Genomic DNA, 72,089 nt, shown 5'->3' with positions numbered 1-72,089 from the left:
AGCAACACAAACTTTGCACAATTGCCCTTGTCCTCAATTACTCACTGCAATGCTATAAAACCATGCCTACAGTTTTATGTTACAAAGCAGAACACATTATGTGCTATTCTCCACCTTACTGTGCTCACCGTGACAGTTATAATAACCACTGTGCTGATCAGAGGCTGTGTTTTTTTCCATGTAAAATCCTGTTGCAATTAACAAGTATTTCACAGTCCATTTCCAGCACATAATTTCTTAGGCAAAATCGAATGCTTGCTTCAGTAAGATAAGCATTTTCTGCAAAGATGGAATAAAGATTAAAAATGAATTGTGTGCCGCAGACTGGAACTTTACATTACTTTACTTTCCCATTAGAGGTATTCAAACATTTGATTTAAACTTTATTGTAAATCCATACTTGTGAAATCCTTTTGAAGACAAGAAGAAGCCATTCCTTCATTCACGTGTCAGTTCATAGAAGTGATTGGGGGGGGGGGGGGGGGGGGGGGGGGTGCATTTAAAACTGTTTTTCACTGTTTACATGTAATTAATCCATAATTGTAAAAACATAATCATAGTATATACAATTAGATAGCTTTTTTTAGGGCGCACTGAAGGAGAAATATCCCACTCAAGTGTTCTGTGCTTGGAGTAAACTTGTTGGACAGTTAATTTGAAAAGGTTTTGCCTGTTTGTGATTATCTTACTGGGGTTACTGAGATATTTAGAGAACAGGAGCTTTAATTCTGGTTAAATAGACAGTATAAATTCCCCATACCCCAAGTATCCCTAATTCCTAGACAATAGATATATTTTGGGGTACCACTTGGTGTGCACTGACTCTGCAATGAATCTACAAAATTGAATCATTCATATTATTTTTGAAGATGTCATTGAGTAGATTAGCCAGCAGGGAGAGCACTAAGTCAAGACACACAACCCAAATGGATGAATACAGAAAAATGAACATTTTAGTTTGCCAAAGGAAAGGGGGAGCAGTAAATTTAATGAAGCATGAGGCTTTCCTTGTCTGAAGCCTGGGGATTTGTTGCAGTATACCTCATTAACCTGAACTCGAGAGCCTGGCTACTGTTTCTATTATAACAACCAGAGAGTCATATCCTTCTACTATAATAGGGAAAACCAGCTTGCACTTATGGTATTCTAAGAGTAAGTGATAGATGGGTAAAAAATTAAAGAACGCCAAAAATCAACATTCATTCTTCCAACTTTTTCTTCAAAAAGTTAGCAAAATGCTTTCCAGGTATTATTGGTTGCAATGTGATGTGCTTATGACCAATGGAGGAATGAAAGATCAAACTCTGATATATTTTTAATAACTGGATGATTGTAGATATTTATACAGAACAGATCTGCTGCGATTTAAAGTGGTTGTACCTAGAAAATAATTCCATAAATTCCTTTCTGAAAAAAACTGTGCAAGTCAAGTCATATATAGAAATGTACTGTAGATCCCCAATCGAGTCCTATATAGAAATGTACTCTAGATCCCCAATCGAGTCCTATATAGAAATGCACTGTAGATCCCCAATCGAGTCCTATATAGAAATGTACTGTAGATCCCCAATCGAGTCCTATATAGGAATGTACTGTAGATCCCTAATCGAGTCCTATATAGAAATGTACTGTAGATCCCCAATCGAGTCCTATATAGAAATATACTGTAGATCCCCAATCGAGATCGTATATAGAAATGTCCTGTATGTGCCCAATCGAGTCCTATATAGGAATGTAATGTATGTGCCAGTCAAGTCCTATATAGGAATGTACTGTATGTGCACAACAGGTAAAGGAACCATTTTAGCATTTAATTTCCAGGAATGAACTGACATACCGTAAAAGAAAGGCTCTATACCAATTGAATCCCAGTAACATTGGTACCATCGCCAATCTACCTACAGTACATAGACACTGAAGACAGTCGACTTCAGGGACGTTGTTGCACTGTTTCCAGGATGAACCGAAAGGATGGATTTTAAAAGGTGAAACAAACAAAACCTGCAAATAGGTTTCAACACGAGTGGCCTTCTCGGTTAAGCCCAGGAGGCTGAAATGAGGACTGACGTAAGAAAATGCGCTTCAAATCCTAATTACGGTAGTTGTTGATCTAGGCAGGGTCCAGCTTAGACTCTGACTGAGAATAGATTTCTCAGGGCTGGACCTGAGCTTCTGGAGTGGTAACCTCCACTGCTTAGGTTCAGTGGGTAAGGTAAATTGGTTTGACAGTAGGAACAGAGAAACCCTGTTGATCTTCACCTCCTGAATGGTATGTGAGACACTGCAACTGGGTATTTCAAATAGAGTAAAAACATGAACACTTGATAGATAAATAAATCAATGCAACACTCACAGCATATCTCACTTAAAAGAGCAGCTATTTATATTCACAATTTTTTTTTGTTTTTAGTGAACGTCTATTATAAGCGGCTCTCTGTGTCTCAAAAGATCTATATAGAAATATGAGACCATATCCCAAGAGGCAGTGAAGACAAATGAATCCAATATCGAGTGCTTGCATGTTTATTAAAAAAGAAATCCATGGCTAATTTATTTTTAATGCCACTGTAAAAGAATATTTCAGTTTCAGTTATTGCTCTGTTGAGGAGTTGAAGTACCATTAAAACTGCATAGGTGGCACTCTTGTGCTACCAAATATGCTTGACCAAGGACAGGTTTTCTACTATGAAATCGGTAACTCCCAACTCACAGAAGTATACATGTCTCAGGTCTAAGAAAAATAATCCCATTGTGAGGAACCTGTCACTCAACTTGGCTCATTCAGTTGGAAAGAGTTTTATTAATGCAAAGGTGATTCTGGTTTAAAAATTGAAAACAGCGAAATGCTAATTCAGCTGTTGACTCTCGAGGTTGTGAAAGGCACTCTGCTTTCACTTGAAAAAGAACACAGTGTGTTTGAAATAATGAAAACGTTCGAAAAATCTTTCCGTGGTTTTTAGTAGAGTTGGATTTAAGTTATTATTCTTTTTTTGTTCGTTATTTTTGGAATTCTAAATACATGTACTGTTGATTAGCTAGCTAGCTATCCACTGTAAGCACACAGGTGCCTTTCTAAACTGTGAAGTGTTCTGGTAACATCGTTTTGGAACATGGAAATGAATATCATACGAATATCAAACGAAAAGATACATAATGAGATCAACATGTTCCATAACAGTGTGGTAACCATAGAGTACTCTGCCTTGACTCTTATGTATAAGCCCTTGTGCAGCTGTCCCTGTTTGACTGTGGCAAGGTCTTGTATTTTTTCTGACATTAACCTTGCATGGTACTGTAAGCAATGGAAAGCCATTGCTCCAAAAGGTCATGGCAGTGACTTCGATAGTATTGAGGTGCTGAAACTCTTAACAGAATCACTGAACTGCTGTGTAAAGTGACTTTTCCCATTAAAATCAATGTGAACTTTGTACCTGTGAAGCTACAATACCTGGTTACATCATACCAGCCCAGAACCATGAACTCTGTGTCATCCTCTCCTCAATGCATGAAGCAACTGTCACAGTGAGAGAAGCTGACTCATAGGGCCACAGCACACACTTCAGGACCAGTTTTGGCAAGGAGTTTCATTATGTGTGTTTTTGTAGACAACGCTATTAAACCCTGCTGTTATGCTTGTCTTTAGTCATACCCTAGTGTCTTGTATCATGGTCCAACAGTTTCTTCTAAAAAAAATTAAATAAATAAAACTCTGAAGAAAGGTTACAGTGCACTATTCAATTAAAAAGCCACCTTTTGTCAAAGGGATATTGTCCAGAAATAGGTTTGACAGTCCTTAAAATCTAACATAATATTTCAATTATAATATAATTTATGAAAACATGTGGCCCAGAGCTTGGAGGGGCTACATGTTTCCAGCAATATACCATACACTGCATACTTCACTTTTCATTTTTTATAATGCAAGTACCAGTCTTGATTTGAGATTCAGACATCTGCACACAGGCACTAGTGGTGACTGAAATTATTCTATAGCTGTGTAACAATATTGATGATTGAACCTTTCTGGAAATTGAACACAAAGCTCTAATAACATAGTCTATTAAACATAGCCATAGCATTACATAGCTTTAAATCCTTGGTTGACTTGATCTAAAGAAAAAGAACGTCTTCTTGGAAAGTGAAGTCAGCTTGAGACTTTTGAAGTGTAAGCTCAGGCTAATTAGTTCTGTTAATTTTAACACTGAGGGTATGGATAAGGGTTAAGTTAATTGGATATGAGAAGTGAGAATTTTGTCCCTGTGCCATAGGATTATTAAATATTAATTGTTGAGATTAAAGAGTCAATTAGAATCACACTCTAAATTGAAAACACATGGAATCCCCAAGTATTTTTTAGAAAAAAAGAACATATTAGGCTCTCGATAAAATGAGTGTGCAACTTGTCACATGTTTTATAACAACCTCATAAATATGTTGAGGTAACACTGCAAATCCATTAGTTTCTGTTATGCCTACTGTATGATGAAACATTAAAACTCATTAGGAATTAGTTGCTGTTGTTTTAGGCTTGTACAATCTACAAGATATTCAGGTTGTGTGGATGTGTTGCATGTGCAGTTTGTGCACTATACAAGATTTCTTTTAAAAATACTGTGACCACTGATAATCTGAACTTTGATTTGTGTTATCTGAACACCTGCTGGCATTGTGTGTGCAACACAACTTATATTGTTATTTGTACAGTGCTAGACATGCAATAACTCATAGTGTAAAGTCTATTTATTTACATAAACTGTTTTCATTCGCTGCCAGGTCAGTATTGTTTCTGATGTTTCAAATACAGACACATCATCTTTCATCACTGGCTGAGTCTTTCAAGAATGATGAAACTGCAATTTAATAGTGTTCATTGATACTGTCATTAAAAAGTTTAAATGTACAATGTTATGTTGGCAATCATTTAACATTATAACATCAATATTTTAATATGTTTCAATTGATTATTTTTACATTGTTATAGTCACATAACAGCATTTTCTATGCTGTGCTTCAAGTGCTGTATTAAATTGACTTTGTATAGAGGAATACATTAAATTAATTGGTTAACCTTGGATGTGCCACTTTGAAGGACACTGGATTCAGGAATGATAAATACTGTGTGTGTGTGTGTGTGTGTGTGTGTGCGTGTGTGTGTGTGTGTGTGTGTGTGTGTGTGTGTGTGTGTGTGTGTGTGTGTGTGTGTAATATATATATATATATATATATATATATATATATATATATATATATATATATATATATATATATACAGTTGAAGAACAGTTGAAGAATGAAGACCCCTGCTGGTAGATACAAACACAGTAACCTTTTACAATAACCATGTACATGGAATTGATATTGCGGGGCAGATGTACTACGACGGGTCAGTCTCAGCGCAAACATACTGCAATTTGCATTTTCGTTGTGACACTTATCAAGAGTATACATTTTGTCTTATGTACTAAGAGAAAATATGTTAATGAAAAGAGTCACAATATACTAATTTAAATATTCTTAGTGAGATCTCTAACACTGAACAGAAAAGATTAGTTCAGAGATTGTAGAGCCTACCAAAGTTATGTACACTGTGTTGTACGTACTCGGTGCGCAATCGTCGTTGGTAGTGAGAGGTGAGCTGTTCAGTGTGTTGGTATGTAAATAAATCCTGTTCGCCTGTGCGGGGCGTTTCAACTTCAACCTCTGCCTCGATATCCTGTCTGTTACTCAGCAGCGAATGCACGCACCCACACGGTAGACGGCTACTCTGTCAAAAGCATTAATACCCCGTAACTTTCTAAACAAGGGATTTAGAGGAGCTCCCTAATAAAATCTGAATCTTAAAACAACAATTGTGTGAATATAGCAATTGTTACAGCTGTGTATAATCATTTTAAAATAGGATCCATTCATCTGCCTTTTTACATATCCACCCTCACTCTGGTCCCACCGCAGATGGACAGGCATCAGATTACTGTATTTCAGGAAATACACAAGTTGTGGTGCATACACACCGTTAGACTGATTGATGATTCTGCGTTGAACTCTACTGTCAGAAAAGAAATATTTGATTTCACGCTGCTATTCGACACCAGGAATTACAATTGGGCCTCAAACTATTTGCTGAAGCAACCATATATTGTCACGCTGGCTGGGAGCAGGAACATAACAAATGTAAATAAATTACAATTTTGAGATATGAGCATTTGAACTTTACATATCAGGAGTGTCTCAAAGGTCATGCTAGGTTGTACCCTAACCCTAACACCCCTCCCCAGGGTTCCAGGAGGTGTAATATACTTTCTGTTGTTTTAGAAAAGTTATTGAGAGATAAACAGCTCTGAAGGTTATTGGTTGTTTATGTCCTCTGCTTTGGCAGTAAGAGCTCAATTAAAATTAATCAGAGTGGCTCGATCAGAATCAAAGCTTCTGAGATAATTGTTCAGATCACTTCTGTGCTACTTTCCTTCAATAAGATGCAAAGCCAGTGAAATTATTGGTAATTGTAGCTTTCAATGATAAAAGATATCTTTGCATAAGTATACCCTGCACACAAAACATCTCAGATAATTGTGCTCCAAGAAATGAATGAAAGAGGAGTTTGATATGCATCGTTTTCTTGATATCGCCATTTAGAAAACAATAAAGGTTAATAATATACCTAAGAAGAAAGCTTGTCAGCGAAATTATTTAAATGACCACTTTCATCTTGAATAAAATAATTATTTCCTGATCTTTACATCGGCACTGTCTGCAAGCACTAAATGCAAGGGTACTCTCATTTGAAGACAGGGTTTGCTATTAACATCAATGAAGGTAATTATTTCCATTATGTCTGGGTGTTCCAAAGGAAACTTATTTTCCATAAATCGATGGCCAGCTAGTGAAAAGAGTAACACATCACAAACACTAGACAGCCAAGCAAACGCTTACCTGTTTCAGTAACTAATTGAAGAGTAACCATCTGGGGGCTTTGTGGTTATATTTTCAACCCCTTGGAACCATCACTTATCTTATAATAAAATGTTTATAGGTACAGTAAAAAATGTCATTATTTTCATAATGAAAATAGAAAATATTTTTTTAGAATAATGTACTGATATTCCAAATCAGTTTACATGTGTGGAATATTTTTTTTTTATAAACACATCGTATTCTATTCAGAATAATAATTAAATATTAACACATATAGAGGCTGTGAATGATTTGGCAATAATTCCTCCAGTATATGGAATTAACAAAGTATATGCTTAACAAAGTGTGTGATTCTTTAAAAAATAAGTTATTTCATACCTTTGTCCTTCCCGTGGTTCATTAGGATGTTATTTCCAGCTTCTGGTGATGAGGCCTCAGCTAATAAAGGATTCCTGGCCCATTTTTGGATTCCTGACCAGTGAAGGGTTGACATTCGATTCGGTATAGTCAAGGTGTTTGTTTTGCTCTATATGTTCAGCATCACCAAACAGAAACTTTATGAAGTGTCTTTATTAAACAAGACGAGCCAAAATCTTTGCCTAATTGCTTTTTATGTCACATTTAGAATACATTATATTTTTTTAACTTTTGGTCATAAATACTGTATGCCCTTGACATGCCTAGGAACGATACAACTCATTAAATGATAAACAGGAGCAACAAATGTGTTCCACACCATCTCCAGGAAAATGATTGTTACTATATATTCCGTTAACAACAGATTCTTTTGATGTTGACACCTGATCATTATTTGTAGGCTTTAAGCTCTATTGCACTCAATTGCTAAACCTCTTTCATCATGAAATAAGTGGATCTTTTTCGATATAAAGCCTGGAATACATAATACAGAAAAAAGTGACAGACTAAACTGTGCCTAAAGCAACGAGGAATACTGTTTTTGAAATTTAAATGGGGGGATTTTGCTTTCATTTCTAAAGTACTGTAGTTGAAAAAGAAAGCAGCGAAGAAGCACACTCTGGTAAACTGAGATAAGAAAGCACTAGAAGTAAAATATTTACCATCTTGTGCAGAATTGCAGAAAGGGGAATCAATCAATAAATCAATGTGTGCTCCGCCATGTAGCAAAACATTCAAAATACATTAAAACAAAGATTCTTATCAGATTTGATTAAATTAACTTCAATTGCATTCATTAATTGACAAAGTTACAAAGTCTATTGTGTCACCAAAGGGTATTCCTTAAGTTAACTGCCCAATCTTTAACATTAGTCTTCTATTTTATTAATGCATACATTCATTGCTAATTGTTGTAGTAGTTTAGTTTCTGATTGACATCTATACTGAAAGAGAGCTATGAATACTAAAATAAAACTAAGCATACATCTAAACATGCAAACATTCAATTTAGACCAGTGAGCTCAAAGACAGACACATGCAGGGCTGGTCTTTGTCCTTCAGAGGTTGGTAAGTCGCTAGCATCCATTCCTGAGTTCCTGGGTGTAAAAGAGGAAGCTGGCTCAGTCGTGGGATTGGAGGACGGCCACTGAACCTTCATTTCTCTTGAGCTGTGTGGGGAATTGCTGCGGTGAGGGTGGAAAAACATTCCAAATTGGGGAGAAAATCAGTGGTAAAATAACTCGGCACATTACATTTTTTTTAAAATACAAAAAACAGAATGAGAGGTACTATAGAAAACATAGCAACTGTATTTTAATTGTACAATCGTCATACAAAAACTGTAATTTTAAAATCACTGAACTTTCTGCCATTTCACACTTTCCTGTTGTGAAGAACAGTGTTGAATAAGATAATTCATGTCAATTAAACATGTAACCTGTTGCGTGTGGAAATGCTTTGATATCAATATAAGGGTTGTATGAAAGAAAACCCATGTGCCAAGAAGCTTTATCTCTCCTGGTTTTGCTACAGCAGTTACTCGTTTATATTCTTTATACTTTTTCTAACAAACATGGCTTTTGAGAAAAACTTCATGGATCCTGTTAATGGTGTTTCTATCTATTGGTGACATTTGTAGACAACTCTATTGCTTTAAATGATACAAACTTAATTATACATGCTATGTAGGCACCTGTGACCGAACCCCGATACAATTATTGGAATCATAAAGCTTTCCCAACAGAAAGACAGTTAAATTGGTTTGGTTTTAAAATGAATTTCTTGAGGTGTCACATCTTTATTAAATTCACTTTCCATTAACAGACAAGAGAGTGTAGTGTGGTATTACCTCTAGTCACTTGAAAAGCTTTTATTGATCAAGAAAGCCCCACGCTTTTGGTTGCTGAAGATCTGTAATGAACTGCCCATCCAGCCTCAAAGCAATTTCCAGGATTTTAAAAAAGTCTTTAAAAAGTTCTAATGGGATTCACTTTGACACAAATATCAGGATTAGTTGAGTTAAAGGTACTCAGCACAAGGCCCACGGGCCATTGGTGGCAAGACAAAGGGAACTATGAACAGTGTATATCAAAATATGATGACAGTCTAAGTGAGAGGAAATGATACAAGGTCTATTCCTTCTAAATCATAAAAATACACCTAACCGATAGGGACCCCTGGGGTCTACTTAGTAAAAGCACTGCTGTGCGAAATTCAGAGTGAGCCATCTTCCACGGGGACAATAGTCTTTCCGCTCTCAAGGATTGAGAACAATTCACCTCAGGCTTCAGTGATCCCTTCAGTTCAACCACCTGACTGGTCCAGATGGATATATCTCAGGTTGGGCCCTGTCTCCGGGACACCCATGGAATAGCTTATCAAATATGAGACACCATGCATGCGATTAGTATAATCTGACAGTGGGTAAGGTTTTATAGTACTACAATTTGTTATCACTATTAAAAGATACAATGCCATACAATTTGGTTCTGCCTAAAGAAGGGACACAATGCTCTACTCACTTGCACAGTTCAAAGGTGTTTCTCATTATAGCAGCTGACAGCTAAACACGAAGGTTAGTACGTTTTCTAGGTTTGTTTGATGTGAACACAGTGAGCACAGACGAAGGACTTATCCAAAGAAGATTTACGTCCTTCGTCGGTGCTCACAAAAAAACTGCAGAAAGTCAGTTGTCATATATTCGAAGCTAGATATATATATATAATATATATATAATATATATATATATATATATATATTATATAGATATATTATTCGAATAGCTATCGATTTCTAGACCTGGATTCTTACATAGTAAGTCAGTTGGGTACATTACAAAAATAGCTTGTATATTAGAATGACTGTTTACTTGTTAAATGAACATTCCACCAATTGCCACTGAGTTTATTATCCGGGTAACAACAAGGGCAGTACAAAATCCACACTGTACATAAGATACTTCAATTACTAATTTTAGAAGTGTTCAAGGGTTCTGCTATACAGTGCCCCCTGGTGTGAAGGAACTTTTACTTGGTTCTGCCTTCTCAGTGTTTGATTACCAGCCAGCTTTTCCATTGGCAGAGACAAGATCACAATTTTCTGCTGGCATCCCCCATCAGGATGTGATCCAGGCCACCAACTGAACACCATGTGACACCGTGAAGCGTAAGTTATATTCCAACCTGAAAGGCAGAACTGCTATCTGAACACTGAGGACAAAAGCATTAAAGGCAACAAAGTCAAAAGCCAGCTGCTAAGTTATGAGATAATCACCTCAGAGCCAGCATTGCCACTTTCGTGAACTAAATCCATAATTTTATCATCTCTGTCAGACTGGGGAACTTAGGTTAGCAGAAGAATGCACTTTACAGTTAATGCAGTTAACACATGATGGACATGGATACAGCAATTGTATTTGGTATGTTAATATGAAGAGAAAAAATGATATTCCTAATTAAAGAGCTGACATCAAAATACCAGTATTGGAAGAAAAGATGCTTAATATAGAAAATTAGTAGATCACCCAGAGCGGAAAGACATTCTATAGCCATTTTTTAAAGTTAACATAAAGTATTCAGATACTATTTCTATGTATGCCAATTAAGTTCTTTGCAGAATTTGCACTTATTATTTTAAAGTATCGTGCAAAACTACTTTTCCTTAGGCAATTAACAAATCAATGTGTTCACTTTTTTTTAATAGCGTTTCAAGGACACTGACTTTGTCTGTACTGTACTTCATCCTCCCTCACTGCTACAGCATTGCCGGTAATCTTGCCTTTCCAGTGTGTTAATGCAGTAGCTAACTGATTGGTATAAGTGTTGGATAACATTACTTACATTGCTTTTTTTTCAGCCTCTTTGATGAGCCACGAGTTATGCTTAAGAGAATATTAAAGGTGAGAGATGAGACCAGCATTCCCATACACTAGTTCATGTTAGGAGAAATACCCGGGCCATGATGTTAGTAGATGACAATGGATGAATTGCCTGTCCAGATGCTGGCTTGTTTGCTGAATAAACACCAATATGTTGAATGGATAATTTAACAATGGAAATGGGAACTTATTTCTTGAAGAATACGTTTGGAACGCTTACTATATTGTGATTTGGTGGTGAACAGAAAAATATTCAACTGATATTCAGAAAAATCTGCATGTTATATATAGGACAAATACAAATCAGCTGGTTGTTGTACACATGTGCAGCATCTAGGCTTGTCCCACAGGGCTTACTATTACAGACAGACTTTTCTCTTTAGATGGGCATCTCAGTAGCTGCAGCCTAAAGTAAACCATTCCCATTTGGGAGAAAAAACTCCCTCAGTAGAGGAAACTTCTTTACATCTTACCACAGGGCAGGAAATGAAGCACATAGCGAAACGATGACAAGAAACAGTGAATAATTATTCATGAATGATGTTAGTATTAAATGACAGCAGAAAAGACAAACAGAAAAAAGAACGATTGTTGAACTATGTTGAACTCATTGATGTTTTAATGTCAAGCTAGAAAGACCTGCTAAATGATGTGTTTTTTAGTGGTTGGTGTCAGTCGTTGTGCTTGCATGTGCCTACGTATTTTGGATGAAATTCATTTCTGACATTGCGGTACAGCACCCCTAGTTGTCAGGATGGTAAAGATGGTAAGTGTGTTTCTCGTCAAGATATCTCTCCAGCTCTGGCTTAGTTGCTGTAAAAGACGTAGTACTAGTGACGAAAGCTGCCTTTTCCACCACCTCCACCAACACACAAAGGTTTTATGATTAGCAAAGCATTAATAACAACAATAGTGGCAACCTGACTGATAGGGCTCAGTGCATTGTATAAATTCATCAACCTTACCAATCTTGCACTTTGCCCTCAACACCACCCACAGTGAAGCCAGAAGGATATCCATGTACTGTAGGCAAAACTTGTCCAACCCATGCCACTAGGGTCCTAGCGTCCTCCATTAAAGTGTGGCACCAGTATAACAATTGTTAATTAATTTTGCAAAGGCAAATTTAGTTTCATAAAGCAGCTACAGTAATACTTTAACATTATACCTATCAATAGGTGATAGTAAAAAGCATAATTGTTTTTTTTTTTTTTTTATAGAATTAAAATACCTTTGGGCTTCTTCTTGCATTTGAATAAATTACCCTTTAAAAGTAACCTGAGCCACAGATTAGACTAAAAACTGTTGTATGAATTTCAATTGAGTCTATTGAATTAGGCAATGCCAATCAAATATGTTATTTGCTGATGACACATTTTTAGAAATGGTAGGGCAATGTGTCACAGAATGGAATAATGAATCTGTAGAAATGGAAAGGACTGCTAAATTAATTGAAATGCAGGATGACTTATAAAATAAAACCATTTCTAAAGCAGTTAGACAGGGGTACCAATGTCGAATACATGAGTTGACAAAGTTATTAAAATAAGCCCTAAAAAATAATGGTATGCATATATGAAAGATGCATATTTAAATGGGATACATCCTTATAATGAGAAAGTGTGACAGCAGACTTCACTTATGTGCACTAATATATGTGCTCATGGCGATATGCAGAAGGCTGAATTACGCACGTGTTTGTTAGTCTGGACCAAATCCTTACAGAACCCTGCCTAATCTGGTTTTGATATGCTTGTCTTAAAATAAATGCACTTTTTACTACTTTCAGAACATTTTAAGAAAACTATGAATGGATACAGTAAACAGGTTCAAATGTTTGAATTATTTTCTTTGGGTAAATGTCAACCTTCCTACAGTAAGTATACTTAATTTCCAATTGCCCTTGCCACCCTCAATGTTTTCTTTACATATGCACTGGTCATTTTATATTCCAGGATACCACCAAGGGCCATACATTGAGGGACAAAAGCAGCCAGACCAGATAAGTTCAAAAATACAAAAGTTTATTTTTATAAAAGTACACACTAAAATCACTCCTGCCTCACAACTTCACTTGTAAATCAGTATATCCATAATCAGACCATCAAACAACAATAAAATATGAGATCTGGACCAGTAGAGAAACAAAACATAAAAACGCCCCAAAAAATAATGAATTCAATTCACTAAACCCTATAAAACACTCAGTCAGTCCAGGTTAAAAAATGCCGCTCTGATAGGGTAGAAAAGAGCACAGAATCCGCACTCAGTCTTTGGACACGCCCACAGCCTTAATGTGCTCCCACACCGCTAGTCTGACAGAAACAGCAATGTAATTTTCTGTTTTGTCATTTTGTTTTACAGTACAGTATAACAGCCCACTACGTATAATCCTGCACAATGTTGATGGTGTGTGTGTTGCTAATTGTACTGTTACAGGCAGGTACAAGTAGAAAAACAAAATTTCTATTGTTTTTAAACATTAACATTCTTTGTGATTTGCCTAAAATATCAAAAACGTTGAGTACGGTTTACGTCCTACACGACTATTTCTGTGAATGTGAAAACAAATTCATAATTCTAAGATAAGACACTTAAGATGCCACTAGCTGAAATGTTTGTCTACTTTGCCTCCTTGTCTGTTTCCTAGAGATGTGTATTACCAGTATGGCTCATGAAACATGACCTTTTAAGGTCACGATCTCCATGAAGTAAATGTGTGTGTCTATATATATATATATATATATATATATATAGATAGATAGATAGATAGATAGATAGATAGATAGATCGATAGATCGATAGATAGATACACACACACACACACACACATACACACACACACACACACACACACACATACAGAGCTAAACTCCATATTTATCTCTTTATAAATCCTGGTTGGAGGGAGAGAGAATTTTACATTCATGTTGGGTGCCTTTGATATAATTTTCCCAAGACCAAGTGATGATCTACAAAGGGGGAAAAAAAAGAAGAATAAACAGCTCCTTTAAAATCATATATTTCACTTTCTTTAGACTCAAAGAAATTAGCCTTGGATGAAAAGGATCAAAGCTGTACTGACTAAAATACTAATCACTGTACAGAATAAATTAATATAAATGGACTTGAGATCCTGTTGTGACTTGCACTAGTTGAGCCAAACACGACTCCCAAAGGAACTGCATGGGGAGCCTCATCTGGTCCATTCAAATAGAAAAAGAAATTCAGAATGATCTCAAAATAATAAACTGGTCAGAGTGCAACAAAACCAAGTCTCATATTGTGTACAGATAGACTGTTTACATGCCTTGATTATAAGATTTCTTCATCAGCCAATGATGTGATGTGGTTTTGACACCATTACCAGCTGTAATATTTCCTTGTGCTTTAGTGGAGAAATCATGATAAATATTTTAAACTTAATTCTGTAATGATAATATATTCTTTGCTATTCTAAATGTGTTTTTTAAATGTACATTTTTGGCAAGGACCTTAAATGTTATTGTTTTAAACAAGCAAAAAAAAAAAAAAAAAACTCAAATAGCAATTAAACTGAGCTTCCTGCAACTAATATCCTTTGTACATTGCTGTAATAACATTAATGGCTATTCACTTCACTTACAATCACATTTTCAAAACCTGATAACCTTGTAAAAAGAACAGGAAACAATAACTGTGAAAAACACTATAAAAACATAGATGAATGTGGCTTGGTTTAAACACGGTAACCAGCCCCGCAATAAGTATAGCTATTTCCCTCACTATACTAACTTTAGCTTTGCTTTTTACTACAAGCTTAACAATATGTTCAGTTTGAATGATCTCACCATGCCCAGTCCCATACTCCTTTCAACAAAATCTATCTGAGCAGACTATTTCAATCCTCCCTCCTGTTCACTGATTAATTGAATTCCCCACCTTTCCTACTGAAAGCATGACATTTCCAGAATTTACAATTACCCAGTTACCAAATTAACCAATTACCACTTAACTTGAACACATTTTTTTTTAACCTGTTACTTTTATCAGGTTACATGCAGTCCTTTCCCAGGTTCTTAACAGCAGGCTTTGTTCCTAGTCCACTTTGTTTACCTACAATAACCAATGCCTGCCCTACTGTTACAGCCATAAAATATAAGCATTGTTACCTCAGCAAACAAGCATGAAAATGACATAAACGAGAAACTCAATTGCATGGATAGCCTAGACTAAAACTTCTCAGTTCAGAGTTAAAAAATACACAAGTTGCATTCAACATGGACCCAAAGGTTGCCTTAGCTCAGGAGGTTAAAGCTGTATGTAGACTGTAAAAATGTTTATTATTTTTGTGTACAAACAGTGGATTACAACAAACAAACAACTAAACGGAAATGTTTTAAAAATAGCTTGTAGAAAATAATGAATTCCTTTTTTCCGGTGAAATTTCAGAGGTGTGTGTTTGGCTACATAACAAGTATTTGCTTAATAAATGTGAGGACCCTTTGCGTAGCTGCAAACCAGAATGACACCTCAATTCATATATAAGCTGGTGATTCCTAAATCTAATCAGCTTGGGTATTTCTGTATTTCATCCCTTTTTTTCGTGGACATCATTTCACTGAGCACTGCTAAATCAGCAGTTTGTATTTTAACCTTGTGACATATTCCTTGACAGCTATTGGGTTGAATGATTCAGGGTCAAAGACGTACTCTTTACTGGTCCTTCTATGAAAGTCACATTATTACTCAGTAACTTGCTTTGAAGAAGCAGCTTTATTTGATGTATTCCTATTACTTAATTCTGCCTGTGTACTGTATGTGTCCGCAAGATAAATGGCTTGCAAAGGAAACTTTGCTTTATGTATATGCTAAAAACATGTTGGTTTGGCTCTGTTCTGTTTCAGCAATTAAAACAAAAATGTCTTAAATGGAGTGGATTGTTAATGTGTACCCTCACAGAGTCTAACCATGTTTCTCCACTTCCCTGTCATCAGAATGGATAGGACCATTATTTCAATGTTTATATACTGTTGCTTTTGTTTTCCATGTTGATGTGTATTTTGTGTAGTGTATTTTGTGTGTATTTTGTGTATTTTGCCCAGGCAGAAGTCTCGCTTCAGAAAGGTTCTGGATAATTGGATGTCTTGTTTGTAGAACAAACTTTAGGTGTTGCATGATGGCGGGTGTCAGTGCTAGGATGCGAGGGCAGGTCTGCAGAAAGACAGGAATCATTCCACTAAGTGTTCTGATATCTCCAGCCTATGCGTCTCACTTGTACAGTACACTTGCGTCTCAATTAGAAAAAATACACTGGGCCAGTAAAATGGTAGTGAGAGTTAAATCATTTCAATAGAAGCACACATATCACATCTGTAACAAAAAGGCAATGATGAACTGGGCATCATATATTTTCATTGAGTATTCACAGGATAGAGGGTTATGGTAAGGGCCAGCTTTTTTAATATCCATAAGATATTAATGTCCACAATAAACCTTGAAGGGAGGGTCAGAAACTGAATGCAAAGTTACCCTAGGGCTTCTTTAGTAAGTGAAGGGACTTTGCATTCATTAGAAACTTTGAGTTTCTTTTATGGGATGTTTTAGCAGCCTGTACTTCAATATATTCTTCAAAGCCTTATATTTGTCTTTGCTTTTTATGCTGTTTTGCATTGCTATGACAAAAAAAAGAACCAACGTGACATTAACTTCAGAAGTTCTTCTGTTTCAAACCACTGTTGTCCACTCCTTTGATCTCAACTTTTATATACTGTAGCAAGTATCTAGAAATGAAGTTACTAGTCACTATTTACACCAGCCTTCAGTTTTACACAGGCTGTATTGCGTAATGCATATTATATAATATATATACTTAATGTGTATATAATATATATACTTAATGTGTACATTTTTCTGCACGTTAAACCCTCATTCTGACCTTAACCTTAACTCTTTTCTGATATAATTGTGTACTTACATATATCATGCAAACAGCTTTACACATTAAGTACATTGTAAATATGCATAATAACATTGTAATTATGTATTTACTATGTAACTACTATGTAAATGCATAGTAATGAGAGACCCTCAATATGAAGTGTTGCCCAGTCCAGAATATGTTATAGAAGTAAGCTGTAGAGATTCCAGTGCTGCCTTTGCGGCATGTGCTGTATGAAGTTACCCTGAGCCAATCAATAACACATCCTATTGAATGTATTTTTTTTAGTACTCCTAATAGTGTTTCATTAGAACAAATAGAGACAATGTTTGCTTTTCAGCCACTTGCAGAGAATAATCCCTTTTAATTGTAGAACAAATACAATGTAATTACTTGTCCGAATAAAATGTGCTGGATTGTGTTGTGTAAACTTTAATTAAGGCCAAATAATTAAGAGGGAAATTAATTTAACCAACTACAACATGGTAATGAAAATTTGATTTAATTTTTATTAAAGAGCTCAGACAGTACATTTGAAATTCTAGGCACCTGTTAAAAGGGGACACTCTCTGAATACTTGAGTAACAATTACGTTGGACAACCCAATATGGGGAATAACACGGTCTTAAAGAGTAGCTTGGTATGGGATATCACAGTTGCTAGTGCATTCTTCTCGTTTAGATTGTATATCATGATCTGTTTTAATAATCACACCCTGGCGTCTTTTTAAACTCAAAAGGGCTCAGCTTTCCTGAGTATTTTCCTGTTTGTTTTTTTTTGTTTTTTCCTGAATAATATCAAGGTTTTAATTAAACAAGAAGTAACTCTATTCTTGTGTAATTGATTTTCTAGCAATCTTCAGTACTGGCATTTGAAGAATTTTCTCCATGCTTTTAGATTTTCAGTGTCATATTTCGGTAGTCTTAAATAGTAGAAAAAAGCATTGGGGTTTTTGGCATAATGGTCATGATTTTTCCTTTAATTAATTCCCCGGCTGTAAATTGTTTCTTCTAACTTGAATACATTTTAGTAACACAGTGATGCCCTTGGAAATGTATTTATTTAATTTATAGAGCTGAGTATACCTGTAAAAATCCTTTTATATATATTTTTCAGTTTATGCAGCTTTGTATTAATTATTCAAAGGCTTATGGGAAGTAAAACAGTGAGTTATGTTGTACAAATCTGGGTTGGCATATGTGTTTGTTAGTGTGCATTTGTTGTTATATATTATTTCAATGTTGTCTTTTTAACCCCCAGCCTGTGGCTTTGGGCATTATAGCCTCCTGTCAGTAACAATAGTCTTCCCTTGGGTCAATGATTTGCCACTATAGCCCTCTTCTCCAGTCTATATATATATATATATATATATATATATATATATATATATATATATATATATATTATAGTCACTATACCTTATTGTTGCTGTGATAATTTAAATGCTCGAAGGAATCTGAAAATGTGTTTCTGTCTGCAATTATTAGGTATGCCTGACATAGAGGATATTATTCCATCCATATCAAGTTAAACAATACATACAATATTTGTGCTGTGGAAGATTTAGTGGAATTTAACTTTAGACATGTAGAGCATAAAGCAACCCTACTGCCTGCACAAACACTTTGAAACCACAGTGAATATAAATCATTAAATTCTCAAGTTCATCCATCCACATTTATACGCAATTACACTATTTCTGAATTCCAGTGTTATGTTGAGTTGACATATTTTATGGAAAACTGCATCAGCTAATAAATCCTGTTTTAAAGACTGTTTTAAAATGTTATTGTTATGCCTGTTATTTCTTTACTTTGCTTTTAAATACAGATGCGCTTTGATTTGCCGTTTTGCTAATAGATGCTAAATGCTTCTATCTTTTTTGTTTTTGCTGAAAGTGGTGCAGAGGAACCTCATTACTGGAAGAATAGAGCAATCGCATGAGTAAGATACAGATCATCATTGTAAGATACAGATCATCAGTTAGGCAAGTAGTTATGCAATTGAGAAAGGAAGGGAGATAAGCAACACTATTGACAGAAGAGTGGTTTCTTTAAAAAAAACAACAACAATGATTTTTTTCTGCAGTTGTTCAGCTTCCAAATTGATTAATCTAATCTGTGACCTTTCCTTATCCAGAGAAACAGCACACTACCAAACTGTATGTTTTTCATCCTCTTATACCTGAAAATCTATAGCACTTTTATAATGTTCTGTTGACATTGCCTCAACGTGAATTAACTGTTAAGAATATGTTAAGGAAGCTCAATATCTCACATTTTAAGGTTCTTTCTCTTTCTATTACATTTCTATTTACATTTTGTCTGTGTTCCTCCTTCACCACCTCTGCAACGGTGACTCCCCCTGGGGGCCAACGAATCTCGTCACCCTGCCTTTGACTCGCCTCCTCCCGGACACTCCCATTGGGAAAAAGGGGGGCCTAAGCCAAACCCAAGCACTCTCTGCAGTCATTGCTCCTGTCTTGTGAATGTATTTACTACTATAATATTTTGTGCTTTACAAACTTTCAGGAAGTTAATACTGACAGTAATATAGGTTTGTTTCGAGGAATTTTTTTGCACAATACATAAAAATCTGTAATTAAATCTTTATGTATAAACATCAGACCTCCTGCAAAGGGAAGGGTTAGAGGTTATGTTGTCAATTTCAATGAATCATCTCTCATTTATCTTTCATCCATAGCTACAAAATAAATAAATACATATTAGAAGCATCTCCACTCTCTGCCATAAGATAGATTTGATCGTTGTTTATTTCATTATTCACAGCCTGAACCTGTGCTCATTGTCATCTAATTATATTTACACATTTTTATTTGCCCAGGCTGTCTAAATCCTTATATTTCTCCTCATGCCTCCAGCATGTTTCTGCTTTAGATTTTAATGAGTCGGACACTTTTTCTTTTGAGTTGAGTGTCTATTCTGTCTTCTGTAAACAGATTCCTTGTTATTTTGGACCCCAGGTTAATAGCAATGAAATTAACTTGAGCAACCACCTCTACCCCCCCCCCCCCCCCCCCCCCCCCCCAAAAAAAAAACAAAAAAACAATTGTAAGTATGACAGCTCTCTTGAGAACAATTACACTTCTCTTTATCAAGGTGCTTTTTTCACAAGTGCTTCCATGATAAAGATTGGATATGACCCGTCCCGTATCATTCAAGTTGTAGATATTTTTGTTGTCAGATACATAGATTTATAACCCTCTTATTGCAGGTTTTACAAATGGAAATTTGCAGATATCTCTCACCATAGCTGTGTTGCCGGTATCCTAACTGTAATTGGTGTGTATGCAAACAGCAATCATTCACCATTTTAAGCATTTAAAAATAATACAAATTTAAAAAATCTGTATGTTGTGCTATATATATATATATATATATATATATATATATATATATATATATATATATATATATATATATATTCTCGCTCTATTTATTTATAGAAAGAAAACACTGAGTAAAAATAATGCCCCCCAGTTACTGTTCATCTCTTCTGTCTTCTGCTTGAAATTGTTATATACATTGATCGTGGTGAGACCCATACACTGTAATAAATTCATTTTTTTTAACAAAATCATGTAATTTTGTTATTCTATATTATGCTTCAGTAGTTACTGATCTGAGTTAGGCAACTCATTATCCTGGTTCACTCATCCCTTAAGAAATATTTCCTTGTGCTATTGCTTTTTGCCAGTATTTGTTTTGCCAAAGTAGCAGACAATCCCAGGTAGACCTGATTTTCAGGGATTATTTTATTTATTTATTTATTTTTGTATTTGATTAAGAATTATAACCTTTGCCAATCCAAGCATCCCCTCTTGACTTTCAGAAATGCAAAAATTCAACGTTGTTGTATACAGAAACAAAGTGCACTGGGAGACATGGTCTGAAGCTCTTGGAGACTAAATGAATAAACAGCCTCTTTTTGAATGCTGCTTCTTCAGAAACAGTCATTTACAAATTAATAATTCTTAGCCCATGTTAATTGCCCAAATACACATTTCCTTTTTTTTTTTTAATAAAAACATTTTTAAAAAGAAGATAGGTTCAGTAAGGATAAGGTAATGTTATCATAACATGGTAATTGATATCATAATTCAATGATAGTGCATTTTCCTTCCACTAATGTTCTCTGTCTCATCTCTATTTTCCTTTAAAGAGTCCAAAGGGCTATATAATTAAATGATACAGCAATGAGTGATGATAGGCTTTAATGAAAGAGAAAAGGCACAGGGGTGTGATTTACAATGTCCTCAAGTTCAATATCTATTATTATGGAGACTCTGATATATGTATGCGATAGCAAGGATGAAGGTTTTGATAACAAGCAATGGATCAAACAATAATTTTTAATAAAGTGCAACCATCTGTCTGTCCACTTTCTATTCAATAAAACATGCAATTTGTTTCAATAGTGTCTGTATTGGTTGTGTTTTTGTGTGTCACCTTCTTGCCCAAGTCTCCTTTGAAAACCAAAAAAAAAAAAAAAAAAAAAAAAAAAAAAAAAAATCTTTATGGGACCTTTTTACTGGTTACAAAGACATGAAATAAAACCCCCGCAATCTATTATACTGTATATAAGTCCTTTGATGTTTGCTTGTTTGTTTGTTTTTGCAACTGCAACTTTCCACAGATAATAAATGTACAGCTTGTGTGATATTAAAGAAAAAAGTTACTAAAAATATAATAGTAATAGAAAAACAGCAGCAAAGAAAAACAATTTTGACAACAATCAACAGAAGAAATCACCAACTAACTGTAATAAGTACATCCATAAATACAACCATTTGTTTATTTCCTGCCATTGATTTTAATTATCAGGATAATAAGCAGGCATACAATAAAAACACAAAAAGCAGCAAGAATAGCAAGGAAAGATTGTAGCTTCCCGGCCCTGTGCTTCTCCGTTGGCTCGCCTTAGGCACTGTGCACTTATTTCACATCAGACACGAGTGACTTGGAATCTCATTTGTAAAATGCCAATATGTTATCCGACATGCTGCGACAATGAATAGCAACAGCATTAAGCTCAGATGAAAACACGTTTACACATACCTAAATACTACTTGCCTCTCATGTCTGTGATATTCACACTCTCTTCAGATGGTGTGAAAAATAAATCTATTCTCAGCCCTGCTTTTCGGAATAGACATGTCAGCACAGCTTTAGTCTGTTTGAAACATCTTCCTACAGGGGAATGACAAAAAACGAAACTCAGCAAATATTTTTTTACTGCTTATTATAACAACAGATTAATTGTTTTAGAGTTTGGATATTTTTTTTAAAAAAAGCAATTCATTTCTTAGTGGGTGGTTAATCTTAATCTTCAAAAGAAGTGTTTTTTTTTTAAAGACTTTAGATTAATCCTTTCTCTGGCAATTATTCAAATTATGGTTCTCTCACTTGCTTTTCCCTGCCATTCCACTGAATAAAGTTTATTTTTAAAAGGCATTGGAACTATTGAAAACAGAACAGTAAATTACTACTGCAACACAAGTTAATATAAAACAAAATAAACAATTACAATATTTCATCATTGTTGAAACCTAATCTGGGTACCCGTTTGCATTTATAATTTGCAATCTATGTTCTCTGTTTATTAATTTGAGCCAATGAAAGCATTAAATCCAGTTTATGACCTGATTAGGATGCCAATTAGCCACCAAATGTATATCCAGAATGTGTAGCTCTGAGCATGACTAGCATACTAATCTGACAGAACATATCCCCCAATATCCTGAGCATTCTCTATAGGACTGGTGATTCACATTGTATAGGCTTAGGCCCTGTCCACACTACCTATCTGATCTCAAGAACCATACTCAAAATTATTCTAATTAATCCAGCTCAGAGTCCACATTGAAGTACCGTTTCATGTTTATTTGGGTTTAATGCGTCCCCACAAGAATAGTTCAGTTACAGTTTCTAGCAGCACAATGAACAGTGGAAATGAATACGATAGTATCCCATCATGCATATTTTATTTTAAAATAATGTGTTATGCTTCATATTAATACAGGAGCATAAATGAAATAAAGCAAGTATTTGAAAAAGTAAATGCAAACACACACAAGTAGGACATGAAGTTTTGGGGTTTTATTTTTAATCAGGTGACATCCCTTTAAACAAATTAAGGTGATTCTGGTTTCATAATTAAACTCAGAAAAAAGCTGTTAATTACAAAACAATCTTTGTTTTTACCTTCATATCTTGCCTGAGCTTAATTCTGTTCCTCTGACAAATTACGTGAATTGTTCATCTTCATTCATTTAACGTTGTGCTTTTGCTATTCTCCACACTAGTTTAACAGAGATGTCCTTACAGTTTTTTTTTTCTTTTTTTTAAAGCATAAAAATGAATACCCAGTCCTTCAGGCGCTACTATTTAGCCAAACATATCACAAAGCATTTTGGGATATTGGAGATTATACAAAAAATGTAGTTTGGTATTATAGCGTCCACAATTTGGATAATCCGCACTACCTGATGTGATCTAATTAGAACCGGACTCAAGACTACGTCCTGAGGTGGTCTTGAGTACGTTTCTCAAGTACGGTATTAAACGCTGCGTAGTGCCGCCGCAAACCGTATTTAGCCCTTTTAAACCAGTTTAGGCAACTAATACAGTTTTAAGGCATAGTTTGGAAAGGGCCTAAATATAATTCAGAGCCTTTGCAAGATTAGGATTTAATACTAACTTCTTTTGTTCAGTTATTTTTAGTATACAGCTGTGGCCAAAAGTTTTGCATCCACCTATACTAGAATTAACAAATTTTGCTTCAAAATAATGTTGTGTTAACCTACTGAAGTACATACTGCTTTGTAGTTTTCCATATACTTCACGGAAAACTGCCAAAAATCACAAAATGCAACATTTCAAAACCTAATATGAAATACTGTACTGCTATTATGGTTTCAGGTAGACTTTTGCGATATCATTAAAAACAGTTTTCCAAAAACGTATCGGAAAATCCAGAAAGAGAGTTTTCGGAAAACACCACCTAGAATATTCCAGTAGTATTCCGAAATCTTTTCAGAAAACGTATTCTGATAGTTTACTGCACATGTGCAAACTTTGACATCATTCCTGTGCACATGATTATTAAAGCAACTACCGGTATATTCATATTTCTAGCAGAAAAAGCCACAGCGACACTAATGGTTACACTTTTTGTGACGAGATTTAGTACCTGAACTATGGGTGTTAGGAGAACACATTTTGTTTTGTTATATTCCTATTTCAATGTCCATTGATCAAAATGATGGAGACAGTTGTGCTTTTTGTAAACATTACAACTGAACAACTTAACGTTATGATCATTAAAAAAATCAACAAAAGAAGATCAAGACAAGGAGAATGGAAAGTACGATAACTATTTTAAAAAAAAAATGTTATCAGTTTTGCATGGCAAGCTATAGAATGACGTTTTGTGTGTGGATGGAAATTAAAAAGTAGACTAATGACACATAATGGGAATCCCTTAGTGATTTTGGATTATGCAGTGCAGTATGCAGAATGCAGTGGATTATGCAGAATAATTATGCATATCCATAATATGCAGTCCAATGCTTTTCTATATTGTGTTGTGTTTATTAGTCCGAAACAATACAATAATTATAAATGGGTATCAGATTGCAGTCATCGATCGATTACACAGATTCATTTATTTAGTTACGGATAAAGCCATGTTATTCATTTAAATAAAGTAATAGTTTTTAATCAGAAGAAAGGTAACATGCATTGAGAATTTCAGTATGTAAGCTACAGTAGCTTATATGAAGAAATGGATGAGCTGTTGCAAGATGTGGAAGGTTTGCACACACTGTGGAATTAGAACAAAAAAGATGTACAGGATCTGTTGAATACAGCATAAGAAATTGCAACTTCACTATATCTAAATTCTTGATAATTCATGCCTCAGACTTACTGCATTCTAAACTGAGCTCTGTCTTTTCCCATCCTAGTCGCTGCTGCCTATGTGCAAATGCTCTATGTTTTCCAAGAAATGTAATCCATGTAAAATGGTTGAATTTATCTGAAGTCTAATTGAGTTATTTCAAGTCATGTAAGCACAGAAACCAATTTTCTGATTTAGTTTTCCTAATTATTTGTTTTCTGAAAAGTTGATCTCATGTAAACGTATTGCTTGTTCTGAAGGGTTGGGAGATTTAAGAGTGAAACTGTTTCACACTAGTACAACAGAGAATTGAACCAAGAATTAGTAGAACTGTTCTTGCATGGTAGGTTAGACATTGAAGCAGCAAACAAAGGATTTCTGTTGGTACCGAAAATATTTTCCCAGCTGCCTATTGGTTGAAGACCAATGAAGATTTATTAACAATCAACTGTTATTGTAAAATCAAAGCACATTTTTGGTAACATGTTTATACACTGCTGTTACCAATAATACTACTGATGCTAGAACACAACAGATATGCCTTTTTCAACATAAAATAAGGGAACACATAGATTGAATACAATACAACAATACTGCATTTATTCACTACCAATATTGTGCAAGCCACAGAACATAGCACAGCAGCTGACAGCTGGATGCTTCATACAGATTAAATGTGTACAAAATGTTCTTCTTGTGTACTAAACTGTTTGTAGAATGGTAGTTCAGAACCCAAATAAAACAACCCATACTCTAGAGTATTAGTATACAGCATGCCACATTCTCAAATTGCTTTGCAGCGTAATAGATCAAGATAATTAATATCAGTATGACAAGAGGGTTAAACGACAGTGCAAGAGACAGATGTAATGAATCCAAAGGCATCCCAAGAGGTTCAGCGTGATACAAGAAAAAAAGAGTAATTTGCCTTGAAATTTAAATACTTATAGAAAGTTATCCCTGAGTGTATTGCACGGGTCACTTTGTTGTCCTAGGTACCTCATTAGAATGAAGTGATATAAAAGGACCATTCATTTAGCTGAGAAAAGTCTAACTTTATATTGAATAATAATCATCTTTTTTAACTGGAACGCTATTAAATGCATTGAAGTGCTTATAGCCACGTACATCCTTATGGGTTAGTTTGTTAAAGTATGTTACTCAAAATTGCTATTGTCACTGAAAGGAAAACAATGGCCAATAAAGTTACCAACCAGACTAAACTGAGGCAGCTATTTAATATAGGGGCTTGTGATACTGAAGCTGTCTTTTTAGAATTTGTATTAATGTTTTTTTGTTTTTGTTTTTTTTTCTTTCAGATAATGATGTGGCATAAATAGCATTGGCAATGTAGCCTTGTTGTCAATAAAAGGACATGTTCTGTCATTCTCTGATTCAAAATGGTGGGACTTCTGTTGAATTGTAATGAGATGGATTTTTTTTTGTCAAGAACTCAGCACTTTTTTTGTGCCACTTTTTATAACATCCCAGCTGGCCATAAACAAATTTGGCAGCCTTCATAAATGTGCTGCTGTTTGCATTTATAAAAAACCTACGTGGACAGATGGCCAAGAGTCAAATTTACAACATATAGTTCTTATAGTAAAACCAAATAAGGTCATGGTCACTTCCACGAGGATTAAAAACACTTCTCATATTTGCATGTACAGCTATGGCCACACATTTTCCATCATCTAGAATTTTAGGATTGATATATATATATATATAGTATTTGATACAATCAGATCTCCTGATCTGATTGTGTGTTATCTACAGTAACTATGGAGCATTCTGATTATTTAATTAATCGATCTAAATCTAAATTAGCAAACAGCAAGTTCTTAAAAGATTATTTGGAAATAAATGTTGACCCTAAATAAATAAATAAATAAATCCAGTTAGATTACTAGATCATTTTTATTAGATAGTACTGAATGATGCAAACTGATTGTTTTTAATTCAATCTAATGTCTCCCTTTTACAACATAGCTGTTAAATTTAGAGGCAAAATTCAATGAATGCAAAGCACACTATGTTTTCCAGCATCATATTTTTTAGTGCATACAAATTTAAAGGCTTAGGCTTGATTCCAGATCAATATGCCTGTTGAAAAATTGTCCTTGCATCCTAGATCCTCTGACATTAACAGACAGATGGTAACAAGTGAACTGGAAATAAGGGTTTGAGCTGTGGAGATGACAATGCCTAGCAATGCGACTCATACTTTGTATTCTAGTCATGGTCACAGTACAGAGTCTGCAATCAATCAGCTGCTGAATTATCAAACTTTTGACGCTATTTGAAGTTTAGAGTAGTTTAAGGATCATATATGAATATATAAGTCACATGGTCAGCTTTTGGAATGGGGAAAATGGTGTAAACTGCCATAGCTGAGCTCATTACCAGTGACACACTATAAATACACATGTGACTGGTTTTGTTACCTTCTTTGTGTGTTTGAGTTAATGCTTGCACAGTATTCACTTAAATTGACATTTAAATTACAGGATGTTAAGAAGTAATATGTAATTTGTTGCAAATTGACCCCCAAAATCCAAAACATACCGAATTTGCCTGGTTGTTGTAGTAACGCAAAAAAAAAAAAAAATATTGCCTTCTGTCTAATTCTGCACTACACTGTTGAAGTGCTTTTTATATTAAGTATTTACTATTTATTTTTGTATTTATTTTCTTGGGACTTACATGTTCTGCCATGAGGTTAGAGAGGAACATCACCAAGGCATAGTTTGCCTCATCGTGCTTCAGAGACCCTTGCTTTTCAATGCATGGTTTTACCCAACTCAGTGTCCATTGTACAGCACATGTTTAAGTTTGCATTTAATAAAATTAGAAGAATCCGTGACATAGCTTTCTGCAGTGAACTTTATAGACATCTGGGGTTGAGGAAAAATGTTTAAAGCTGAAACTATTTTGTTGCCTCTAGTTTGTGGATATATATATATATATATATATATATATATATATATATATATATATATATATATATATATATATATATATATAACTCAAGCGAATAACAAAAATTGAAGTGCAGCGTATAAAGTCAGATGAAATACAAGCTTTGATGAATCAAAAACAACTAACACCATGTTTATCATGTTTACAGCTCCGTGACTCCATGCTATGTACCTTTACATGTCTTTACAATTGTTCTGTAGTTGGTGATTTATTGATTTCCTTATTAATAGAACTAAATGCAGTATGCAAATCAATAAAACCATGAAAAGAAGTCTGCAACAAAGCAGGTCTTATCCATTGGTATTGCATACAGAGATACATAAATCACATACAGTGGTACCCATTAGAATTGACACTCTAATTATTTGTGTACCTTTGTGAAACCAATTGGTCATTGCTTTATCGAGTTGAAGAGGTTGATTAAGAAGATCTTCATGTGTAAAAAGGATATCCTGCAGGCTTGTGCTGGTACATGCTTTGATAAGTAAAAGCATGTACCAAATATTGATATATTTAATGTTTTACTGCTTTACTCTGTTGCTAAGCTAAAACAGGAACAAATATCTATTTAATGATATCATAATTTGAAGAAAACAACTTATAATATGTATGACCTAAGAAACCGCAAAACATAAACAAGACAATGGCGTTACCACATTTATTGACACATTGGCAATACTACCTTTTGCTGGGATGTGCACAAACCCGGGTCTTATTGTGACAAACTGAAGTAAAACATAATACTTTATTTCACTTCCTTTAGCACAACATTATATGTTATTCTTATAATAAATTATTTTCAAGACAAGCAAATCTAGAAATATAGATCTTAACTAGCTATCCACAGTTCAAAAACATCTTAGCAAATTGGGCCCAGAAGAAGATTTTGAAGACAAAAAAAAAACAAAACAAAAACACTCCTAGCATGAAACAGTGCAAATGGCAGTAAAAAGAAATGTAAAATCCATGTTTAAAGATCAAAGTTCAGCACTGTAACATGTAAAGTGTAATGTGGGATAGGTCTTAAAGAGTACACTGTGCATTATTCATTATATTGATCTCAACACATTGTTTTTTTTTGTAAGTACTAGATATTATTCATTAAGTAGCACTGTGACCTTTAAAAGGCACTGCATCCAAATGTCACAGACCTATTCCTTTTTCACACAGCATATATGTTTACAATTGAATTTCCTGATTTCGAGGTTCAAAAATTTGAACTAACCCCAGCCTGATGTTTTTGACCCGATCTAGATGGGGGTAACACATATACACTATGTATGTATATGATATTGATCGAGACTTCTTGTCAAAGAGATGGAATGCTGTCTATCGTTTGGTTTTTAACAGAAGTAAGTTGTACTGTGACCTTTAAGTAAACTGGGAAAACAGAACTTTAGACAGATTTATAGAATTCCACCAAGCTCTTTCATCATAATACGTTTGTAATATCAGGGTTCAGGTTAAAGAATGAAACATATTTGATTTCTAATTACACAGGACTGAATGACTTCTGAAAACTAGTCCCAAAAGAGGCTGATATATTTAGAAGTGTGTGATGAAAAGGAGGCACAATTATAGACAATCAGAAATGATCTGAGAGGAATAGAGCACATGTTGATTATTGGAATTCAGGTCTGTGATTAATTTGGCTTCCAAGTCTATTGTAAAACACACCATGGGTAAATGTAATTATGTAAATATTGCAGAATAGATATACAACAGCCTATACTGTATTTCTATAAAATGTATTACAGATAATATATGTGATGCTGTAAATATATATATATATATATATATATATATATATATATATATATATATATATATATATATATATATATATAAGTAAGCATAAGTATGCATAAGCATAAGTATGCATCTGCCATAATAAAAACAGATGCAATTAAAATCTTGAATAAATGATCATGTATCAGTTCATATACGTATTTTAATTGAATGTTCTTAATGCTGGACTGCTGAGGGTTGAAGAGGAGCTATACACCTGCATTTATTTCAGAAGGTGATTGCCTTTAGAGCTATAAACATATTTTGTGTAGAGAAAAAAGTCTGATTTAAAGCAGTTGCATAAATATGTTTGGTTTATAGAACCACACTGTCTGTACACATTGGCAAGGTGCCTGAATACAAAATGCAACTTTCAATAAAATACAATTTCCAACAATTCTGAACAATAGTCAACCATGGAAGTACAAAATATGCTGTTTACGTTTTAGATTGAATACTTTATTGTTCAGTAATGTATTTTATATCTACAGTCCTTTCTATCATTGCTGTACAGTTCCAACAATTTGTACTTTTATTATCCTCATTGTACAAAGCATGTCAGAGGCATTTTACTGTTAATTTTTAATCCAGGGAAAACATAGAAGTTAACTGTTGAAAATAGATAGCTTTCCATGTCAGCAATTTATAAAAACAATTGCTTTATGATACCAATAAATTTCAGGACCTAGGATAAGCTGTCCTCTGAATATCAGCCTTCTATTGTTTATGCTGCACAATATGCATTTATTTTTATGCTGTTAATCACGCGGTGCCTTTTTTGTTCAACCAAAGAAATTATGTCTTGTCAAACTCTGTTGCTGTTATGTTTAATAATATGGCAACAGGAAAAAAAAAAACAGCTATGATTTTATCTGATCATAGATATGAACATATTTCTTTTCTCAGTAACTGTTAGTAACACGTTACACAGTACGATTCTAAATATAGGCATATTTTCCTCTGTTTCTACTTAAGTGCTTCAGTTCATAAAAAGAGATTTTCCATTTCTGACCCTCTGCATTGTCTGTGTAACCCAATGTTTGAAGAGAGGTAATGCTTGCAGACAGATAATCAATAGTGAAAGATACAGGGAAAATGGGCTCAGAGGGAACTATATAAATGTATCACTGTTTTTTTTTTTTTTTTGGTTGTGATAAAAACAAAACTTGAATTTAATAGATAGATTGATTAAAATGTCAAAGTAAATGCTTTGGAATAATGTCTTTGAAGACTTTTGTTTGGCAATTTTGATATTAGCATTATGTTATTTCACACCATTTCATATCTTCAGTGTTTGGCAAATTAAGGCCTAGACCAAATCAAAACTTTGACCCACCCGCTAATTGCAAATTACAAACCTGGTACTGAGGGCTTGTTTTTTGTTTGTCAGAAGGTTACTCCTTCTACCCCAGAAGGAACCAGCTATTAATGCTGGGTTTATAGTTTGCACTTATTGGGTGGGTCAAAGTTTTGATTTGGTCCAGGCCTTAAGCTCCTATCTTATAAATATTAATAAATATTGATATATATATTTTTTAATTTCACTTAAAGCCTGTTTATTTTTAGACAACTTTCTCAAGATGTTTCATATATGTTTGTATGAGCTTAACATGCAGTCTACAGGACTCAGTATTCCCAGGAGGTCTCTCATCCAAGTACTAACCAAGCCCAACATTGCTTTGCTTAAGCATTGCATGGTAAGTTAGATTTGAAGAGCTTTTTGCCATCAGAGACGTTGCCCAGGGGTTACTACGAGAAAGTAGCTCTTCTTGACCCCCAAAATGTTTCATGAATAACAGAAAGTATTTGAAACAGTTGTTTAAGAGCCCCCTAGGGGCTCACTTAGTAAAGGCAAGATGGTGTGGTTTTGAGAGTGAATCACAGTCAGGGGACTGTTGGTTTGTGTCGTACCAATTTGCAGATCTTTGTTGAGGATTCCACATTTGTGCTCCTTGGGTTAGGGACCACACTAGTTAGTTTAAGATTGTTAGTGATGCAAGGTTTAGAGTAGATACATGAAATAATTGAATTACCTGGAAATATCTGACAGTGTTTGTAGGTCAGCCTCAATTAGTTGTGAAAAGTGTTCTTCGCACTTGCCTAATTACAATCATTTATACTGCTTTTCTGCACCACTTTGCATTCATTGATAATTGTTTCTATCAAGCCTGAGAGAGTTGCTATTTCATTTAGACTAGGACTTAAGGAAGGCATGGAAAAAAAAGTGAAGATGACATGAGTGAACCATACAGATATTTCTTTTTTTTAGTTTTTGTAAAAATTGATCTCTGATTAGAATTTTAGAATCCTTGTTCTGTATGATTGATCATAATAGCAATACTTGATATATCCATGTCTCTCTCAAAGACAAACACCACATGCCTCACTGGTTGTCTTGTTACCATGGCAAATTGAATTGAAAGATCAAGAAATGTATTATTAATATATCCTTTTGCACTCTGCCATAGATTGGAGTGTGACCATTTGGAAATTGAAGATAACACAGAACCCTACTGGACTGTGCTGTCTTTTTCTATGAATTTTCTGTTGCATGCCAAGAAACCAATCCCAGAAAAAAGGAGCAACATTACAACCTAACTGAATAATTCAGCATGCAAAGTTTGTAAAATATAAAAATAATAATAGTTAAATTAGATTTAATACTAAATGTATGCAAAGCTGAGCTCTTGGAAGAAAGATGGCTTCACTGTCAATTTTATAATATCAATTATTTAATTTTAGTTACTTTATGATGAAACTATTACTAACCCTAACCCTCACTGTCACTGTCACTCTAACCATAATCCTAAACATTTACTGTAATTTAACAAAACTGAGAACTTTTAATTTTTTTTCCTAAATAATGGATCATATTAAAGGACCAGGGGAAACACAATGATAGTTTTATCTTATAGTTATTACAACACCATTAAAGCGGTTTCATTTTTATACTTGGGGCAAAGTATTTTTTACCAGCAAATAAAGCATGGAAAATTGCTTAAACAAAAAAGCAATATATTTTTTCAATGGAGGTCATAAAATATCCCGTAGAACTTGGTGTCCATTACTAATAAGACTGTTTTGTTTAGATTGCTGTATTTATTTATTTTTTAGAATCAGATAAAGAGGTTAGAAAAAGTTAAATGTGTTGTAACATCCATTTTGTAAGTTTGGTTCTTTGTTGAGTAGAAAAAAAAAAGTATGTATCAGAGGCATGGCAAACAAATTCTGTACAAGATCCACAGAACATGCACAGACAACCACAGGAGATTCTAGAAGTAAAATGAGACCAGCCTTTCTGGCATCTTTCTATTTCCAAGGTAATCCCTCTGAAACATTTTATAAAACATAGCCCTGAGTCAGTAAATCACATGACATACGCTATTAATGGGTTTTGATTTTCAGAGGTCATCTATCAATTCTAACTTCCACTAGTCTGTACAAGCCTAACTGCAAGGATTGCTTGGGATTAGAAATAAAACCAGTCAACAAGCCAAACAAGAACTTGCTGGCTTGATTCTAATCTCATGCAATCCAAAACTGGCAATAGTAGAATTACCCAGCAAATTCTATTATGTAATGCTAGAATGTAATGGATAATACTTCTTCTTATATAAATAAAAACAAAAGCAAATTCAGATTCGAAAGGATTTTGAAAAAGGTCTCAAGTAGCCCTGGTTGCCAGGTCGGTTGTTTGCAGTGTTTTAAAATCATTTCGAAATGAGTTTGGCCTTTGCTTTTTCCTTTTTGTTCAACAAGCGGTTTCTATTTGCTTTCCATAAACGAATGAGGCTGACCACAATGCACAGCAGCATAAATGCTGTCTTCTAGTCATCACACAGTAATTGAGTCCAGCTTCTTGCAGATTGATTGCTGGGTACTTTTAAAAAAGCTGTTCGTGTTGTTTATCTTTCTGCTGCTATTCCTATTAAACTTGTGTGTCAGAGTCTCCAAGGAAATGCTCTTTCGCAGACACTGGACCTACTGATATTTTATTTCTTATAAAACATGATAATTTGCTCACTTGAGAAAAAAAAAAAAAGGTTTTGCCTTTTATTGTGGATTTTGCAGAGGTTAGTAGTTTATTTTGTTATCAGTACTCACATATCTTTTTTTTCGAGCTATATAAGATATAATATATAAGAAAAACAGTATAATTTATTAAGTCTGGTGGAGATCATTTTCAAACTAAATACTTAGCATTGCCTCAGGGATTCCATGTACACTACAGCCACTATTAGCTGTATTGAGAGGATATTATTATTTCAAGGACAACTGGAACTTTCTCTGGCTGATAATTTGCATTTGTGTGAATTATTCATACTACTGAAAACTTCCATTTTACATTTGATCAATTTTACTATGCTTCCTTGTAATGCTAAAAAAGTAACTTGCTTTTATTGATGATATAATTTGCCCTTAGGTTTATTGTTAAATGTTGTTATTGTTAGTGTACTGTATAGCTAGCTATAGTACCTGTAAAGTACAGTATATCAGATGACATTATTATTATTATTATTATTATTATTATTATTATTATTATTATTATTTAGTAGTAGTAGTAGTTTTATAAAATGCAGCAATATGATTGGGTAACACACTTTCCAAGCTGTCTGGACACCAGAAGTGTTGGGATGTCTTAACTATTTTTCTGCTATGTTATATATCCCCATTTTACAATATTTATAATAGCTATGATAACACACTTCTGGATATCTGGTTAAGTGATATATGCAGGCTTCACAGGGGATTAAAAGTAATCAATTTTGTAAGCATCACTTTTCACAATGCACCGAGGCATCCATACTATAGTTTTCAATCCAACCAACTAACTTGTGACTCGCAGGTATAGAAGACACAACTAAAGAAAGAACAGAAAAGGCCTGTAACCTACCATTTGCAAGAAATATGATGTATCAACTCCTGTTACTAGCATTCCCTGGTGTCTGGTGTTGCCATACACACAACATTTCCTGCTTGAAATCTTGTAATACTACAGACTGATAAAATGTTGGAAACGCCTTCTATTTTAGCACTCACTTTTAATGCATTGGGTAAAGGGCTGCTCCTCGTATACCTGTTTTTGGTTTATGCAAATGGAATTATAATATATAAAGGCTGTCATTTTACAATAGCGATCTGTCCGACTTTGATAGAAGGTTGATATTTGGCACACAAATCCATAATAAATATAAAACATGATAATGACATGGCTGAAAACTTGAGACACTGATGATTAAATGGCAGACAGTGTTAGAATTAAGTTGAGTTTGTATGTCCTTCCCCTTTCATGGGGGGAAGAGTCTTCCGTCTCCCTCCCCCTTCCCCTCTCTTCTAATCTATCACATTGAGTCTCCCGACAGACCTGGTTCTCCACTTCAGCGTTAGAAATCTGACTGAATGGGAATCCAAGTTGATATGACTGCAGGCAATTAAATATACATAAAATAAAAACAACAACAAATAACTATAGCTTCAAATGCAACATTCAAGCTAAGAAATAACTTTAGAATCTGCAGAGTTTAGTTGTTTCATGCCACCCAAGAGCACACATCATACAAATTGGTTTGACAGCATTTAGTTTGAGGGGCTTGTCAGAGTTCCTACATTCTTCCATTTAGCTGGGATATGAGCCTTAAAGGATGGGGTGACTTAGACTTAAATGACGTCTTACGCAAGATAGTCAGATGCACTTTATTGTTTTTAATTTAATGTAGCGTGGTTGAGATGCTTGCTTGTGGACAAGGTCGCACAGTGGCTGATCTGCTTAGTATTACAATTTGTTCAGTAACACTTTCATTATAAGTGGTTAAATACAATTTATAAACAGGTTTTTAATTATTTTGTTAAGTTATAAATTAAGATTCTGAACGTCAAGATATATTTGATTTTTTTTTTGCATATAAATACATATAGAATTACACAAATCATATGTCTAATAATAGTTTTTGCTTAGTAGCTAGTACATTTAGTAGCTAGTAATACCTCAGTTCCTGGCGCTCACACATATCAATAACAAATTACCAGCCTGAAAGTTAACACATGCTAGCATGTTATTGGTATTTTCAGGTAAATCAAATAAAATTTTCACTGTAGTCAGCTGTTGTACAGTTTTCTGTATCTAGCCTTTTATGCCCTCAAATATTGATCACTATTTTCTCTCACTTGACCCAGCCACTCTCCATTTGACCTTAGTTTTAAGGGTACAGATCTGGGCCTGATTTGAAGCTAGACCACGGCTGACATCCCAGGAATTAAGGTTTGGCGTTTGCATTAAGGGCATGTCACAAAAATATTCTGACATTCCTAGAGTTTACTACAAGAGCTCGCTGCCGTTGACCTCCATATTGAAAAAGTTTCTTGAAAGCTTTGGGCACAATTTACAAACAACTACATTTCATCTTCTTCTGTGCATCAAAAGAGCATATTATGTTCAAAATAATAATATTTCAAAACTATTAAAAGCGCATTAAATTGGCACCTCACTATGTCTTGTTTTTTTTATTTTGACAGGTCCAGGGGCTAATATTGAATTCATCTAGTGATGATAATTGGGAAATTTTGAGCATTTAGATAAGGTCCTGAGGTTCATAGTGTGCTGCTGGTAGATGAGTCCACAACTGCCTTTGTTCTGAATTCTTCATATTGGTATTCTATGGATCTTTTGTTTAAGTAGCTCAGCATTTTAAACTTAACTAGGTAACATTTTACAGTAAATGCCTCTAATTGCTATGTATTTACATAGTAGTCACATAGTAAACACATAATTACAATGTTATTATGCATAATTAAAATGTACTTAACATGTCAATCTTATTGCACAATATATGTAAGTACACAATTGCGTCAAAAAAAGGTTCGGGTTACAGAGCTGTTTAGTTCAGAGTTAGTGTTAGTGGGGTTACAGTAAATACAGTATAATCGTAAATCTCGAAAAACTACTCACTTCTAAATCTTTTGTAGTCATTTTTGTATTACTTTAGTATAAATACATGTTAATTTGAATTCATACGTTGTTTTTTTCTGACTTTATGTGAACAAAAAGACACACATTTGCCCGTTTTCCCATTGGAAATAGTGATATTTTGAAATATCACTGTCCTGGTCACAAAAGCAAAGTTTGTGGGGAATAATAGCCATTTTCTATACTTTTGAGGCATAAGCAATTAGGAAATAACACTTACTACCCAAGAACAAAAATTGTGTTACATAGTGTAATAATAATAATTTATAATACATTCCACTGCAGGCACATTCTCAATTTTATTATTTTTATTTTTCTATTAATGCATAGCCTGCCTCCTATGGAGCTGAAAAGCGAAGCACCGTCATTTTTCTCAGGGGATTATAATGTCATGTTGGTGATAATAAAGCCACTCAGATCTACAAAAGGTAAGTTATGCATGTATTTTAAGTAAAGTGACCTTTCCAAATTATAAATAGGTGTGCATGTTAAAGTTTTAAATCCAGACATGAATATTTAACAAGCAAAGCATTTTGGATGGTTATTGAAAGTTCCTTGTTATAGTTTTGTGTCACCATTGTTTCATTTTATTCTTGATTAAATACAAGCCTTCCTAATTAGTAAGTAACAACCCAGCAGGGCTTCTGGAAATTATAACATTGATATATTTTTGTTTCTCTCAGTAGGTGTACAGAATTAAGTGATGCTCTCATTCAGGCAATGCCCTATGTCACAGTGTGAACGATGTGCAGACCAGTGACATTAAGTTGCGATGACATGTGAACACCAATTCTAATGCCTGGTGTTCCCTTCATGCTATGCTAAATATAACAGATTTGTGATGCAGTTAGCTCAAGGCAGAGCCTAGCTGTAGGATCTTTGCATTGGATGGCATAACAGTGTCCTTTATTTATGAAGCACATGATTCATGCAAGCACACAAACGCCTGGTGGTCTCTGGCCTCAAGACTTGCCATCAAGGAGTGTGTTCACAGTGAAAGCAGAAATAGCAGTGCTTTTAATTTACTACACAAATTATGTTTCGTGTGACCATTGCAGCTCTTTTTTTGTGTTTTGAATAAATTGAATAGGCTGATAGCCGCACTGCTGTGGGTTGCTTTTTGATGAACATCACTGGCTTATTCATCACTTATTTGTAGATGTAATGGAAGAAGAAAGAACCATCCTGCCAATATCATAGCATCACTCTTGATATGCACACTTCTTCTGAGGATACACCTGGATTTCTAGTCTTGCAATTATGTTTCTTTCTTTTCGTGAATTATTAACACTAAGCAAATGACTGCTTAGAGAGAACTCCAGATTTTATTTATTAATGCACACTTTCACGGTGCAGTAACATTAAATGACCACAGGGACAATACACATTTTGTATCGCCACTTGGACTAGAGATCAAGTGGCAGCACACTGCAATGCTTTAATTCCGTCAGAGGACCATTAGGACCATATCAGATGAAAAAACTTTTTCTGATTTAATTTGTAATGATTAAATTACATGTAAGGCAGGTAGGACTTTCTAGTGAAAGCACAATTGATCTCTACACATAGAGATACTAATAGTACTATACCATCACAGGCATGACATTCACTAGCTATTATTATTATTATTATTATTATTATTATTATTATTATTATTATTATTATTATTATTATTATTATTATTATTTCAATATTTACATCCTAGCAAAGGTAAATAAAAAAAACAATGGAATTTCTTCAAAATTGTGTTTTCAAACAAAAGCCTTTTAAAGCTATATTAGTATCCACTATTGTAGATGTGTTTTTTGTCCTCACTATTTTACTTAAAATATATGAAAATTATGTTTTTTTAATTTTGCTTAACTCATAAGCTGTGCTAATCAAGCAGTTTTCCTGCACTAAGAAACTCAATGATATCCAGGACTCAACTGAATATGAACAGTAATCATTAATCATAATGTGATCCATAAATAATTTCAAGTGCCAATTTGGATGTGTAAAACATTTGCCCCATCTGTTTTATAGCACTTTGCTTTTTATTACAGTTTTATTCTGTGACAGCTGTCACCTTGAATCCAAATTTTAAAATGTATGACTCATGCATCTTTCTATCTGTACATTACTATTGCTCTTTTGCCACCCTAGAATACGTTTATACCTCAGTAATAAAAATAACATGCATTGTACATGACTACCTCAATTTACCATTAACCTAATCAAAGTCCTTGTAGGTATACTGTATAATAATTGCAATAGAAGGCTTATTTTTCAATTTAACCTTTTCCCATAAATACCTATGAACATGATTGAAACATTTGCATACATTTTGATTAAAGACTGGTTGCAAAAGTTGGAAGTTTTCTGTGTGCAAAAATTTTATTCAGCAATATTGTATGCATACTTTATGTATTTACCAAGTAAGATAACCAATACACAATGTGTATTGTGATGCAGGCCAAATGTAATTTTAATTACTATTCTATAAAAAAATGTTGAAACTTTTTTTTTTTTTCATTGGCTTAATGAGGGGGGATAATACAAATCTGTACACCATTGTTTGAGTCATACCAATATAAATGGGATGCTTAAAATGAATTGAGTGCCATCTGCTTAAATGACCATACATCAATCTGTGAGGTTTGTAAATGTAACTGCCAAAACATAATAATAATGAAGACACATATGTTAAACCTTGTTATGAAAGCGTAGGCCAGTGGTTCCCAACCTGTGGTCCACAAGTGAACTCCAGATGGTCCGCAAAAAACTCCCAAAATTCAGTTAAGCAGTTCTTGCAAAAACCCATTTCTACACAATCACACATTCTGCTACTACTAAACAACACAGCAAACAGCTTACCCACGTGATATATAATTGTAAGAAATGTATGTATGTAGTCTGCATCTTCCCCCTTCATCTGTTTTCTTTTATTACAGGTGTGTTTATAAATTAATATATATTACAGCTCCCTTTGATGCAATACCAGGCATCTCTTTCAAAGCCACCATTAACATCTTTCTAATGTGTAACAAATACTAACTAAATAACTTACACATTATGAAGGCACATTTGTCAAAATTACAGAAATGCATTCACATCTTTTTAATTCTCATTCTGCTTGTGTTCACTGTTCAGGGGGAAAAAAACTATACCTGGCTTTCCCATCCTTTTCTCTCTGCATAAAAGTAGCACACTGCATTCAATATTCCTAACTCGATTGGAACGACCAAATTAAAACAAAAATAAAATACAATCAAATAAAATAAAATAACCATTAAAACCACAGTTTTAGTACTTTTCATTGTCAGCAATATAAAATATGTGCTACAGTGCTGCCAGGGATAGAAGAATATACCTATTATTTCAAAAACATTTTGGAGCGTTAGCTGCATAAAGTAACAAGGTCATGTGAAACAAAAAGAGGCTATATTTGTAACTTAACTTGTGAACTGTACCTTAGTGTGAATGATCACTTTCAGCTCTATGTTATTATATGGGTTTATTCAGACAGGTTTAATATCTCACAAGACTATATGCCAAAAGGAAATTCTATTAACACTACTTCTTGAAATAATGTGTGCAGTCTGTTCTTGATGCTGTCATATTTAACCAAAATGCTATAAATCCTATCGATTGTGTACCATGCCATGTGTACCACAGCATGCCGTCATGTGGTAAGTAACATCCTGTACACTGTCCAATCATTTTTTAATTTTTCAAGTTGCTTCCTACCCACCTCATCTTTGTATCCCAGTGTTTTTTATATGTACATTGAGAGAAGTTGGCGGATAATAAGTTGCGTTGGAAATGGATAGTCCCTACATTGAATGAGGTTGGGAACCTGCTGGAGTAGACCAAAGGTCAAGCAGACAAACAGGAATTATGAATAGAGTAGATGGATTTAAGAACTGTTGTGAGTTTCTACAGACTTCACAGCCTGTGCTGCTTTAGAGGATCCTTAAGTGGAACTGTATCCCACGCTAGATATAAACACTAACATTTCCCACAGCACAGATTTGGCATGGCCGCAGCAAACCCATGTCAAAGTAAGGTGGGAGACTATTGCCCTGGGACATGTGAAAACAGTTCTCACATACAGTACCCTCCCTAAATCTTTAACGAATAATTCATTTCTGTAACTAGAAACAATTTCCCAAAAAAACTGATTTAAACATTTTTATTTTAAAGGGATCTGGACACACAATAGTCTCACAATATACATACTGACCATGTTGAAAAGACACCACACTGTTTAAAAAGGACAGAGAATAGTTAGTTTAGAGAGAAGAGTTGGTTTAGAGAGAAGACTGGGAGGAGCAGGTTGTGCTCCCTGTCTATGCATGAGATAGCCGTAGCTTGGGTACTGATTTTGAGGTGTTTATGTTTGGATTTGTTTTGTGCTGTTTCTGTTGCTGGCCAGCCTGGACCGCAACGCCGCTACGCCACAGTATTGAAAAGCATTGATTGCAAAGAAATTGCTTCTTCATGCATGGGAATGTAGTGAAAACCTCCCAAGAGATGATATGCTCATCCCATGGCATTTCTTTCCGCTAAAACCCTTTTTAATAGACAAATAAATTGCTTCAGAAGGGATTCTGAGCCTACATAACATGGTACATCTTTTCTGTCACCAGATGCCAACTGCCCTTTTTATTACTGATATAAATAACCCCAAGCCAAGGCAATCTCGGACAGGAAAGTCCTTCCAATCTAATCAGAAGTTTCATAGAGAAATAAAAAAAAAAACTAATGACAGCACTGTTACCGAATTGAGAGTGAGACCTTTTTATACCTACTTTTACTTCCATGTCTTTTAAAAAATATGATTCAGTATTGTGACAAATAAACCCTCAGATAAGATACCTGCAATTGCTGTACAATCATTTCTTTGGGTTTTGTAGAACGAGAGTCTTAAGAGAATGGAGAAGGGATGGAGAAGAGATAAAGAAGCTTTACAATCTGCTATTAGATGAAATCAACTGCCTATCTTTTCAGATCTTTTCGTATCTTGTTGTTGGTAATCTGAGTCAGGTATAAGGACCACCCATTCTATATCTATTCTATACAATAAGATCACATGACCATGCTATCCTTTTCACTGCAACACACTGGTAAACACAGTATGAGTGATACCAGAGAATTACGAAGCTCCTGTTGTTTTTATGTATTTTGTTTGGACATGTAACAATGTAATATATACTGTTTGACTCCCATGAATTAGACATACCCTAGAGGCTATAGACTTAGGTGAAACTAATTAGGTTCATAGTAAAGCCTGATATGGCTGTAACTGCAAAGCAAAATGTGTCTCATCTGTTACGCTGGTCTCCTCACTCTTGATTACAGTATAAATAAAAATGATGCACATTGCCCATGTGCTCTGATTCATTTCTCACACCCCTACATCCTTATCCAGCCTTTCAGAATACAATTAAATAAATGAATCCATCGAAAACTGCATTTACCCCATCTGTAATTGTAAATGTGTGTTCCTGTGTGCAAAAACAATTTTTCCCTCTAATACAGTGTTTCTGTGAACTGCTGACAACCCCTGTTAGACTCTACATTTGTAGCAGATATTGTCCTTGGGCTGGGTCCCGGGTCATCTCTTGCTGCTGTACCACAGCATGTGCCACTCCATGTGTTATATTGATAATGAATTACATGAGTGTACAACCCCCACCTAACCCCCCTCTATAACCACCAAACCTTCAGTGCACATGAAATGAAATGACATCTCCAGGTGCCAAAAAGGAGCTTTAGACAGAAATAGATGTGGAGAAACATATTCAATTCAATAGTTTGGAATCCTTTTTTTGCAAGTATTAAGGAACATTATTCCAAACGGTAGTGCTTGCAGTGGTAATTCATTTACATTTGTTATGGTAATATATTTTTACAATAATTTAATAATAATATGCATATGTTTTTCAGTAATTTAAATTAATTAGGAACATTGTACATGTAGAGAATAATATGATATTTTGTCTGAACTATTTGCAACTGCTAATTACATTGATATGCATGTATTAATGTAGGTTACTCCTTGTTACTCATTTGGTACATTTGATGACACGTTGTTATAGACACCATTGGAAATCATATGATCCTACAGTCAACATGCTTCATTGCCAAAATGCAAAATGTTGGCAGTTGCTTGTGCCTTATATAATTTCACTCTATTTACACACGTGGTTTTTACAATGTGTATTTACACATGCAATAAGAGGGTGTACTTAATCTAAAATATTACTAAGATTTTCTTAGAACTAGATAAGAAAATTTAAATATAGAACAGTAGCTTATATCATTTAACACAAACGCATTTTCATTTTCATGGAAGTCTTCTAGAATGCTGTCGGTTTAATTAGTAAGAGCCCAGCATGGATTCATGAGGTTTTCATACGTCAATCATGTATTGTTTGCAATGACACTTAAATCAAGTTTGTGCACCCTCAGTGAATTTGTCTGCCACAAAGTGTAGTTCTTCACTGCAGATGAATTTCAGATTAATTGTGGGGAAGCTGTTAAAAATCTTCTGAAAGCAATCCTCAGTTGCAAGAGAAGGGCTAGCATTGCAGATTATTGGTCAGCAGTATTAAAAATGGCTGGGTGAAGAAAACATTGAGGGGCAAGTAAAATTTCAAGTACTGTGGTTCTTATGGAAGGTTACTTAACAAAAAAGTTATCTATTGGCTCCAAGAAGAATACCTTCTGTACACATCAAAACAAAAAAGGTAGCATCAATTTTAATTAACGTAGTGTAGCTTTGATTCCACAGTCTGTCTGTTTAACCTAAAGCATTCTTTCTAGACAGCTCTTATCCAAGGTTATGCAATAATTAACTAGTTCAGATCCCTCATTTTATTCAGATCCCTAAATAAAAAAAAAATTAAAAATCGACTTTACACACCAATGCACAATGATTTGAAACATGGATTCCACAGACTGTCTATTGAAGTTGGGTTAAGTCTATTTGCTTCTTAAATAATTTACAGACATTAATGATTAATATCAGTTGGATTTACCTGCTTGATAAACATCCTTGGCTTTGTTTACTACTATATTCAATTATCTGGTAGTTTCTGCTTTAAACAATCATATGTAATGATTGAGTCCATCAACCAAACATTTAATATATCATAGAATATTCAACATGCATTACTATGACATGTTTATTCCTTAAGATCTCTATGGGTTCCACATTTTCTGTGGTAAAAGCTCTGAATACATTCGTTCTAGCTTGACTTTTCACTCCGATGGTTATTAATAGAATGAATGCTGATTATACAGTACAGAAATGGGCTTGAAAGAGGTCCCATTTTTCACAACTGAGAATTAAAGTACTTAATCAATCTGGATACAACAGGTTCAATGATGACATACAGCCATATAGTAAATGAGTTTGAAGGTAACTGAGATAATGAAGGGTTAGATTTTCCCATGAGAAATATCTTTTTCTGTAGTTAATAAGTACCGAGGTACTGTAAATGGTAGAAAGGACAGCAGCCATGCCCTTTGCTTTAACTCAATTTAAAATGAGTAGATATGAAAAAGCCAATGACAATGACTTGCAAAATGAACCATTCAATACGCTGATCCAAGCAATACAATTGGCACTAAAACCACGTCCTCTGATAGTGCAATTTACACATATAAAAGGATGTATGGACACTCTATCACTTTTATTTTATATTGATCGAACACCTAAACTCTTAAATAAAGAATGATATCCGTTTAACATGCCTGTTCTGATATGAATGTAACAATTTCAATAAACATACAGATTAAAGCAAAAGGAAGACAAATCATGAACCATCTTGAACAAAACTGTTGTTTTTTGTTCTTTTTATTTCATTGTGAAAATGGAAACCCTGCATTAAAATATATGCAATACCTGTATATCTCCTTTTTTCACTGAATAATCTAGTCTGGTTATTTGAGAAAACAAGGCTAATTAATTAACCAGCAAAAATATTATTCACACATCAATGTTATTACACAAACGTATAATATATTTTCTAATTAAATTATAGCCAATAATATATTTTCTAATTAAAATTAACCAAACACCATTCCTCGCATTCTTTCCTATACCCCACAGTTCTAGGCTGGCTACTAATTATTTCGACAAGAGCAATGAGGGAGAGTTTCATGTCATCATTTTTTGCACAGTAAATTATTAAACTGTATATATAGAGTATAGATATACAAATCGACTTATTTCAACACTGTCACTGTTCAATAGCTAAGTATGTATTCCTCAACTATGCATTTGAATTTGCTCATTAGACTATATAAGCAAGATCAACTGATATAATTAAATACACCCAGAACATACGGTCTGTGTTTCCCTTTTAATAAAATGGCCATTGAAAAGAAGTGATGTGTCTTTCAATGTGCAAACATTTACTACTATTCATAAAAAACTGAATTAAAGAGGAGTAAGAGTTATTCTAGATGCCCCCATACTGTACTTCCAGGCTTCATGATATTATAATACAAAACATATCTGTGATGCTAAAAGGAATGCTTCAGTAAGAAACCTGTGACAGCAGAGGCTTGGCTACCATGGCAGTAATCAACAGATCACTCAGTTGTTGTTCCAGCAGTTAGTTTTATATGATTTATTACTTGTGTTACTTGTGTGTTATATTGCTTGGGTAGGGGATTACTGAAGCTTAGTTGAAACAAATCAAATTAAACCTTATAATACCAGGTGCAAATAACTGAAAACCATTACATAAAGAACCCCACACAACACCCACTGCTTCTTTAAAAGGCCTATCTATCTAGACTCAGCTCTGATGATTCATGCCTGGCTTAAAAAAAAAAAAAAAAACAGGAACAGAGAACTTTCATGCTCATCAGACCCTTAGATTCTTTAGGTCAACCAAGTACTTTTTCCATTACACATTCAGCTGGGTTTCTGTGCGAAGGTTGTGAGATCAGCTGCCAAAGACAATAATAACTCTCACTGAACTTGTAAACACTAAATAATGTGAATAGAAATATTCATATTAGAGAGTGATTTTATTTATTAATTGAAAACTAAATCTAGAAAGAATGCTTTGTATTTAATTGAAAGAAAGTGGAATCCAAGCTATGTTAATTAAGTGTTTCAAATCACTGTGCCTTGATCACGTGTACTGTAGAATTTCTTATCGGAGCCAATAAGGATATGCACCATTTGTACTAACTCTTCTACAAGCAAGACATAGTGCTTGAATATTTACTTGACATGTTTACATTTACTGTCCTTTCCAGAACACAAGACTGCAACTACTGAAAACAAATGGCTATGTTTTATGTACCACTGCGCATATCTGCTGCAAACTTGCATGTGACTTCATAAAGATTGCAATAGCCATTATTGCTTGTGATGGGGTCATGAAGTGCCTGCAACTGAATTGAGTCAGTCAGGGAACATATTCATTCTACAGAATATGGCTTTTCTTTATTTTGCTTTGTTGAGTTATTTGGTTTGTTTGTAGTCTATGCACGTATTTAATTGTTGTTGAAAGTAGTCAAATGGTGTCTTTGAAGGAATTGAAACAATGTGTCAATTAATTAGGTAATTAAGTGTATATCTTATTTTACTCCTTATTTTTTGGAAAAACCTACATTCACATCAGTAAACTTCAGCACAATTCTCTGTATGACACAACAATAATGACCGGCAGTGCTTTATCAAATGAAATGAGTTTTCAAGTGATTCTCATTAGGCTTTGTGGAGCCTGATACATTATGTTTCCAGTGGTTTTAGTCATGCAATTCGTTTAGGGATCGTTGCCTGACGTGATGGCATTGATTTGATTATTGAACTGGCATCCTTAGAAACTTTCATAAAAACTTTATATATGTATACAATGAACTGTTGTTGCATATGGATACAATTATGCTAACCGGTTAAAATAAGCAAGAGATTTTTATCCTCTTGATTGACTTACAACAAACATCCTAAAATTTCAGATCAATTACTGACCTTAGTTTAGACCCCCATCCATCCTATAGCATGATCTAATTGTTTATAGGACCACCTTTGTATTGAGATAAACAATCTAGAAACGCAATTCTCAATGCATCCAATTCTCTGATTGGCTGTGCAGAATTAAGGCGCGTCTTAATATTTGTCATGGTTTATTACATACTGTACAACAAACCCACAGGGGAAATATTGTCTTATTTAGACAATGGAAAATTACTTATAAACAGGAGACAATTTAGTTCGATGTGGTGTTAAGTGACCTTGAAAACCTGATTGGAACATTGCTTTACAGGACATCATTCTACAAATAACCAGCACTACTAACTGATTCTCATTAGTAACAGGGAGATATATTGGCTGCATAGACACAGTTTCACTTTCTATAGGCTGCTAGGTAAACAGAGTTTCTGCACATGTGTTTTCCATTACTTTGAGGCATACTGAATTCCATGTAACAACAAACAGCTTCAAATTAAAAAGTAGCTTCCAATGTATGCATTCATTTGGTGTGGGTTTGGGTTCTGTTGCTTCTCTTGAGTTATTAAAATTTTTCTCTAATAATAAATCTCTGTATGGCCTTGAGCTGCTTTTAACAACCTGGATAATATTAAATGCCAGGACAGAACAACGCTCCTCATTCCATTCTAATCAAGTGACCATGTGACCATTTCAACTCTACCAAAGTAGGTGGAGTTAGCTGATACAAAGGGTGTTGCACTATATTGTTTTGCAATCAGTGATGCCTAAACCTTTCTTTGCTTAGTATATATTTATTATCAAGATTGACATTTACATGTGTTACTGTTCAGTTTATCTGTGTCCTTAACAAAATACAAACAGAAAAAGTATGGGTTCATAAAAACAATGAGAAAGTTTTTAATTTGGGCAGCAATGGATCCTTGTTCTCGTCCTCCCTGGGGTGGTGGATGCCACACAACTTTTCACTGGAGTTCTCTGAATTGCTTGCAAAATGTCAGCCCTAATCTGCAGTGCAAGTGAGACAGGGATAAAATAAAGAGACACCATCTAACCCAGTGGTGTCCCTCTTGGTTTTTGTTCTAAATATACCCTAAATTAGTTAATTGGACCAATCAAGCTTCTAATAAGGTCCAATAAAGTACTTTAGAGTGCAGTTGGAATAAAAACTTGCAGGGACACTGGCCCTCCAGAACCGAGTTGTGCACCACCCATCTAATCCCAGAGGACATTGATCAAACCAAATCTAAATCCAAATTTCAATTGTCAACTATTTTAATAAAACTGGAATCTAAGACAGACCGAGTACAACCGTAAGAAATAAACATCTGTTAGTGAGCCAACATAAACAAACTATTATTATTATTATTATTATTATTATTATTATTATTATTATTATTATTATTATTATTATTATTATTACATTCATTGCAACCAACATTGATTCTTGTGGGAACATTCTATTATGAGCATGAACTCTTGAATCAGACTGTAAATAATCTGCATTCCATTGGCATCAGTGCCCAATACAGGTTATCCTTGAGCAATTGAAATGCAAATTAAAGATTGCATTCTCACAGAATGTCAGGATGCCTCACACAGTCAGATTGCATTCATGACACAACTGCCACTTGGCATGGTTGCTTGTAACTTGGAACACTAAAACAAATATCAAAAGGTTAGTTGCTTCATTCATAGCTATATCCAGTTCCAAATGAAGTACCCTGTCATTTAAAGGGAACTCATTTAAACTCAATACAAAATATCAACTTTAACAGGTTACAAGACCAGAAAACAAAATGCATGGCTTTTTAAACTGCATTACTAACTGCTTTATATAAGACATTGCAGATTATCTCTTTCTCAACAAAGGAGTAATACTTAAAATAATATGCTACCACATACTATTATTTGCTTTTCTTTCAAATGATTATAAAGTGGTAGTAACTAAAGTTGTAAAACAACATGTTCGTACTCTGCCAGAGCACAGGGAGCTTGTGATTCAAGGGGGTTATTATTTTCTGGGGTAAAGGTGTCCCCAGCTAAGTAAAACAGAGCTGATGAAGCGTTCCCTAGGATCAGTAAAACTGGTTGTATTCTTCTATATTCTAACCTAGGCTCCTCTTTCACAGAACAAATGACAGTCTTGCATGGTCTTTGATTGAGTATATTAGTGCAGTGCCTATCATTTTAATTACCCTGAACATTTCTCCCAGTTTATGAGTCAACAGGTTTAAATTCCAAAGCTTCCTATACAAAGAACACATTTTGTTAACTGATCAACTTAACACAGCAGGTAGGAAACATAAAAAGCCCATTTAACTGTATTTATCTTTTGACTAACTCAAAATTAGGCATTGACTGATCATTGTTCTTTAACACTATAATATCTTCCATGATCTCATATTGATCATCCCACTACTGTCACCAAAGGAATATGGATTATTCTTCTCAGCAGTATTAAGTTCCACACAAACAGTGATCTTTTGGAAGAAAGTTACTTTTATCTCAGTTCTTTATGAAAAATTGCTGTCAGATAAAGTAAAGCTTTACTTTCAAATGGGTTTTATACCAACGTACTTGAGGCAAAGCATTAGCTGCCAAAATTAGATTACAGCTTGATACACGTTATTTGTTTATTCTGTTGGCCGAGCATCCTCATAAGATTATTATTATTATTATTATTATTATTATTATTATTATTATTATTATTATTATTATTATTATACACAGTTTTTAGACCATTTCAATGCAAATACTTTTATGGAATTATATCTACAACCATTTTAAAGTGCTCAATCAACTCTAAGGTAAAACCATAAGATACTCAGGGCTCTGTGTTCTATTGTGCTGTAATGATAAATGACTTATTTAATTTAGTAAGGTCAAAGAGTGAAGCTATAATATATAGTGAAGGAAAAGGAGTGGAGGGGGTGTTGTATTGGCTGTGGCGCTCCCGCATATTAGGCAGGCAAACCCGTCCTGAGCTGCAAGGGGCATTGCTGCAGTGAGGGGGGGGGGGGACCCAAAAACTATTGGACATTCTAAATTGGGGAGAAAATCAGGGGTAAAAAATAAATTTAAAAAACTGTATTAAACCACGTTTCATCTTGTTTCCTGACTGGATAGATGAGTCATTTAAATACAAGGAGGCGGGGTAGAGGTGTTAGGCACTCAATATTTACAGCATGCTCTATATTCATGTACGCTGACATATTCTATGAAAAATGGAAGACAGAGCACAACAACACAATGTAACACAGGTAAACTCAAAGTGTGGGCAAGATAAATCTGGGAACCCTAACATGATTTATTGCCTGAGCCAAAGGTCATAGAAATATGATGTATTGCATGTGTGTGACTCATGGACACTCCTTAAGTTTAGCAAGTAAAACCACACGATACAGGAAGAAGTCACTGCCTAGCCTTTACCCTTTAAAGTGACAGTGTTAAAACACAGTTCCCATTACAATGTCTTAAAATGTCAAGACTATGAGGCTGGGCTATTGCACTTTTTCTAATTAAGGACATGAAAGAACAGCAGCATGATGAGCAACAGAAAACCTTGTTTCTGACCCTTGGTAACAACATAGGCATTTGGCTTTGAATGTTACTACCGATTTTAAGACTTATTCCCTTTCTCATAATCACCACAACAGATGTAAAATGATGCCTTTAATGTGCTATAACAAAGAACAGGACACACTGGGGATTGTGTAAAACCTGTAGTTTCTCAGTTCAGTTGCTTTGTAATTCTACAGTGTAGACTGATGCCTAATTTTGGTGTCTGGGCTGTAATGTTTTCATTTGCTGTTAAATAGCTCATATTGTGTACTAATTATGTGTAACGACCTTTATTATTTATTTATTGTACTATTAACGAAACTACATATTGTACTCAGTGACAACAAAAGAATAAAGCAAACAGTACACTATACGGCAGTATTGTATGTACCCATTCCGTGAGCCTTATTCAGGGAAAGCTACTTTCCTGGTACAATAAACATTTAAGACAAGACAAGCTTTGAATAATACTGATATTATTTATGTATAGTTGCATGTATCGATTACTAATCAACAGTGACAGAGAAATCAGCTTTCCCTGTACAACATCTTTTCAGGTAGCAGTGTTAGTATAATTCATCAAGAAAAATACGTTAATAATGATGGCACAAAAAGGTACCATGAGAGTCAATGGCAGATAGGAAGTGTTTAAGTTTAAAACCGATGGCAAGCCCTCCGTTATATGAAACGAAGAGTGCTGAAGAACACAAATTTAAAAAAAAAACAGATTTAAAAAACGCAGTGAAAAAAAAAAAACTTAGTGAGCATCACAAAATAATTGCAATCCTGAATCCTGAAGTGCCAAATTGACTCCAGAGCAGTTTTCATTAATAGAGCTCTAAGCAATATGTAAAGGGCAGCTGATTTGATCCCTGATGGACAAACAGCGTTAGTTCGCACAACTGCACTTTAATCATCATTGTCATTAACCAGTGCCCCTGCAAGGACTCACCCCAAAGCAAGATCAGCATGAATTACTTTTGTGCTGTGTGGTAAGGTACTAAAGATAAAAACTACTAAGAAAACATAATAACAACGATAATAATGGAAGCTGCCAACAGAATGTAAATAGTATATTAGCAAAATGGAAAGAACTTAAAATATCAGTTTTCATTTTTTTTTATAAAAAGTTAAGTAATAAACCAAATCCTGCAAGTTACCAGTACTTTATTATGTAATTTATTTATTTTTGTTTTTAAATAAAATTTAAAAAATACCTGTGTTGTCATTGCACAGAGGACAATCCCTGCTCCCATGTCAAAGTGACCTCTAAAATTAGTTGAATCGAATTATAAAACATTCTGCAGGTATAGCCTTCATCTCCTGCCAGAGTTTTGAACTGAGATGAAAAGGACATTTCTCTTTTACTAATCCAATCCAAACCAAACAATGAAATAAATACAAATATGTATCAAAAATGTTATGTTATCTGAAGTTCTAAATCCATGACACAAGGACACATTACAGCAAATCGTTAATTGCCATCAAATTATTGTAGCTAGCATTGACTACCGGTTCTTGTGCTGACTTTCCCCAAGAGATGGAAGCCTTGTTGTGATCAAATTTACAATGTGGTGTCTCATGGACAAATAACAGATGCCTTGGTAATAATGTACTGTTAGTGCATTTCCTTGCAGGAGATAATTTTCAAATCAATGATGACTTTGTTTTAATTCTCTATATTACTTCAGAACAAACTTACTCATCGGAAAAATGGTCTCATAGCTTCGTTATTGTATTTCAATTAAAAATTCCAGTCTTTCACTGTGATACCAAAGGGCAGAAGGCATTGAATTGTGAATATCAAGTGTTTTATTGATGTAGAAGATAGCAGATTAAAACCACTTATAAGGACAGTTTTGTTAGATACTGCAAATCTGCTTAGCCAAATGCAAAAAGTATCAAAGCCAAACTTGCTATTAACACTGACTGTGACCTTTGCTGACATTAATGCAGGTCTATCTATAAAGGGATTTCTTGGCAATTTAGTAATTCTTTTTTTTTATTTTAATTTTTTTTGCTTTTATTGAGCAACACATGTTCTTTGATAGCATGTCATTTAAAACCATTTTGACATTGTTCATACTGGTAATTTGGTATTGTTTATTTCTCCTATTAGCAGTTTTCAAAAGTATTTGTGTCTATTTATTTATGTATTTTTCCTATTAGGAATTCTTTAATGTGTACCATTTACTTTATTCCTAATCAACATTTAATCAGTGACGCTGGGTGACCTTTCAGAGCACATTAGCATCACCCACTGGCTCGCATTCATTCATTGTTCTTCATCAAAAAATAAAATCAGCACCCAGGAACTTTGGCAGGTGAAAGACTGACAACATTTTTTTTTTTTTTTTTTTTCTGGTATTGATCAGTGTTTACGTTTAGTTTCTCACTTTTTGTTTTATATTTTTCTGAATCTCATGGGTATGATGTGATAATGAGCATTTCAACCATTTTGCAAACATACCTTCATTGTGAAAATTTACTTGGAAATAGTCAGCAACTTTATCACATTGCATTAAAAATAGACATTGAAATGAGTTCTGTGCCGCAATAAAAGTCTTACGTATAGACAGCAATCTGTGTCGAAAGGTGTCTGTGTCTATGATGGGAATAGAAAATCTTTCTATACTTTCGAGTTCAGGAGTAGCCTCTGTAAGAACTGTGACTGTTCTAATGGAAGCAAATGCTTGTGGAAATTCCATGAACTGCACATCCAAGTATGTGTTGACAATTCAAAACAAATGCAGTATCTGAATTCAAACATTTCAGTGAGTATGAATGTATGTGTACAGCACATATACTGTACACATTGCAAGGAACATGTGCACTCCCTGTTCCACAAGCTTAAGACATACACACACTCTGCAAGCTCAGAATAGTAGCTACACAGACTTTTTTTACAGTACGCTGAAAAAGTTACTAACCTGAGGGAACGTTGTTCTACTCTATTGCCTCCCTATAAAAAGGCTTCTATATGAAATGGATTTGCAGTGCTATCATTTGATGTTTTTTGACAGGTGGAATATAACTATGTCCACGTAATTGCCTGAACAGATTCACAAAAGTGTCCTGTCACTGACCTATTGTCAACTTAGAAGATGGCAAGTCTCATATCTGACAACTTTCCATTGCAACTGAGTTTCTCTAGTGAGGTTTTGCTGATTTAGAACATGATTAGGGTGCATACTGACATGCTTTATAGTGAGTCATAGTAACCTTGTCAATGAAAATATCATAAGAGTGAGTTGGTTGCAGTGAAGTGATTAAACATTCAGCAAAGCTGAAAGCATACTAAATAAAGAACAATCATTAAATCATGTCATTTTCTGTTTAAAGAAATCATCATTAGCTGTGGAGTATAGTATTTACTGTAACTAATGAATGTAACATGCTAAAAAGATAACTAAAACCGATTCTGTATATAAAATACATTTTAAGCATTAGGGTTCAGTTGTAATTATTGTTACTATATTACAGTAAATAATATTGCTGTTCATTTATAATTGCATTTGAATTAACATATCACTGATTAGACTACATTAAATATAATTATAAACCTCATGGCTTGTTTGACACTGGCTCACCCAATCAGGATGGAGAACTGCTGACCATGGTAGGGACAAAGAGCTGAAGATGCCAAATTTGCCCACCCCTGACAATATCCAAACCCCTACTGCTGCCTGTTGAGGACAGTAATGCAGTCAGGAAGCATGCAGACTCAATCTTTTAAAAATCTATTTAGGTAACATTGTACATTCATAACGCTTCCATAAAGGCTGCATTATATGCGTTACTATGAGCATAATCCTTTATAATTACTTTGAAAAATGACACCACATGCGTAAATATTCATACCATTTTTTTGTCATTACAATAATACTAAAAATATTATTTTATTATTTAATAGATCTCAAAAACATTGCAGTACATTTGCCTTGTATCTAGCTGTGAATCTTGTGAATACTAATAAGCATGTTGCACTTGTTATTACAGGGATTATGGGGGATTATGCATGTAATTGTTCACTTTGACAGTGTTATGAATCCTGAGGCCAATTCAAATAAAATGGTCCAGTTTGCACAGTTATTTTTTGCTATTTTTACACACAAGGACATGGTATTTATCAGAATTGAGATACATGACTTTTTATCACTGTTTTATTTTTTTTATTCAAGGCATCTTACAGATACACCTGTGTGCGTGCGTGCGTGCGTGCGTGCGTGCGTGCGTGCGTGCGTGCGTGCATGTGTGTGTGTGTGTGTGTGTGTGTGTGTGTGTGTGTGTGTGTGTGTGTGTGTGTGTGTGTGTGTGTTACCAGTCAGGCAGCAGAGGTAACTAATGATGAGAGATGAAACATGTGCTTCCATATAGGGCTGCTTTGCCGTTTTGGGTCAAGGATGACATTGATGCAGCACTCGAAGTGCTAGCAGACATTATGGATTACAAAGCATCGGTCTGTGATGTACCGCATCAGAAGAAGAAAAAATCAGCACATCTCCATTTGCTTTTAAAAACCTTCCCCAAGTGATCAGTACAAAAATTCATACAAAAAGGATACATTATGCAGCCTTATTTTGTACCTTTCCAAACGGTTGCAGCTGTGTATGTACGTATATAGGTTTAGGTGTTACCCTTTTTTGTATTGTGTTCTCTTTTGTAGATAGAAGGTCTTCGTAGAGCTAATATTTTTGCAACATCTCCTTTTGTGTATGTACTGTATATCAAGGAATGGTTGCCAGTGGGTGGTTTAATACAAGCAGAAAAATCCATTATTCTGCATTATGGCTTATTCTATATTATTCATTATTATTCTCCAGTTTTTTTTTGTTTTTTTTTATCATATAGAATCTGCCTTGACAGCCCTCTGGGTGTTTTAATACAATGGTTGTTTCCTAGTTATATAGGGAGTAACACTGGATTGTGTTTAAAGGAATGTGCAGTTTATTAGTTACATGCAGTAGGTGAAGGCAATTTCCTAATCTCAAGGTATACTGGTAAAAGGGCTTGCCCTTATTTACTGCTATAGAAAAAAGCATGTATGTTTTTTGATCTGTTACCACATTTAAGTATTAAAAGGGGGGAATACAGGCAAGATTAATATGCAGTTACTATAGAGCGGTATTTATATAATTTCAATGGACTCCGAAACCTTCTAAACAAGTCCTAGTGAGCCGATTGTACCATACTGTGCAGTCTGAATTTTCTTCCAAGATGCCAAATTGTTTGACAATATGATTGTGGTTAAAGCTCAAAATCAAAACGATTGCTGTCTCTCCCGAAATATGAACTGCAGATGATTTTGTTGAAACCTGCTGTCATAGTACCTCATATTCCACAGCCCCCTTTTGACAGCAATACATTGTGACATTGGGAACTTGTACCTGCACCAGTGTCAGCAGGTGTCTGAAATGATCCCAAGACAAAAACAAGCAGAATCAAGCTGACAGATTTATGTAGGGTGGAATGAAGTCATTGCCTTCCAGCGATATGTTTCTTTATCTTGTCAGAAAGTTAATTGTTAATAATCAATGCTACTGATAACATGTAGTGGAGGGTTACAGTGGAAGTGGGATAGTATGGAAGAGTATGGTAATAAATAATAAAATAAATAAATAAATAAATAAATAATAAATAAATATATATATATATATATATATATATATATATATATATATATACACACACACACACACACACACACACACACACACACACACATATATATATATATATATATATATATATATATATATATATATATATATATATATATATATATATATATATATATATATATATATATATATATATAATATATATATTGGTGTCATCAACTAGTATTAAACTTTGTATTTTGCTTTCAGAAGGGTGTTATAAAAATGTCACATTGAATACACTCTGCAACATGAAGAAGATACTGCACCACTGGTTCATTTTGTTTAAAGTAAATACATTCAAATTTTCACCAGGATGGAAAACAACGGAAAAAAATGTAGGTCAGGTAACATAGCACATAAACAAAACTAATATGTTAACGCCTGAGATGACAAAGTGAAGCCATCAATGAATTATGGACCTGTCTCTTCATTCCCTCTGGCTGTATTTAACCCTGTAATGTCCAACCATTTTTTAAATGAGAAAAGCTACTTTATTAATGTAACTAGATTCTGTTTCATCTTCTGTTTCTTCTAGATTCTGCCCCCTGGTCTGGTAACACATGCTGTACTGTACATGAACAATTCTGGCATGTAAGGCTGGATTTAAAATACAATAATATAGAGGGGTGTCTAAGCATTTTATCACATGTGATACAGAAATGCACATTGCAGGGATAATGTGCTGGTCATTACTTGCCTTACATTGGTTTATCGGATCACTGCTGCTCTGGCTAAATCAGCACAAGATACTGTTTTCAGTAACAAAGCACCAGGATAAATATCTGTACAACATATCTGGTTTTACATCTGCAATGCTCAGGGTTGTTGTGACAGAGAGCAAATTAATCCTAGTCAACAGTCTCTCCCGACCTGTGAGGGCGCTGTATAACAGGACTGGGTGGTTTGACAGTGCGTTCCAGGTTCAGTCGGAGTCATAATACCAGAAGTCATCACCTTAATGCAGTAGGCGATGTGTCAGTCATGGATTGGAGGAGACGTGATTGCACTCGCCACCGAAGGGGGCGTGACTGAGGATATATCAGGGGATGTGGCTAAGCCATCTGTTCCTTGTTGTGGTTTACGAAAGCACCTGTAAAGGAGTACAACGAGAATAGAACCATGACTGTTCTGTTTTGTATTGTCTAATAACTGTTACATTTATCATTTGCAGATAGCTAACTAACCCTGGAGCTGTTGTTAAAAGCCAGCACCTACCCCGGACCACTCTACACCATTGTTGCCACCATTAGCTGTATTGAATCATCACTTACACTAGGAGCACCCACTATTGGACTTGTGAGTGTCTGTGTAGAAAGTGTGTGTGAACAGCATTATTATTTCGGGACTGTGCCCTGTGTTTTTACTTGCGCAGTACACATTGCTGTGTAGACCCAGCCCCACTGATTAAAGAGCTGTTTTTGATGGTGAACGGTGTCTCTCTTTCCTGAGCACCACATCACCACTACACTCATGCTCTGCATACCGCTTTGCCACAGTTGTTCATTGAGAACATACACCACTTCTGTTGTTGAGGTTTCTTTTTCTTCCACTAGTTTTCTTCCACCAGTATGTAGGTTCTCTGCTCACTAAATGTGCCGGTCAACTACCATGTGATATCAAGTATTGTATCTTTCACACAATTTGTCCTGTTATTACAATTAGCAGCATTATCTTTTAGTTCTGCCCTTGCTTTATAGTCTTTAAGTCAAGACATAGGGTTTTAACGAAAAGACACACATTTGCCCGTTTTCCCATTGGAAATAGTGATATTTTGAAATATCACTGTCCTGGTCACAAAAGCAAAGTTTGTGGTGAATAATAGCCATTTTCTATACTTTTGAGGCATAAGCAATTAGGAAATAACACTTACTACCCAGGAACAAAAAAAAAAAAAAAAAAAAAATGTTACATGGTGTAATTAAAGCAAAACAATGTACAGAACATAATAAACATAACTAAAAATATATTGATACAGTTCCTTTTATACCAAGGAGTTGCCTAAGGGACAGTACATTTTCTGCTAAAGTGATCTTACATTTACTGTGGCTTTGATTCAACAAATGCACAGCGATCGTTATAAGAGCTTAATGAATGTTGTTACCTTACCAGAATGGAACCCAACACATTTTAAAACATTTCACACAAATAAACATATTCCAGGGGTGTGATGTCTAATGTTTCCTTGAAATGTACTGATATATATAACTAGTAACCAAATATATTGAAAAACAAAAGAAGCAAAGAACACAAATGTTACTAAACAAAAGAAACGTTGCACAAGTGGTCATTCTGATTATGCTAAGAAAACAAAATTAGATTTTAAAACCTTGGTTGCCATTCCTTGAATAAACCACTCTCTATATTTTAATTAAAATCAATGAAAGTGTTACAGTATGTGCTAAAAATAGCTAAGTTTAGTCCTCAGTTTTATTTCTAGCAGTTTAATAATGCAATATGGTTATGTATTTAAGTACTTTATATAAAATGTACCTTTGTTGCTAGCGCTAAAGCCATGTCTTTCATATGAACAATCAAGCCCTGTTGTTCTGGTATTTTCATTGTGGGAGAGAATATCACTCACAGCATGAGATAGCAGAGCTGACATTATTAACATGGAGGTCACATTATACAAGTGCTAAAGCTGTAACACTTTAGTGCACCCCTCAGGGACCTCACAAATCATTTAAAAAACAATATACCACATCCTGAGGCTGGTATTTCAAAATAAATTCTGTTCGATAGGTTTGACACATTACTTTCTTCCCAGTTGGAACAGTGTTGCAGTAGTGGACCATTTTTACAAAACTATTTAGTTTTTTTTAATAATATACATCCTGTTTGAAGCCTCAGAACTCTCTTACAACAATCGGAAAGGTGCATTGCAGGGCATTACCACACAGTAGGGCTTTCAGATAGAACCAAGCAAAACACTAGAAAAGTAAATTAAGCTGTATGTTAGATATTTAAAAATGTTTAAAATAACAGACCCTCACAGTTTCTCGTTCAGAATTGTCAGGCATTACCTTGTCTGTACAATACATTCCCGACCCAGTCAGCTGCCAGTTTATTTTTTTTATTTTTTAATTTGTTTTCTTTATTGGAAGAATTACGTTGGACTTTCTTGAAAAACAAGACAGGATATTTGTAAACATGAACACTTCTAAGCTTTAGAATGCTAACTACGTACATGAAATTCATTCACACTATTATTTCACATGGGTCTGTTTCCTGACAGGTGAGAAAAAAATGTCCCTGCCTGGAGGTTAAAATAAGTAACTTGTGTTGCTTTGACAGGATAAACAAAAAGACCAAAACAGCTTGCATGGCATAGACAAATGGCATGGACCCCATAATAAGAGACATGCATTTCCAGGCTGCATCGTTTACACCAGCATTTGCAAATTTTTTTTTTTTCAAACTTTTTTTTTTTTTTTTTGTAACTGCTCCTGGTTGACTTGTTGTTGTTTTCATATGGATAACCCTTACGTATTTAAACATATTACCATCTGGCCCCTTCAAGATTAACTGTTACTTTCTAGTAATTAAAAAAGAAAAATCAAAAGCATATAAAAGAGCTTCATTTCTGTTTGAAAATAAAGAACACAGATTTGTTTTGTGAATCAGGCTGCAGCAATCAAACATATATTAAAGAATATGTAGTGCATGAAGACTGCCACATTCACGATTCCTTGCTTATGACATTTCCTTGATTTTTTCTCTCCTTGTTTCAATAGAAAACCTATTATTATGGTAGGCATTAAGAGGGAAATGTAAATTACCAACCTTTCCAATTATTCTAAATCAGAATCGTTTATCTTGTCATTTAAACATCTCCCCCAGTGTCAATGGACTATCCAGCACAGAGGAGGTATGCTCAATTAAAAAAGGAACCTTTTAACTTTCTTCTTCTTCTTCTTCTTCTTCTTCTTCTTCTTCTTCTTCTTCTTCTTCTTCTTCTTCTCTTCTTCTTGTTTTATATAGCTATTTTTCATTGTTCTTTGTGTTTTTGAACCATTAAAAACTTTATATTAAGAAAAAAGCTAACTATTATTATTATTATTATTATTATTATTATTATATTATTATTATTATTATTATTATTATATAAGAAATAAAAACACAATATTTTAAGGAATGGCTATGTATATAATTCAAATGGTCTTCTCTTGGTCTTGAAAGTCATACTCCCCAGACTTTGTTCTATGTTGTATGGATTGCTTGGCAAGTGGGTCATCACATCGCAAGGCTTTGCTAATCTGTCAGGTCAACAGTCTGGTACATTTTCTAGCTGTTTTGATAAGGAGTGTGGATCAATATTTACTTCCCTTTAGTACACACTCACACATCACTTTGCCCTACAATAAACTACAGTCTGTGTTTTTTGTGGCCTAATCTTCAGTCTGCAAAAGGGCTGTTCTATTGAAATGTTCACGTATTATTATGATAATCACAATGATATTAAATCATATTTTATCTTCCATTAATTGCAACGTTATCCCTGTTTAGACGCTCCATGGAAAAGTAAAGAGGGTTAATAATGAAACATTTCACTGTCCAGAGTCATAGCAATGTGATTTGTATGCCTCTGCTCCTGATGATTTTGTTGACTTTTATTTGTCCTTCCCTTTAACATCTGGTCAGATGTCACTTCGTCCTATCATGATAATAAGCATGATTATATTAAGTTCTTTCTCTCACAAGCCCTCTTCCATTATTCCAAAGTTTTTTTTTTTTTTTTTTTTTTTTTTTTTTTTTTTAGCCACAGTAATGGGACTGAAGAAAAGTAATTTTCTGATAACCAATGTAATTACATGGCAATTAATACCTCCCCACTGTCTCTTTATAGACAAAACCATTGCCTGGAGGAAGAGAGAGAAACAAAACAAGTGGTTTCAGTGACACTGATCCTTTTCAGCTTTAGAAAACTCACTAACTTATTTTTGCTCATAATATGAGTATCAATAATAATTGATGTAATAACAAATTATCAATAATATCACGATAATCAATAATTGGTCCGCTTTATTGAACCCCCATTAAATGTGCACAAACCTGTCAGAAAGTTAGCTGGGACAAAGCAGTTTTAAACACCAACATATACTACAAACTGTGCTGTGAATTTTACACAGAAACCTTATTATATTCGAAATAAGCGAGTGACAAGAACATAATATTGATGGCAAATAAAACAGAATAAAATGACAGGTGAGAACGCTTGCTATTCCATGTGCCAAATAGAAGAAAAGCAAAATGATTTATTACTTTTGAATTGATTTTCTGACGACTGCATCTGTGTTTGCTATAACCAAACAGCACATTGTATTGAACACAAAAATGTCATTCCAACTTCCCTGACATTTACAAATGGTTATCCTCACAATAGCTCAAAAGCAAGCATACACATGTAATCCTGGATAAATGTGTATGAAAATGAGCTGTCATGAAAAGTCTCGTCAAAATTTGGTGCACAGTGCAAAGAAAAGGCCACATTTGAAGTTTACAAATACATTGCCTAGAATTTTTGGATTTGAAACATCATTTAAAAATAATAATAAAAAAAAAAATATATAGGAACATAATTTAGATTGTTTATTTAACATCATGTAATCAAAAAAACTACAAAATGATTTCGCAAAAGTTTACAGGAAGCCAACAGTAGTACAGTATTTCATGTTAGATTTCTAAATGTCACTTTTTTTAGTTTTTGTCAGTTTCTATCTTAAATATAACTACAATGGTATGTAATTCCATATGTTAACGGAACATTATTCAGCTGGTTTCATTAAACTTTATGAAGCAAAATAAGTTAATTCGATAGAGATGCAAAACTTTTGCCCATTGCTGTACATCCTCATCATTTATAAGGTCGCATAACCAAAGTTTTAAAAGCCGTAGTGTATACAGTTCTTAGCTAGTTTGCCTCAATAGATGAACACAATGCCAGTCAGATCCTTTGTTATTTGAATGTTCAGCACGCTTTCTTCATTTGTGCCGGACTCTAATGTAAATTGAATACTGAAGAGAATGCTACTGACATTGTGATCAATACCTGCTAGTTTATTTTGATTCCAGCTCAGAGGATCTATGGGAATGTTATTTATTTAGTGACCCCACATTAACAAACTATGAGGTGGTTGAGAATATACAGTGATCTTCTTATTGCAAGTTGTGAAGATCATCATTCAGTGTTTGAGCATGCTCTGTCTGTTGTTTTATCATTGCTTTTCATCAAAACATGTTTTAAATCTACAATACTTTACCATTTTAAATAACTTTAAAGATGATCTTGGTGTCAACGATGCACATCACTAAAGTATTCTACTTGCTTAGATGTACTCTAATTTTCTGCTTGTTTTCTGTTTCCAGGAAGGCTAGTCTGTGTGTATACATCAAATACTAATAGTAATATCCCATCTAAACTTAGTTTATAAAATACATATAATAAAGGGTTGTTACTTTTGTTGCTTTCAAAAATTTATTGAAAGTACTTTCTAAAATGGTTTTCATTTTCTCAAGCTACTTTCTGAGCTATTGAAAGGTTAGAAGAGGGTACACACGTGCAGCTAAAACAAGTCTATCTCTTAAATTATTGCATTGTGATGTGGGCCAGTATTCTGCTTGACTATTAAATATATCCTCAGAACACAACTGAATACAGAAAAACCCACACATGTGGTCTGTATAAAATATGCAGATTGGTTTACAGATGCCAACCTATCCTGTTAGGCAGACAAATAATAAATCAATGCCAACATTTATAATGAGCAATATTATGATGATTGACATCCGGTTAACTTGTCCTACTTACTGTATCAACCTGCCCACATACAATCCAGAGCAATCTGCATTCGTAGTAATGTGAAAGCGTTTGCAGCACACCGCTGTTCACTATGATAAGGCAGACGTCTCATTTTTGAGAGCCAACACTTCATTATAATCTTTCAGAATACTTGAAGTGCTTGCGTTGGATTTCCAGCTGGTATTAACTGAGGCAAGGTTATCACCTCCTTACTCTGACCCTCACTGCATTGTAATCTAATTTGCAAATTGTTTTTATTATGTTCTCAATGATTTCACTGGAGATTGCATTCATATATCACAACATTGATACTAGAATTAGGGTATTACAGTAACACATCTACGGAATGTTTTCCCCTGTGGGTTTCGCATATGAAGTGCAATGCAGCATATATCAACTTCTCAATTCAGGCTAAAAATAATTCTGGCCTACATAAATACAGTATAATCGTAAATCTCGAGAAACTACTCACTTCTAAATCTTTTGTAGTCATTTTTGTATTACTTTATAATTACTGTATAAATACATGTTAATTTGGATTCATATGTTGTTTTTTTCTGACTTTATGTGAACAAAAAGACACATATTTGCCCGTTTTCCCATTGGAAATAGTGATATTTTGAAATATCACTGTCCTGGTCACAAAAGCAAAGTTTGTGGTGAATAATAGCCATTTTCTATACTTTTGAGGCATAAGCAATTAGGAAATAACACTTACTACCCAGGAACAAAAAAAAAATAAAATAATAATAATTGTTACACGGTGTAATAATAATAATAATAATAATAATAATAATAATAATAATATATAATAAAAAGGAAAGCCTATAGAAAAGCACTATTTATCGAGGTGTTCACAGAGCTAGATAATGGTGTGTCTTGACCTTAGAAAATGCTGCAGATTGTCCTGCATGTGCTGGTAATGAAATGGAAATGCATGTACCCTTTGAATTTGGTATGGACTCTCATATACAAAGGGCTATAATGATTTCAACTGTATTGAAGGGTATATATGTGTATATTTACACTATCTAAGGTATTGAGAATAAACCAATAAACCTTTTCTAAAACAGCTGAAAATTTTTTCAAGAAATGCAAATTTGAGTTCAGCAACCACAATGGGCAGAACAAAACATTTAGTAAAACAAGAGAGTTTTGTGAATAGAAATTAAGCAAAACGGAGGTTCAGAAAAGGAACTCACTTTTAACCATAGAGCAAATCATGTAAACCAAGCATATTTCAGGCTCTTCCAATACCAGAAAAAATTGTCAGTTGAATAGCTTGTACCTTATTTGTCCTTCAATAAGCAACATGTTGAATGATTGACAAGGAAGGGATTTAAATCTTACCTAAATCCATTACATCCCTGCTGTGCTCCAAAGTTTGCCTCCTTCTCCTCAGCCTCCACCTCCACCTTATTTTTGGCTTTGTCTTACAGGGGAGGGAAGCTATCCTGTCCCCCTGCCCACGGCTTCCCTACAGTCAGCCTCTCCACTTATCTGCAGGCTAATTTGTGTGCAGGGGTACCTGGAAAGGTGAGGCCAAAGACCAAAGAATGTAGTGTAAAAAAAATATGTATAATGTAGTCATGTTGTCGAGTCTAAGCTTTAATAAATAATCTAGTGAAACCAAGTCCAATGTTCTACCTGAGTCAGATTGGGATGACTATCTGCAAGGATATATTTATATAGCGTATGTTGTGCGTCTCATACCGTTTGTTTTCAGCATTTCTGAGAGGCATTACATATGGCCTATACTTTTAAATGTTAGTTACTGGATTGAAGCAATTGTGAGGTGTTAATAGCACTGATGACCTGGTCAGTCCATATTCTTCATCTTTTTCATTAACCTTCCCTTAACTCCTTACACTGACAAACACTGCTGCCTTTGATTCCATTACAATGCACTGGAAACCACTCTCAATATATGTCAAGCAGATGCTGTACTTGTCTAGCTCCAAACCCCTGCACTTCAAGGCTTATATGTGTTTATATTGCTAAAATATTGGTCTGATAATCCTCTTACAGCTTTCAGAGAATATTTTATAGTAGAAGTAACAGGGATTTTGTAAAAGGCATACAGCACTTTCAGAAGTGGAGTTGGGATTTACAGACTTTATCATTGGGCTATACAACAGCACATTTCATTAAATGTCAAATAATCCAAATCAAATGTTTTACTTCTGATGTACTGTTGACCTACAACACCATAAAATCACAATTCTCAAGACTGATATATTTTCAGTCTAAGGTCAATGAAAACACTATAGCAGTAGAAGAAAGCATCACATGTAGGATATTGGTTGTGTAATTTAACACAAATTGCCTGGTATGTTTTAGTGTGTTGTTTGTTTTCAAATGATTTAGCATCCTATATTTAAATACAGATTTGCTTGACTGTGTTCAATTTCCATTTTTATACGAAATAATGTTTTGGATTTTTTTCTATTGAATATGCATCTTAATTGGAATGGTACACTTCCTCATAGACAAACATTATTTCTGAATCATTTTCTCTTCATATTCAGTGTACTGTCACTGATTTCTAATAAAACAATCAGTCAGAGAGAGCTGATAGCATGCCACCTGATCCATCTGTGTCTCTCTAAATCAGTAGTCAGCAGAGGGATAGGTGGTTCAGTGCATGAATGCACATCCTTTCAGATCTTAAATGCATGGCACATTTATTCAGCTTTGTGCTGGTATTACACTGCTTTCAAAATACACTGCAATACTGGTACTCCATTCATAATACTGCCAAACTAGTACTAAACTGAATCATTATTTATTTATTTTTTAAATTTTAGTCTACATTTTATTTTAGTCTACAGAATGCAAGACATTTTTCTCACTAATAAATGCCCCAATAGGATAATAAATAATTAAATGCATTTTGCCTGCAAATAATGCAACTTAATATATGTCACAAGACATTATATATCAAGGCCACTTAATTACAGACTGGGGAACATTTTAAAATAAGTTTCTGATACTATCCTTTAAGCTCACCCCTGTATGTGAAGATATAAACAAGTATGTATAGACCTGGTTCACTATAATTACATTTTTGAAAGGGGGGGGATTTGGTACTTATCCATTGCTTGTTTTTGACAGAAGTCTGAAAAATTGCAGAACCAGTTTTGCAAATCAATTTTTAAAATAATAAAGGGGGAGACCAACTTCTACTGCCTTTTTATATAATTGGATTTATGTGCTTGAATGAAATTGAAGTGTGTTATCATGCATACATTAATTATGCAAATGAAGGACACTGTTGCAAACTAATACTTTTAATTAAGTTTTGTGATTGATAAAAATGTGACCCACAATTCAATACATGAAAGCGCTAGTAACATATAACAAAACATAATGATAGTTACCAAATCAGTATACCATGATTGCATTTTTCTTTGGTCTTTCAACTGTAATCTTTGTAACACAATATTATGTTGAAAAAACGTTTTTGTTTGCTATATTATCTATTGTTCATATCGCTTGTCACTGAAAAGCCATTCCTTCATGTAAAAAAGAAAAAAAAAACAAACACACACACAGCAAAATCGCCAGCCATGCATTGCATTTCACATTGCTGCTTGACCTCCACTAGAGATCTCCAATTCACCAATTTAAAGTAATGTTTGGAGAAAGGTTGATTCTCATGCATTGTTAATGAGAGTTTGTCAATTTTTTTCAGTGCTCTTGAACTGTAGTGCAAGTGAATTAAGTTATAGACTTATGAGAGCAGCAAGTATTTCTAGTTAAACAGTTTCTGATTTTCTGTTTTTCTTTTGACTCCAAGCCCTATGGAATGTAAATGGGGCAATCAAAAAGTTTTGCATTTATGTACGAAAACATGTTAAACTGGGAAAGTATTAGGTTGAGTCCAAGTATAGTAATAATATTTTAGAATAAAACTGAAAAGAATGGCTCTTGGGTATTATGACATTAACATATTGTTTAACGGGTGTAGACTCTGCATTTAAATGACAAATTAAAGCTAAATGTAGATTACAAATAAAGCTTGCACGTACAGCGATTCTCTCACTGGACTCTGTGGCTGTGAAGATATCCAGCACATATTGTCTCTGTTCCTTGTTTCTCTTGCAATCTCTGTTCCTCAGCCACCCACCAGAGTCGAGACTTGACAGCACAGAAAACACTTTAGTATTAAATCATGGGACTGAGAACTACAGCTCTCCAAGGCAGAAGATCAGAAACATGCTCATTGTTTGCCACATTAGTACTGCAGTTTTACCATTAACGTGTTCTCTTGTCACCCTGGTTTCCAAATAAAATAACAAAAATAACATTTTTAAAAACAAAACCCCCCTCAGGTGGTTGTTCAGTGCTGAATAAAAGGTTGCATTATGCATAATTCCTGACAGGATTGGATTAAAATAACACAGGGTTCCACCAAGTTGTAAAACAGAGACTGGCACAGCCAAGCTGCATCTCAGTCCTTTGAATTGAAAAAAATGAGAATCGTTTGAATTAAAAAAAAATTATTTTCCTTTGCCTCCCTCACAAGTTTTTTTTTTTTTTCAGCTGTGACTTTATATTAGATTTGTGTAGCTCAGGCATCCTGTCTTTTCAAACTAAGCAAACAAGAACTCTTCCTGCCTTCAGCGATAAACATTTGCTGAGTGAAAAGGAGGACATCAGCAACCAGCATTATGCCACAGAGATAGACAGTTTTTTTTTTTTGCATCCTTTACTGAACAACTTTAAAATGCCTAAGAATAGATTGCCTCAAAGCTTGTTATCAAAACTTAATAACCATGTAGCAGAGGTTGGGTTTACCCTTGAATATATGGGGTCTATGTTTTGGTGTGCATTGAATTGAAGACAAGCAAAACAGAAATGCAGGGAGGTTGTCATTGTCAGATATGGGGCAGGCTATTGTTACTGAATGAATTTCTTGACACCTCCAAGTAATTGTAAGCAATGTGGTTAAACTGAATGGGAGATGCACATTTAGGGATCAGCAATATGAAAATGCCGAAGTTGGTTAACAACCTAACACATGTGAATACAAATACCAAACCCTTTGTGGTTTTGTTAACAAAAAAAGACATTTTAAATCATACGGAGACCACAGGAGCCTGCAACGGAAAGCAAATGTCACAGTGTGTTCCACAGTGCTTTACCAGATATTTAACTAAGCCCTTCAATCAAATATCTTGTGTGCACAGAAAGACCATGTTGCCTCCGACCAAATTAATGTCTCAGATTGACCATTTAGCATGGACTGGGGCTGAGGATTGTATATTAATTTTACAGTTTCAAGGCTGCTAAACCAACAGAGACTGCCAGAGCAGACAGTTTAGAGGAGAAAAAAAAGAATTGCATCACACACACAGAGAAGATAATTATGGAAGCATATAGCTGCCACGTAGAGCAAAAAATAAATACTTGCACATATAACGTCAGGACAAAATAATTATCATGTAATAACATAATAATTATTTTGTTCAAATGCTCTATATGGCAGTGATATGCTTCCGTAAATAATGTATCCAATTTAAAAGAATACATATTTCATGAGGCATTTGTTTGAAATCAATGTCATCATCCATAATATATTTTTAATATGATCTCAGAAAGATTTTCTTCATTATATAGCTATATTTTTTTTGTTTTTATTTTTCAATCGGTTGGATTAAGAATCAACAGCTAAAGTAATTTTCAGAATCTACTAATACAATATACATTTAGTATCAACTGTGAATTTAGGTGATTGGGTAATCTTTATACACTCTTTTTTTATCTTAATTAATATTTTATTATATGTTAGTGTAATGCAAATGCAGATTTGGGCATGGCATTTGGGATTTGAATGCTTTATTGGTTCTGTTCTGCAGTTTTGACTGTGTTGGTCTTCGTTTGGTGTCCTGAAACATACTGTATACAGTTATAAAATGGAACACTGCCTTTTGCTACTGTATTGCATGATCTCACAATTATTCAACACTCAATGGAGATGAATTTTGGAAATGCTAAAATAAACTTAAATTCAATGACAACGACCTCACCACGAATATACTTTGAAGAGGTTAGTCATATCCTTCAGGATCTTTTTAAAAGGGTCAGGATAGTAAAAGCTGCTGGGAGCGTAAAGTGTCAATACCATTTCAATCCACTAAATAAAATGTGTCCCTCGAAGGCAAACACTGCAGGTTCAATGAAGAGAACCCGCACGACTCTACAGAATAGAACCCCAGAATGTACCAACTGTGATGCAGGTATGTACTTATTTAGTTGGCTTGTTTGTTTAAATTGATGTTTTAATAGCTACACATTACAAATTGACTTAAATGGCAACTGTGAGCATAACATGCACCATAAATCAAAATGTACTGTCCCATTTACTAACAGAGAACACATTCATTTATGTGCACACAATTTGGCTAATTTACCATAGTGTGTACACTACATGTATTATGAGCGATAATTTAAGGTGCACGATAATGTCCAAGACTTACCCGTGACCCCTGTGATATAAAAAGCCCCATCGGTCCAGGAGTATCTTTTGGTCATATTGTGAAAGGTGGAGGTGGCTTACATTGACTGAAAATGAGTGAACAGCAGACACAGCCCTCCACAGGGGACAGCAAACTAAGACTGCACGCTGAGGAGTTCGAAATTCTAGTGAAGGAGGTTGTTTTAAATTATAAGACCTTGTTTGGTCCAGTGTTTTATTTAATCACTCTATTATTTGCACCAATGTAATGAACTATGAAATAGAATATAATAAATTATAACATTCATTTATTTTTTATTTATTTTACGTTTATTCCCACTTACCATAGCCTGTTATTTACAGGTCATTTTCACTGCTCTATATGAAAACTTTAATAAAAGTAATGTCTCCATGATGCCAGATAGATTTTAGCCCAGAAGAATAGGTTTAAATGGTGTGTCTATCAGTAGTTAAAGCCTAGTTTCCAAACAAATTTTCGCACTTCAAAGTGCACAGTATGATTATTGCCCTTTAGTAAATATGGTGTGAATGAAGCTCATCTCATTATTCAGAGCAGGGTGCCTCATTTAAGCATACTGTCAAACATTACCATACAAATCACATATTCATTCTGATTAATATAGCGTGGCACATTAAAATCAGTGTGCGCCATAATATGCCCACTATTTTGCGTGATAAACTTGGAAAAACCATTGATTCAGCACCTAAGATGGTATATTTTCATTTCTAATGGCAAAGTGAAACATTTGCACTAAACTTGTGGTTGTCACTCAATATATATGCTTGATTAAAGTGTGTGCCTTCGGTTATGTCTTGATTTGATTTTTATTCGAATGCCAATGGCTCCCTATATAGAAATACAATTTTCTAATTTGCTGTGTGACATTGTTGACTTCAGATTTAAAAGAAGCAGCTTTTTTATGATCAATAAGATCAGCTATATAAAATACTGTTCAGTTAGGGTGTTTAATATAATTACAAATGCGTCAGGGATCATTCGCTGCTGTTTTGATCAGTTAAATAGTGCCTTTTATGAAAAATCTAAACCACTTTGCACACTGTCTATGCTAAGTCAGCATTCAAATATAATGTGCAATGTGTAGGATCTGTGTTTTTGAATAGTATTATTGAACATCATAAAATCATTTATCATCATTTATTACACTGCGTGTAGTGGTTTAGTTGCGGTATAGTTACTATTTAACTACTGATAAGTGTGAGTTAGTTTACAGTAATTACAGTTCATATAGAGGCACTAAAATGACTGTACTGTCCAGGATTTTCCCCTTTCTATGTTATTACATCTACCAAGGCACCTGAGATGAAAGACACTTCCAGTTCCCGGATGCAGTATGCAAACAGCACAGCTGCACTGAACTGGAAACACACAGCATGAAAAGATTAATGAAATGAGAGTTAACAGACCTGCTTGACTGAGTGTTTGCTGCAGTGCACCACTTTCTTCTATATAAAATAAAAAAGAAATGTTACAAATCTAATATGGGTGTGAACATATAAGTACATCTTGAGTGACTAATTTGTTGTTTAGAATGGCTCTTTACTAGTTTTGTAGTGTAAGCTATTTTAATAAAGCCCAAGCTTTTTTTATCAGTTTAAATAACAGTCCAGTACAATGTAATCTAGAATTGTAAATAAAGACATCTTCCAGGACTATCTCAAGTGGTCTTCACGTACAAATTATTTAACATGGAAAACAGACCCACAGTCTTGACCGGATTAGATAAAAAAGCCACATTAGATCTTTTTTTTTTAAGTCTGTTTCCCACACAACAAAAATACCTCAAGCCAGACCTGGGGGACAAAGCTTCTTATGGAGTGAGGGAGCTGTTCAGAAGATTTATTTTCCAAATACCAATCTGGGACAAAGCTACAGCAGCCAATTTTTTTTTTAATAATAGTGACAATATAATTAGTTTACAGAAACTAACCATGTTGTATTGAATTATTCATTGTATATCTTCATTTTAAATATATCCAATTGCCCAATTAATCACCCACAGTACACACCACATTACTCCAGCTGAACAACAATCTGATTTAACTGTGATCCCACTAGAATTCCTAATATGATACAGCCATCTGTATCAGAGTGTCAGCTACATACCCAGTTTTACCTTGCAGCATTAGAGTTCAGACTGGTAAAGGTAGCCTTCTTTTTATGTATGTGTGTGTGTAGGGGGAGGGGAGGGGGGGGGTTAGTAAACACACATAGAGTACCCCAGGGTTTATTTCACTCATATTGTTTCAATTACCATCAAATAATTATTAATACACCATGTTATTGCACCATATGTACGTCCGGGCATGTCAGTTATTGTGGCATTCTGCATACTGCAGTAAGAAATGAGGCCACTGCTGACAATGACCTAATTCTGCATCCTGCTTGTACAAACACTACTACACAGTAAACAAACAATGACAATTACAAATGTAATAGCTCATGTTGCTAGGGATATTTTTATATATAGCGTGCAATGTAACAACCAACTACAGTCTTAAAGAAGATGATGACTTGTACAATTTTAAAGCGTCATTATAGCTTTCTTCATGATTTCCTCCCTGTCAGATTTAATCTTGTTAAGTTATCTATATGCAGCTTTTCCATTATGCACTGTTATCTGTTGTGTCTTTTGCCAGGGATATTCTGCGCTGTATCAGGTTTTGCTATCAGCTTCTCCAGATACTGCTCTTACTGTCAATATTGATTTGCTGGTTTACATTAACAGTTAGCAGCTGGTAAAGTAAACATTACCTCAATATGTAAATGGCATCCTTTGATTTAAAATAACTCTGAGCAACATTTAATGGAAAGAAGCACGGAAA

Source organism: Polyodon spathula, chromosome 22 (assembly GCF_017654505.1).
Source record: "Polyodon spathula isolate WHYD16114869_AA chromosome 22, ASM1765450v1, whole genome shotgun sequence".
NCBI lineage: Eukaryota > Metazoa > Chordata > Actinopteri > Acipenseriformes > Polyodontidae > Polyodon > Polyodon spathula.
The sequence above is the reverse complement of the archived record's forward strand: the minus strand, read 5'-3'. Positions refer to the sequence as shown.